The sequence below is a fragment of the Andrographis paniculata genome, unplaced genomic scaffold, assembly GCF_009805555.1.
Source record: "Andrographis paniculata isolate CXL003 unplaced genomic scaffold, ASM980555v1 Contig34END, whole genome shotgun sequence".
Taxonomy (NCBI): Eukaryota; Viridiplantae; Streptophyta; class Magnoliopsida; order Lamiales; family Acanthaceae; genus Andrographis; species Andrographis paniculata.
This window is the reverse complement of record NW_026137567.1, coordinates 3,635,104-3,707,192: the sequence shown is the minus strand read 5'-3', so window position 1 is coordinate 3,707,192 and position 72,089 is coordinate 3,635,104. Positions and strand designations below refer to the sequence as shown.

At 31.1% G+C, this 72,089-nt stretch overlaps 7 protein-coding genes across 10 annotated transcripts in view; all 7 read left to right on the top strand.

Annotated features, from left to right (window-relative positions):
• Nucleotides 1–6,841, top strand: part of LOC127248758 (B3 domain-containing protein REM21-like) — a 10,908-nt gene extending 4,067 nt beyond the window's left edge. The window contains exons 3-7 of the mRNA XM_051271273.1: nt 60–639; nt 2,225–2,286; nt 4,163–4,712; nt 5,274–5,422; nt 6,356–6,841. Of these exons, the coding sequence (XP_051127230.1) occupies nt 60–639; nt 2,225–2,286; nt 4,163–4,712; nt 5,274–5,422; nt 6,356–6,613 (1,599 nt within the window). The 3' untranslated portion in view covers nt 6,614–6,841. The remainder of the gene's footprint in view (nt 1–59; nt 640–2,224; nt 2,287–4,162; nt 4,713–5,273; nt 5,423–6,355) is intronic.
• An 8,558-nt stretch (nt 6,842–15,399) lies between these two features.
• Nucleotides 15,400–22,382, top strand: LOC127248690 (probable rhamnogalacturonate lyase B). 4 transcript variants are annotated; one of them, XM_051271163.1, is made up of 17 exons: nt 15,400–15,482; nt 15,606–15,723; nt 17,551–17,629; nt 17,859–17,980; nt 18,061–18,114; nt 19,157–19,270; nt 19,370–19,489; nt 19,576–19,711; nt 19,779–19,949; nt 20,030–20,185; nt 20,483–20,589; nt 20,678–20,771; nt 20,875–21,016; nt 21,101–21,257; nt 21,341–21,460; nt 21,872–21,998; nt 22,071–22,382. In XM_051271163.1, exons 2-17 carry the CDS (start codon nt 15,629–15,631, stop codon nt 22,317–22,319), a joined length of 2,043 nt encoding a protein of 680 aa, XP_051127120.1. In that variant the 5' UTR covers nt 15,400–15,482; nt 15,606–15,628; the 3' UTR covers nt 22,320–22,382. The 4 variants fall into 4 exon arrangements, with proteins under 4 accessions (XP_051127120.1, XP_051127122.1, XP_051127121.1 ...); XM_051271165.1 differs by lacking the exon at nt 15,400–15,482 and having other exon boundaries at nt 15,706–15,723; nt 17,920–17,980; nt 19,162–19,270; XM_051271164.1 differs by lacking the exon at nt 15,400–15,482 and having other exon boundaries at nt 15,706–15,723; nt 17,920–17,980.
• Nucleotides 22,383–30,630: 8,248 nt separating this feature from the next.
• Nucleotides 30,631–32,705, top strand: LOC127248753 (geraniol dehydrogenase 1-like). Its single transcript, XM_051271269.1, has 4 exons — nt 30,631–30,828; nt 30,942–31,055; nt 31,573–32,086; nt 32,169–32,705. The coding sequence occupies exons 1-4, from the start codon at nt 30,731–30,733 to the stop codon at nt 32,523–32,525; spliced, it is 1,083 nt and encodes a 360-aa protein (XP_051127226.1). The 5' UTR covers nt 30,631–30,730; the 3' UTR covers nt 32,526–32,705.
• A 621-nt stretch (nt 32,706–33,326) lies between these two features.
• LOC127248879 (geraniol dehydrogenase 1-like) lies at nt 33,327–36,363 on the top strand. Its single transcript, XM_051271427.1, has 5 exons — nt 33,327–33,618; nt 33,733–33,846; nt 34,498–35,011; nt 35,675–35,828; nt 35,906–36,363. Exons 1-5 carry the CDS (start codon nt 33,524–33,526, stop codon nt 36,106–36,108), a joined length of 1,080 nt encoding a protein of 359 aa, XP_051127384.1. The 5' UTR covers nt 33,327–33,523; the 3' UTR covers nt 36,109–36,363.
• A 9,139-nt stretch (nt 36,364–45,502) lies between these two features.
• Nucleotides 45,503–46,852, top strand: LOC127248692 (dof zinc finger protein DOF5.7-like). The gene has a single exon (XM_051271169.1). It carries the CDS (start codon nt 45,760–45,762, stop codon nt 46,633–46,635), a length of 876 nt encoding a protein of 291 aa, XP_051127126.1. The 5' UTR covers nt 45,503–45,759; the 3' UTR covers nt 46,636–46,852.
• Nucleotides 46,853–55,544: 8,692 nt separating this feature from the next.
• LOC127248693 (uncharacterized) lies at nt 55,545–59,028 on the top strand. Its single transcript, XM_051271170.1, has 4 exons — nt 55,545–55,886; nt 56,935–57,229; nt 58,367–58,417; nt 58,516–59,028. Exons 1-4 carry the CDS (start codon nt 55,576–55,578, stop codon nt 58,915–58,917), a joined length of 1,059 nt encoding a protein of 352 aa, XP_051127127.1. The 5' UTR covers nt 55,545–55,575; the 3' UTR covers nt 58,918–59,028.
• A 3,034-nt stretch (nt 59,029–62,062) lies between these two features.
• On the top strand, nt 62,063–69,664 carry LOC127248887 (probable glycosyltransferase At5g03795). Its single transcript, XM_051271439.1, has 6 exons — nt 62,063–62,382; nt 62,466–62,795; nt 66,444–66,730; nt 68,025–68,257; nt 69,011–69,168; nt 69,378–69,664. Exons 1-6 carry the CDS (start codon nt 62,197–62,199, stop codon nt 69,477–69,479), a joined length of 1,296 nt encoding a protein of 431 aa, XP_051127396.1. The 5' UTR covers nt 62,063–62,196; the 3' UTR covers nt 69,480–69,664.
• Nucleotides 69,665–72,089: the final 2,425 nt, after the last annotated feature.

The following is a 72,089-nucleotide window of genomic DNA, read 5'->3' as shown; positions in this document are numbered from 1 at the left end:
CTCTTCTATATATATATATTGATTGCATCATTTAACATAATAAATATATGTTGCACTAGAAAATTCCGAATGAATTTATAGATTGGCCTGAAGAACCATTGCCAGAAAAGGTGTGGCTTATTGACGCAAAGGAAAACTATTGGCTTGTAGCCGTGGAAAAAGTTGAGGATGAGTGGTTTTTTACAAAGGGCTGGACTCACTTTGTCAATGAAAAGAGGCTTCAAGATGCAGACATATTGATGTTCAAATGTTCTACCAAAGGCTTTTTGGATGTGAGAATTTTCCGACCCTCAGTTGGAAACACTATCTTTGAAGTTCTTCCTGAAGAGGATTGCCAAAGTAATGTTGGAAGTGTTTCAAATATTAACAATGATCAGGATAATGATAATGATAATCATAATGATAATGACAATGGTAATGATAATGATAATGGAGATGATCACTTTCATGGTGATAATGGGGAGGAAGCAAGTCATGGATGCCCTTGTTTGAGGGATGCTAGTGACTCTGATAATGCTCGAATGGCGGATGAAGATGTTCATAATGTTCGACTGACATCTGAATATATTCATAATGTTCGAATGGCAGCTGAATATGATCGTGCTCAAAGGAATAAAAAGAATAAGAAGAAGAAAACCGGTATGTTCTACACTTCATTTTTTTTTTGGGTATGTTCTACACTTATTTTTTTGCATATAAATTTTGTTTTAATTTGTATTTTATGTTTTGTATATATGTTTCAATAGTACTTTTACCTAGCATTAAACAATATTGAAATATGAGTTTTCAATGATATGTTGATTGACTAAGAGAAAACATATGCTTACATTTATCCCATGTTTTGAAATAACAAATGTCTACATGTGTGTGAGAAAGAGATAGCAAGTTTTAGAGAGAAGCTAAGTCTTTCCATCTTACTTCATCGAAATAAAGTTGCAGGGCTTCGATGGTATTTAGAAGTCTCAGAAAAGAAAGAGAATTTGATTTTCAATCACATAGAAGATTCAAAATGTAATGTCACTTATTTTTTACTAGATAATCAATGTTCCGGTGTTAGTATTGCGCTGTAACGAAAACTAGTATTCTTGAACAAAGTGTTGCTAGGAGGGTTATAGAAGAGACTAGTAGATGCTTATTTTTTGTTGATGTAAACATCCACGATAATTTGGTGATATATTTATTAGTGGTCGCATCTGAATTAGAATCTCCTAAATATAGGTTGCGAATCGAACTAGGTTAAAAAATGTTGTGCATTCTTTATTCTTTATCACACTTAAACTTAATCGGTTATTACACATTGATATACATTGTACTTACAATCACGTATTTAAATAGTTGTGCAAACCCTCTATGGTTTCAAAATTTTCATTCATATTTGACTCGGAGGAGTTAGGCATCTTATTTTCCCCATATCCAACATACTTTAAATAATTAGTTTTCACAACTTGAGTGTCGAGCATCTAATACTCTAATAAATTTGTATTGCCCAAATTTTGAGTTAAAAGAAAAATTAAATATATATATATATATAACTTTTTGTTCGACTATATCATGATTTTTCAAGATATTTTCAATAAAGAGTTAGAGTTAAGCATGTAATAAACTAAACTAAACATATCGACTATTACTTAAAAATACAACAAATTTCAATAGCAATGGTTTAAACTCTAGTATAGTAGTCAAAATTATATGTAGCTAATAATTTTATCAAATATGCTTTGAATGCTTGCGATATTTTAGTCATTATTTTACTGGTAATAGCTTAACACGATTTTACTTTATTCAAGTACTTTGTATATTTTAACTATTAATTTAATCGTAATAGCTTAATGAGCTTTTGCTTTCGAGAAAATGTGATTATTTTCATAAATATTTCTTTTCTTTATTAATAGTCTCTTTTTTTTTTTTTTTTAATAGTCGCGTTCTTATCAAATAAAAGTAACGTCTTTTATTTTCTTCTCTTTATATAACGTTTTTATGTCTCTATATATATGTTTGTAACGCTTTTATTTTCTTCTTTTTATATAACGCTTTTATGTCTTTATATATATGTGTAACGCTTATACTGAGAAAAAATATTTACCGTACGGTACATGAAAATTCTAGAAAGTTCTAATTTCTTTCAATCCAACCAGATCTAATTTTCCTTCTATCTACTTAGCTTGTAGCTCTTCTCCCCTTCATCGGGCTTACCGTCGTTGCATCAAATATTTGTTTATTGTAGGTACAAAGATGGTGTGGCCTTCTTTTACAGTTTACTATGATGAACGCAGCTATGCAAAACAGGTATTCATTCAATTAAACCTTGTCGTTTTATTCATTTTTTTTTTCTTTCTTTGAAATGGAATAGTTATTGAATGTGATATTTTTATATAAAATAGGATCGCTATACATGATATTATGAAAAGAAAATGATAATTTGAATAGTTAACAAAATGAAAAAAAGATTGAAATGTGAAAACTTTTAGATCTATGACTTGGGGAATCAAATTGTAAATCGTTATATACTTGGAAGGAACTTGAAGCTCCAAGATTTGTTTGCTTGGTGAAGCTAAATATTTCTTGTTTCTCTATTCGTAGCTTTGCTCTTTAGAAGTGATTTACATAAATGTATTTTGTTCATAATACTACTGGTTTTGAAAGTAATGTTTATTTTATTATTATTATTATTATTTTTTTGTTATTCTTATTATTTTTTCAATACCATTATAATTTGTCACCTTTTGATTCGATGAGATTTGTAAGTGTATTTGAGATTTTTTTTATTTTTTTATTTTTTTAAAAAAATTGATCTAAAATGCATAATATTAATGTACTCCTTTTGTCCGAGAAATTTAGTCTCACTTCTTTGTAAAAATACAAAGAAATGAAGCTAAATTTCCCACAACAGAGTAATATAGATAGGGGTTTAAAGGTGATTTTTAAATCGACATATATATATATATGATCTCATATTTAAAATTAAAAATATGTATTTAATTTAATTACTTTGATGGATTAAAGAAACAATAATAAATCATTTGAAACTTATATAAAACTTTATGCAAACATAATTTATTTCAATAGTTCCATCCTAAGTTATCCCTACAAATGAAATTATGACACAAAAGAGATATATATATATATATATATAGGAGGAATCCAATTCAACAATTATCCCTTTTTTTTCCCTCTTTTGACTCTACAGAGGAGGCAACTAACGTTGGGACCAACTTATACACATATTTGCATCTTTATCAAGACTCCATATTACTTCTTCGTAATATTCATACTTTCCAATATCATTCAAGAGTACATACTCAGTTGATGAATATCTAGTGAAATGTTGTCTATCTTGCGTAGAATTCTTTGTTAAACTTTTCGGGAAGTCCATAGGACTCTTAGAATGATCTAGATCAACGCTAGTATCATCAATGATATCATGGTCAACAACATGATTTTTATTTGGTGTAAGAACTTATCCAAATAAATCTGTTATTCATTATGAACCTTTGCCTTATATATTACGTTGATATCTTAATCTTCCATAAAGACAACATCACAACTTTTATTGAGTTTTTTCCAATAGGGATTGGTAAGATCAAGTCCTTGTCCATGATTATGTCTATGATTCATTATGTTGGGTTGGTTTCGGGTAAGGTTAACGTAAAATTCGGGTTGGGTCCATATTATGTCTTGAAAAACATATTGAAGTCGTGTCTAAAATCTTGACATATTATACATTATATGCCCATATTTCTTTTTACAAGGGTAAAAAATATAGTAAGCTAAGCTTCATTTTTTTACAGTTCACTTAAAATAAATGTACTAAGTCCTTTGCGAGGTGAATGTTCAATAGTTAAAACATTTTTTTTTTTTTTTTTTCTGGGAGTATTTAGAGATCGGTTTTATAACAAAAGAAAAAGAAATTATCCATAGAAAGGTAATTAGCAAACTTATCCTCGAAGTATAAATATGTATTTTTTTTAATTATTTTTTTTGTATGACTAGAACTGCTACTTTGAATATATGGAATTGTTTACCATGAAAGCGATTTGATGGTGTTGTGTTGAGGAAATTTCATAATGTCACATATTGCTTCTAAAATTAACATTTAGCCCTTCTAGATATATATATATATATTGATTGCATCATTTAACTTAATACATATATGTTGAACTAGGAAATTCCGAATGAATTTATAAATCAGCTGGAAGAACCATTGCCAGAAATGGTGTGGCTTCTTGACGTTAGGGAAAACAATTGGCCTGTGGCGGTGGCAGCAGTTGAGGATGAGTGGTTTTTTACGAATGGCTGGACTCACTTTGTCAATGAAAAGATGCTTCAAGATGAAGACATGTTGGTGTTCAAATGTTTTTCTAAAGGCTTTTTCGATGTGAGAATTTTCCGACCCTCAGTTGGAAACACTGTCATTGAAGTTCTTCCTGAAGAGGATTGCCAATGTGACAATGATGAAAATGTTGGAAGTGTTATAAATATTGGCGATGATCAGGACAATGATAATGATAATGATTATGACAATGGTAATGATAATGGAGACTATCACTTTCATTGTGATAAGGGGGAGGAAACAAGTAATGGATCCCCTTGTTTGAGGTATGCTAGTGACTCTAATACTGTTCAAATGGCGGATGAAGATGTTCATAATGTTCGAATGGAAGCTGAAGATGATCGTGCTCAGAAGAAACAAAAAAATAAGCGGAAGAAAACCGGTAAGTTCGATCTACACTTCATATTTTTTACACATGGAGATTTAATTACTTTACATAATCTATCATCATAAACATGGCTTTTTAAAACTTTTATCATATGCAAAAGTTTGGCATCTTCATACAGACCGACGTTCTTGGAAGAATTTTAATTTTCTTGATTTTTCTGAAATGTTTTTCTTATTTTGAGTAATTGATTTGATTATTAAAAAAACCATGATCTCTTAGTATAAACAAAGCATTCATAGTTATGTATAATAGTTATCTTGCTATACAAATATAATAGCTTAAAACACAAAATTCTAGGCATATACAAGATATGAAAGTACATTTTTTCATACAATTTTTGTTTTATTTTTTGTATTTTATGTTTAGTACATATGTCTTAATAGTACTTTTTACCCAGCATCAACTATATTGAAATATGTGTTTCTCAATAATATGTCGATCGACAAAGAGAAAACATATGCTTAAATTTATCTATCCCATGTTTTGCAATAACAAATGTCTACATGTCTTAAAGAATGAAATAACATGTATGATTAATGGTTTCTTACTAAATAGGTGGCAATAAGCGTAGGAGTTCGAGAAAGCGAACGAGAGAACTGTTTACAGAGCGCTATGGACTGGATATTTTTAATGCTGGTCTAGCTACATATCCTCAAAATCCTTACTTTATTCCAAAAATAACCGAGAAACGAAAGGGCAGCCTGGTAAGATTTCTTGGATTAAATCCTTTCATATGTAAGTGTTTGCTAATTAATTCTTCAATATTTAGTTGGCTACAATTTTCGGGATTGCTCTTATTTGATAAAAATACAATGCTGACATGAGAAATACATTTATTATCGGTAGTTTGTTTTGATGTTACTTACTATGTTTTGTTCGCTTATCTATAACCATTTGCTTTACATTTAGCTGAATAATAGCATATATGTAACACTCATGTGTACTGATTCGGGTAATTACAAGTAGTATTTATTATTATTATTGTTGTTAAAATAAGTGTAAATGTGATGTTTTGAAAGAACTAATTCTACGAGAGTTATTTCCTTGCAATGATTTATTCCTTCAACTACCTCAATTTTGGATATTATTTTTCTATTTTCATATAAGGCATTTTGTACACACATATATATATATATATATCTATTATGTAAAATTATTGTAGATTATTTAAATTCAGAAATTGCATTGTTGATCCTCCAATATTTTATGAACTATATGAGTTGTTCAATCAATAGATGAATTTTTTCATGATGATGGCCAAGAATCATGACCGTGTAACCTTAGTTATTGGTTTTAGTTATTATTTATTTTGTGTTGATATATCTTAAATCTAGTTTTTCATTTTCATATGCAGTATTGGGCATTGGCTTTGATATTGGGTTGAGTCCGTCTAATATATTTTCTTAGTTTATTTGAATAGACTTAGAGACATGAAATCTGTAATATGTAACCAAGCCGTCCTCATAAATTTGTTCTTCGTTTTTACCCGTAGACGTAGCCAACACGTTGTCAGTGAACTACGTAAATATGTATTTTTTTTACGGATCTGTTTGTTATTCGATCATTAATCTTAATCCGTCACAACATTTTGAACAGTAATTAATGTATATAGGTTTTTTTCTTTTTTTAAATTGCAGTATGTTCCAAGAGATTTCGTGAGAGATAATGAAGCTATAGATTTTACCAAAGTGGGAAAATTCTTCGATCCGAAAGGAAGGTCATATTCTGCTAGGTACAACCCGTTGAAGGATGGAACGATTACAATTGCTGGAGGATGGAGAAAGCTATGTGTCTTCAATGATGTCGATGATTCTTGTAAGTGTATTTGCGAGTTCATCAAGGAAGACGACAAAGTGGACATTCATGTTACCATTGTTCATGTCAATAATGACTGAGGCTAAGTTGGAGGGAGAACCCATTGCTGATCATGTAAGAAGCTAGTAGCATCCAAAACTAGCTGTGGTCTTAGCATTATTATGCACAAGTTTTATTTTGTTTGGACATCGAAGAACTTGTTTTCGATTGCTACAACTTTTGTGTGTTTGTTTGTTTGCTTGCTTAAAAGATACTTTGTTTGGACATCAAAAACTCTTTTAGAATTCCTATAACTTTTGTTTGTTTTGTTACAGTATTTTAGATTTTTAGTTTATTATATTATGTTGGTTTAGATTATCATTTGGTCTTATTCATTATGGATTAGGTTGTTTTTTAGTTGAGTATCAAGTCTATGTCATACCTATAGACCTCTATTATGATCATGCAATGCAATTTTTGAGGTTTTCAGTAAAATAATTTTAACATGTTTAAAAGATATTTTGTTTGGACATTGAAAAACTCTGTTAGAATTCTTACCTATTTTTGGAGAGACTTTGTTTGTAAGGGACTAGGAAAAAACTTTGATGCGTGGTTGTAGCCAATGAAGGTTGAGGACTACATGTATCCCTCAAACTCGACGCAACATGTGATGGCCGGAAACGATCATCTTGAAAGTTTTTTAAGTCTTTAACAGACTAATTAATAGGATCGATAGATTTTCTCATGAACTTGCAAATGACAAAACAATGCCCAGAATTTTTTTCCTTCATCAATATCAATACTTAACACTTGTAGTAGGAGAACGGATATAGGCCCGACAAGACAAGTCACTTTAGGCGAACCATGTGTGGCAGGTGACCTGAGACGTCGGAAGTTTAACTTATTTTGCAAAATTTAGTGATACAAAACTACAAGTAGTTAAATTTCATTAAATCATTTCTCGGATTGTAATATATTCAAATATTAAAGAGTTTTGTGTCGATTTAGGTGGTGTGGAGTGTACACTCGTACTATCTGTTGTGATTTTGAGATGCGCCTCCAAGCAGGGGTCAAGGTGGTCATATCCCCTTTGAAAGGTCCAAAGAAGAGAGTCTCAACTAGTAGATAATCCACACAGGCTTCGAGTAGTATTACATCTTATTCGGTATCGATTTTGCATGGATTTAATTTCTTTTCTTTTTTTTAAAAAAAAAAAAGAACAAAAAAGAGGTTGAAAACAATTAAAGATAAAAAAAATTGAATGGAATAGTATAAGAAAAGTGAAAGGAGACTGCCAATGCAAAATCCAATAGCGGGGATCTAATTAGCTTGGAGTGAGTTTTCTCAAACATAATCTCCTTTCTGGTAGCATGAAACAAAAGAAGGGGATGATTATGAAGTAACAAAGTACAAACAGGTTTATATTTTGGACGGAGCTTTATTAGAGCTGAATGAGCCGAAGGTGATCGGGTTCAATGATCCTAATTGATTCAATCTCAAAGAGGTTGAATGGTAGAGAAGAAGTCTTGAAAAGACTGTCTCAATTCATGTGTCAACTCCGTCAATAAGCTTAGGAGCTAATACTAATGTGCAAGACTGGTAGCCTAAAATTGCGACTTTAAATAATTCCAAGCTTGTGGGGCAGTGTATATACGACATAGTTGAATCTGAATATCGTGAATGAAGATACTGCGAAACTAAGTAAGAATGTGATGATTCTTACTATCTTAATCCTCCAACTTCTCCTGATAAATAGTAATAAGATAGACCAAGTCAGGTTTTGGTTAAACAGGTAAGACTTATTTGAAAAAAACTAAGAATGAACATGGCCTAATAATCTGAAATAAAAGGACCATAAAATCTGAGCATGGTCTAATAACTTGAAATATAAGGACCAAGAAATCTCAGTTGACCTATTTTTAAGTCTGTGTGGCCTACGTAACCTATTTAAAGGCCTATATAATAATTATTTTTTTTAAAATTCAATATTAATAAAAAATATATAAATAGAATTATTTATGTGTATATATAATTATAGTAAAATAAATCAATCTTATATTGGGTTATTATCACTAAATTACTTTTTTTTAGAAAAATATAAATACTTAAAAATATAATAATTTTATATATTAAATTAAATTATATATAAATAAGCACAATGAAATCCTCATAATAATATGCCACTGATTTTTTTTCAATTACAAAGCTTTTCATTGAGCCAACCCAAATATCATAATTGTCTCATGTCAGAAATATATGGCAATCATATGCTTCATAACAAATCTTCAAATCAAAAAGGAGAAAAAATAGATTTACTCGGCCTCATGTCGAGTTCAGCAAATGCAAGTAAAATCAAATTCCGAAACAGCATATGGAGCAGTGAAATAAAATAGTAGCCAAATAAAAATCTAACCACGCAATGATGTCGGAAATGAAAGCAGCAAAGTGGCGTTGAAAAACAACTTCCGGAGGTGGCCGGACGTGCCATCATGCGCAGCTGGTCACTGATTCCGGTGAAAGGAGGGGCAACACGTGATGGTCACGGCCGATGGCCGGCAAATTTCAGATACCGGCATGTTTTGAGGAGGTAAATGCTGGGATGGTGGCAATATTGACGGACGACAAGCAGACAGCGGCGAAACGAAGGTGGCGGAACGGGAGGGAGAAAAGAAATCGTAATTATGCTCTGATACCATATTAAATTTAGAGGAAAATTATGATAAATTTATTTCATAATTGGCACGATATTTATACAATATATATACAACCTAACTAAAGACAATTTGGTCATTATATATACAATAATATGCTATCGTAAGTCAACCTTCAATATAAAATATTATTTTTTATATTATCGATACAATTTTTTATATATATTATAAAAATAAATAAATATATAGCATTATTGATACAATAATAAAAGAATCAAAATCAAACTCAACCTAAAATTTCTTAGACCAACTTTAATGAATAAAGCTTAAATATTATCGAATGGTACCTAGTGTACCAACGTCGCCAAATCAACCATAATTTGGGTGTCAATTCATATTTTTAATCGGATTTATGTCTTGTTGAGTCGTGCTTATGGTAAATACATTATTTACTTTTATAAAATGTTATATCTAAATTAATTTTCAAACTTAAAAAAAAAAAAAAAAAAAATTGTTTTATAAGAACTTTTTTAACTGTGCAATCTAAATTTACTAGGATATTAGTATTTCCAACAACTTTAGGGTTATAGTATGTATGGATTCTCAACTAGGTGTGCACTAGCTAAGACCTTATAGATTTGGTTAGAAGGCAAGATCGTGTGTGTGTGCGCGTAAAAAAAAAAAAAACTTAAGTATGGAGTATATGGTCAATTCTTTTTATCTCTAATATTTTCTAAAATTATATACTCAAAATTTTGTATTTTCTTCAAAATGGTGCAGCTATTGAGTATATTTTATTAGATATAAATTTTGAAATATAACATACAATTTCAATTCTACTTTAATCAAAATATACTTTCTCCAATAACTTTTGTCCCTCTTATTTTTATTTTAGTAATCCATGTTGAGATATTTTAGATATTCAGATTTAATAGATTTATATCTAGATTTGATATTATCTATAGATTAGATTACTTAAATTTGAGTCTATCGAGTCTGTTCTGTATTGCCTATATATAGGCTCCTTATTTTGATGATAAAAAACACAATCTCATTATTTTCCTCCAAATTTTCTAACATAGTATCAGAGCACAGTTTTCCAAAACCAAAACCCTAGTCGCCGCCGCCGCTGTTCGCCGTCCATCGTCCGCCCTTCTCCGGACGTCATTTTTCAGTCGCCGCCTCCTGCTTTTGTTCCCTACGTCGTGGTGTGGTTGGTTTTGTCATCGGACTTTATTCGTTTTGCGACTGTTACCGATTGAATTGTTCGATCTAGTTTCTTGATTTGGGCTTTGATTTCGTGATTCACATATTTTTATACGTTTTTTTTTGTTATGGAGCATATGGACGTTCATTTATCTATTACTACTATCTTGTCTAGCGATATCCGACCACCTGTCTCCATCTCCTTTTGTGCATGTTGATCCCACCTCTCGGGAGCACGATGATTATGTTGCCAAATTGGAATATTGGGATAGTAAAAATCATCAGATTCTTACTTGGTTGTGCAATACTTCTGTACATGCGATTCAGGTACAATTGACTCCTTTTGATACTGCAAAAGAGGCATGGGATTTCCTCGATTCTCGCTTTCAAACTATAGGTCTTGCTCATTATTATCAGCTTTGGACCATGCTGAGCTCCGCCCGACAACAACTTGGTCAGTCTGTTAATGCGTTTCATGCTCAGATTCAGCCTATTCGTTATTGTCTCTTGCATTCACAGATTACTCAGGACCATCTTGACCTTATTCAGATCCTTCGACCTGAATATAAGGTTGTTCGTGTCTCACTCCTACATCGACGTCCATTGTCTACTCTTGATGTTGCCATTCAGGAGATTACTTTTGAAGAGACCTGTCTCCAATTGGCTAAGACACCAAGTTTTGATTATGCTTTAGCTGTGTCTCGCCAATCCCGATCTACTCGTACTGGATGTCGAGTTTGCAAGTCTCCTGATCACACTTGGTCCACCTGTCCGAAGATTGAGTGCCACTTTTGTCATCTGCGTGGTCATATTGCTCTGGTCCGTCCCACCAGATCTCAGCGTTCAAGTAGTTCTGCTCCTAGACATTCCAATAGCTCTGCTCCCAAACCTCGGGAGCCTAATGGATCTTCTTCGATTGCTTCTTCTACGATTAGAGCTGCTACAACTGATGAGACTCGGCATTCGTCTTACAATCCTCACGACATAGAAGCCATCATGAAACATTTATGCAAACCAATTCTGCTATGTCTACCACTCCAGGTACATCTACTTGGTATTTTGATTCTGGTTGTTGTCACCACATACCTCTAACCCTCGCAACTTGACCTCTATGTCTCATGTCTCCCATTTACCACCTATACATACTGCCAATGGTACTACCATGCATATTACCCACACCAATCTTGCGTCCTCCCCCTCCCTACATCTTCCTAATACATATTACATCCTTGACTTAATATTAAATCTTCTCTGTTGGTCAATTAGTTGAACAAGGTCTTACCGTTAAATTCTCTTCTGGTGACGTGCAGGTTCAGGATTCTCAGACGGGTCAACTTCTCGGGACGGGACACAAAACGGGTCGGTTATTTGAGCTTGAGCCTCTCCATACTTCCTGCACATATCCCCGCTCTGCAGCTCTTGCTTCTGATTCCTTTAGTCTTTATTGGCATCTTCGCCTAGGTAATGCGTCTTCTAGTAAGCTCTAGTCACTTCATACTAAAGGTCTTTTGAGTCCAGGTCATTTTAAGTCTTTTATTGTGTCGATTGTAAACTTGGCAAACAACCTGCTCTTAGTTTTTCAGAAAGTTCATCTATTGCTACTAAACCTTTTTCTTTAGTTCATTCTAACATTTGGGGTCCTTCTCCTGTTGCGTCCGTCAGTGGTTTTCAGTATTATGTTATATTTATTGATGATTTTTCACGATTTACTTGGATTTATTTTTTGAAAAATCGTTCTGAATTGCCCTCTATATATGCTCAGTTTGCTCAGATGATTCACACTCAATTCTCTCGTCCTATTAAAGTCTTTCGTACTGATAGTGCTTGTGAGTACAATACGTCATCATTTTTGTAGTTTTTATCTAGTAAGGGTACCTTGGTACAATATTCTTGTCCTTACATGTCCCAACAGAATGGGCGGGCAAAATGCAAACATTGTCACATCCTCGACACTGTTTGTGCCCTCCTTCTTTCTGCTAAGTGTCCTGATCATTTTTGGGGGAAAGCAGCCTTAACTGCTGTTTACAGCATTAATCGGTTACCCTCGTCAGTCCTCTATGATGTCAATCCCTTCGAGCGTCTATTTGGTCAATCCCCTGATTATAGTTTGTTCCATCCTTTGGTTGTGTGTGCTTCGTCTTCCTCCCTCCCCATGAGCGGACAAAGCTTCAACCTCGAGCTCGTTTATGTTGTTTCTTGGGTTATGGCGACGAGCACAAGGGTTATAGATGTTGGGATCCTATTTCTAATCGGTTGCGCATATCTCATCATGTCACTTTTTGGGACTGCACATATTTCTCCACCTTATCTAAGTTTAGCACACAATTTCACTCATTTTCTCCATTCTTTTTCTCAAATCTCTTCCCAGACACCTCTTTCTCTTCTTCACCACAGCTCATTGATCAATTTGTCTTGTCACCGTCTCCTGGAGTTGATCCGTCTGTGCCTTCTGAGCCGACGTCTACTCCTACGCCTCTCCCTACTTGTCGTCACTCCACTCGTGTAAGTAAACCTCTTTCTCACCTTAATGATTACCATTGTTACTCTGTCATTTTATCTCAACATGAACCTAAGTCCTTTTGTGAGGCAAATGCTGATCCATTACGGCAGCAAGCTATGACTGAGGAATTGCAGGCTTTGGAAAAGACTCACACTTGGGATTTAGTGGATTTGCCCTCAGGAAAAACCCTATTGGGTGCAAGTGGATTTTTAAAATTAAGACACACTCTGATGGTTCCATTGAGCGCTACAAGGCTTGTCTGGTGATCAAAGGTTATTCCCATGAGTATAGAATTGACTATGAGGAGACCTTTGCTCCCGTTGCTCATCTCACTATTGTTTGTTGTCTTCTTGTCGTTGCGGTTGTTCGTCAGTGGTCCCTTCTTCAGTTAGATATCAAGAATACATTCCTACATGGCACACTTTTTGAAGAAGTTTATATGACCCCTCATCCAGGTTTCTCGTCTTCTGAAAAAGTTTGTCGTTTACGCCATGCTTTATATGGGTTGAAGCAGGCCCCTCGGGCTTGGTATGCCACATTCAGCGCTGCACTATTGGAGTTTGGTTTACTACATGTGCTTACAACTATGGTTTATTTAATCGTCGTTCTTTATCTGGGATAGTTATACTCTTGTTTTATGTTGATGATATGATCATCACGGGAGATGATGCATCTGGTATTTCTAATCTACAGGCATATCTTAGCCAGCAGTTTGAGATGAAGAGCTGGAGTCCCCTTTGTTACTTTTTGGGGCTTGAAGTCTCTGATTCTTCCGATGGTTACTTTCTGTTCCAAGCTAAGTATGTCTCCGATCTTCTTGCTTGAGCTGGTCTCACAGGCTGTCAGGTAGCATCTACACCACTTGCCTATGACGTTCGACTTACCCCTCATGATGGCTCTTTTCTTGATGATCTTACCCTTTATCGTCAGCTTGTTGGGAGCTTGATCTATTTGACTGTCATTCGACCAGATATCGCTCATGCAGTCCATATTGTGAGTCAGTTTATGGCAACTCCGAGGACCTCTCACCACTCTGCCGTCTTACATATTCTTCGTTATGTGAAATGTACTTTTCTACATGGCTTACACTTCTCCTCTAACTCGTCCTTGACTCTCAGCGGTTACTCTGATGTTGATTGGGCTAGTGATCCCACTGATCATCACTCGACCACTGGTTTCTGTTTTTTCTTGGGTGATTCTCTCATTTCTTGGCTCAACAAGAAGCAAACTTTAGTTTCTCACTCGAGTGCCGAGTGCCGAGTATCGTGCTCTTGCTGACTCTACTTCAGAACTTTTATGACTTCAACGGCTACTCACTGATCTTCGTGCCCCTCAGCCATCTTCTACGGCTCTTCACTGTGATAGTCAGAGTGCTATGAAGATGGCCCATAATGATACCTTCCATGAGCGCACCAAACATATTGGGCTTGACTATCACTTCATTCGACAACATATTGTCAATGGAGTAATCATCTCATTTCAGTATCCTCTGAAGACCAAACAACAGATATCTTCATCAAATCTCTTCTTCCAGGCCGCTTCCGATTACTCTCGGACAAACTCAAATTGGTCTCTACGGCCCCATCTTGAGTTTGAGAGGAAATATTGAGATATTTTAAATATTCAGTTTTAGATTTAGTAGATGTATATTTAGATTTGATATTATTCATAGATTTGATTACTTAGATTTGAGTCTATCGAGTCTGTTCTGTATAGTCTATATATAGGCTCTTTATTTTGATGATAAAAAATACAAACTCATTATTGTCTAACACTCCATATTTTTTCTATCTTATCATAAAGGATAAAATTGTTAATTCATAAAATAAAAAAAAATAAAAATAAAAATCTAAAAAATTATAGCAATATAATTTGGAACAATAGAATTTGTACGGATGGAAGTATAAACTATTACCCAACAACATCCCAAATTCTCAATTCAAACAAACTTTGATCCAATATATATATATATATATATATGCATATATGTGTATTTTTCATTCATTCACAGGCCACACATATACAGCCTTTGATTTATCCCCTCAACCCCACACTACTGACCCTACACTACACTACACTTTCCTTTCTTCAGACCATAGAAATTGTGGCCATAAAAGTCAAGAAAAAGAGACACAGATAATCCCTAATCTAAAAAACAGGCAAACTGAAATAAATTCCTTGGACAAACATGAACAAAAGAAATCTGGAAAGTTTTCCTCTTTCTTTCTTTCTATCAGTATTGTTATTATTTTTTTTTTATCAGAATTAGCCTTTTGTACAAATCCAATCGAATATAAATTAAATGACCCATAATTAATAATTAATTTCTATATGGTCTATTAATTGCATTATACTAATAGACCTTTGGCCTATTTGGCAGTTTTGAAAGCACAGAAGAATGCCTTGTAATGAACGTAAACAAACAAAGCTGCTGCTGCTCTTTTACTACTACCTATAATATTATTATACCAGTAACTGATAGTCTGATACCCCTCTCTCCCTCTCTCTATATTTCTCTCTCTCTCTCTCTCTCTCTCTCTCTCTCTCTCTCTCTCTCTCTCAAGAATTCATAAATCATCACAAGAATCAGCCTTGCCATTGCATTCTTCAGAGGTGATTGTTTATTTATTTATATATTTCTGTTTTTGGAGTAAATTAGCAGAAATATAATGGGTATGTATGTATGTATGTATGTATGTTTCTCTTTAAGCTAATTAAGGTTTTGTTTGTTTTCAGTGGCAATTAATTTAGCAGCAGCTATGGGATCAGTGAAGAGGGAGGTGTTGTTGGGGATTGCTCTTAAGTTTTTGCTGGTAATTCAATCATCATGTGCAGGTGCAGCACCAAGTAACCAGTTGAGTTTCTCTTCCACTTCAATTTAATTTAATTTGATTTTGTTTGTAGTTCCACTTTTCATCATTTCATTTTTTTTATTTTTATTTTTTTGCATGAGATTGATGTGTGTGTGTCTATTTTTTCAACTAAATTATTACATTTACAGTAATGATAGATGCATTATTGATCCAATTACTGAAATACTAATATATTGGAACTCAATCCACCATTCTTTTGCGGGTTTCTTGCAAAACAAAATTAGAAGCTTAGGTTTTTTCTTTGTTTTTATTTTTATTTTTTTTTATGTATATAGGTGGTGTTTAATTTCTTTAGTTGTTTGACATGCACGCATCCACAGCCAGCACTTTTTCAATTTCTGGAATTCTTTTACCAATTGTTTGAATATTAATATTAAAGGAAAAAATGAAACACAGTATATATATTATGTATATATATATATATATGTGTGTGTGTGTAAGAATTTATAGAATATGTAGAAGTAAATTAAAGAAAGAAACCGAAAGTGCAGCCCAGATGGTTCTCCATGTCCATTTAATTTCTTCTATCGAATCTTGTCTCAAAAGCTCTCTTCTCTCTCTCACTCTCTCTCTCTCTCTCTCTCTCTCTCTCTCTCTCTCTCTCTCTCTCTCTCTCTCTCTCTCTCTCTCTCTCTCTCTCTCTCTCTCTCTCTACACATGCAGTCTCATATATATATATATGGGAGTGTGATGCGTGTGTGGTCATCTCTATCAATATACGCAGTAGAAAGGGAAAGCGAGGTAATCGATGATACCCCACAGTTACTACGCTCCCGTGATCACCTCACCTCACCTCACCCCACCCACCCCAGAGATTTATTTCACGTAGCCTCATTCTTCCTATGTAGTATGTGTGTGTATATTCTCTTGTTTGCACTCGTCTTTATCGTTTATTTGTCCTAATGCTAACAATATTTCTCTTAATGCAAAGATAAATCATTAGTGAATGAGCCCATACGAAATTTGTTAAAATATTCGTGAAAAAATTATAAATCAAACCATCCTATCATCAACATGTGTTTCTTTGGCTCAATTATTACCTATGTTAAAACCTTGTCCAAAAATTTGGATGTATTTTTTACCGTGGAATAATTTTTATCGAGCCTCACGAATTACACTATGTATTTAATTTGCTCCCTCCTTGAGTTTCTACGAGATTCAACATTGATAGTTATAAATTAAAAGATTTTAGGGTGTGTTTTGCTTTGATAGAAATCAATACATTTTATATTGCAAATATTGTGTATCAGCACTACTGTTGAAATAAAATTTTAAATTAATATTTTATTTTAAATTAATTTCAAATCATAATCAAATAAATGATGTATTATGAAGCTTAAATTAGAACCAATTTTGATTTGATTATCACTTTGCTGAGTTGTATGGTATGTCGTTGCCCAGGCAACAAGTGAGGTCCAGGGGCAATGCCCGGCCCCTTTGTGGCCCCGGTGGGGGTTCGGGGCCAACGCCTCCGAACCAAACCGGATGGGCTGGGTCCGTTGTCGATTTTGACTATCGGTTCCCTCTCTGCAATTGATACCTGGTTTGTCCGACTAGACATAGATCATCGTAATTGAATTGGATTATTAAATTTTTGTGTTCTTGTATGTTCTTTTTGTTGAATATTGTCCCACATTGGTAAATATATGGAAACTCCCCTACTATATAAGAGTGAAGGGTCACTTCATCTATCACCAATCGGTTTTAAGTTGAATGTCCGGATCCCTTAACATTTTCTAATTTTCGCAACAACAAACTCTTAGTTTGTGCAACATTTGCTTGTTGAATGTTGATTATTTCAATGACAGGAGGATCTGCAAGAGCAACAACGACGACGATGATTCAATGTATTATCCTCCGGTTCAATTGCACGAATTGGAAGACCATGTATGGTTATTTCGATAGCTTTTTTTTTTTTTAAAATACAATATCTTTTTATCAGTATAGTTTTCCTGTTTGTACTCGTATTCCTAAATTATTTTTTACAATATTGATGAGCTTTTAGGAAGAAAGTTGTGTTCATATAACTTGATAATAAATCGATCAAGTTTGCTAATCAATCATATTAATCAATGTACCAAGAATCTGCTTTTAGTTTTGTTTCAATTTTAATTAGGTGGTGTTGGACAATGGCATTCTCAATGTTACTTTGTCGACTCCGGGGGGTATGGTTACAGGAATAGAGTACAACGGTATCGACAATTTATTGGATTACAACAATGAAGAAAACAACATGGGGTATATCTATATCTACTGATATTGATATTTATATTTATATAATGTTCTTGAATGATACAGTTCTAATTTCGTTAATGTAGGTATTGGGATCTAGTTTGGAGCAGCCCTGATCATCCACACGATGTTTTTGACAAGTAAGTCGATTTTGATTAGTTTATGTTTCTAGAAAATTGGTTCTAACAAGCATAGGCTATTTATGTTTGTGCCGGAAAAATGTTAGAGCAGTTGCGAAGAAAGTTCATCGTCTATCAGAATCAAGCAACGTCGATTCTAATGTTAGAATCCAAAGTGTCTATTAGTTTCTTTGGGTGTGTTTATTTTTGGGCGATGAGGATGGATAATATTATTTTTATCAACCTAATTATATATTTACTATGCATTATTATACTTTGAAATGAAATAAAGTCCGGATAAATGATAGCATAATTAAGGATTACATAATACCATTTTCGTCAGCTTCTAAAGAACCTTACATATTTAAATATTAACACGCTAAAAAAAGTAAATATGATCTTAGATCACGAACAGATGGAGTAGTATTATTAATGTTAAATGGATATTTTAATTAGGTTTTCTTTTAAAAAAAAAAAAAAAAGTTGACTTGTTATTAATTTTATAGTATATAATAAAAGGTATTTAAGAAAATTTAATAATCTTATGTAATAATCAATTAAATAGATGAATAAATGTTATTTACTATTTATTATTCCATCTGTTATGGAAATGTGTGCTCACTTGGCCGGACACGAGTTTTAGTAAAAATGAATAATAATTATTATTTTTTTCTTTTATAATAAAAAAAAAAGTGAAAAGTATAATGATTTTTTACTTAAAAAAGAAACGAGAATATTTTTTTTATGACAACCCAAAAAGGAAAGTGAGTCTATACTTGAATGTCGGATGGAGTATAATTTTATCCTTACAAAGTAACCACACTTTTTATATATGTACTTCCTAGCTGGATACAAATGTGTAATACTATGTATTATAATATCATCCTACAAAATAAATACACCTTTTATGCACGTACCTCCTACGTAACTTATATTTTACGACCGAGATTTAGATGGAACAAATGTATATTAAAATAATACTATGTATTATAGTCTTGTACAACAAAATAAACATATTTTTGTGTACATACCTCTTGTGTAACTTATATTTACGATATTCCAGGCTAGATGGAACAAATGTGTATGTCGTGATTGAAGACGAGAGCCAAGTAGAGCTCTCATTCGTAAGGATGTGGAATTCTTCGCAGACGGGATTGTCCCTCAACATAGACAAAAGGTGCATTTCTTGTAAGTCTTGAGCTTAGTCGATTTGATCTTTTATATTTATATACACATATACTAATCCGAGTTTTGTTAACTTCCCCATATTCTTAAGGTTGGTGATGCTTCGCGGCTGTTCTGGATTTTATTCGTATGCAATTTTCGAGCGTTTGGAAGGCTGGCCCGATGTCAATATTTCTCAAGGACGAATCGTATTTAAGCTGCAACAAGACCTGTAAGAACACTCTTGCATCAGTTTTTTAGATCAAAGTTTTACTGATTCCAATAATATCCAAACAATATTGTTTGGCATTTGTTTAGATTCCAATACATGGCAGTGTCCGATGACAGACAGAGGATTATGCCGACAAGTGAAGATCGTAAGTACGGCCTGGTTCTTGACTACCCGGAAGCTGTTCTTCTTACAAATCCAGCCAATGAATTTCTCAGAGGAGAGGTTGTTCCTTTCAGCTTAGAAGAATACTAAGTTAAGAATTTTTTGCGCTGACAACATCGTGTTGCAGGTAGACGATAAGTATCAATACTCGAGCGAAAACAAGGATAACCGAGTGCAGGGGTGGATATGCTCCAACCCTCCTACCGGATTTTGGATCATCACTCCCAGCAATGAGTTTAAAAATGGCGGACCTGTCAAACAAGATCTTACGTCGCACGCAGGTCCAATCGCGCTTTCGGTGAGTATATTATCCTTTACATACTCTCGAGTAGAAATTTTTTTTTCTATTTTCTTCGATAAGGTATCCTTGTGTTGCAGATGTTCTTTAGTACTCATTACGCAGGGGCGCCATTAATACTCGAGTTTCGCCATGGCGAGCCGTGGAAGAAGGTCTTTGGCCCTGTTTTTATTTATGCAAACTCGGCTGCCCAAGGTGAAGATCCTCTTACGCTGTGGACAGACGCCAAAGAACAGGTGCTGAATATAGTGTATAATTACGTCGAAGATGGTTGTTTTTTTAAAAAAAAAATCTTCGAAGTCTATCCTAACATTATGTTAGAAAATAGAATCATTTTTTTTTTTTCGAACAGCTTAGGCTTTGTTTTTTCAATTATTTATTTTCACACATTTTCCCAAAAAAATTATAACACATTCATTATTTTTTATTCTATATACAACTCCCCGTACTTCATATCAAAAAAATTTCTTTCCAACAATCTCACAAAACAAATACATTTTTAATGTTTATTTCGGACATTTGTTCTATGTTAGATGCTTGCAGAAACAGAGAGCTGGCCGTATGATTTTCCATTGTCCAAAGATTTCTCTTTTGCCGAGCAGAGAGGTTCGGTGACTGGCCGGTTGTTGGTTCGCGATAGGTGTTTCTCAAACCATCGTACTAAAAAAAAAAAAATTATAGCGTGGAATTTCCTTGCCTAATTTGCGAACTTTTCAACTTGTTTCCAGTTACATTAGCGCTGAAAGGCTTATAGCCGGATCGTCTGCTTTCATTGGATTAGCTCCTCCGGGCGAGCCTGGATCGTGGCAACAAGAAAGCAAGGTTAATCTTTATAACTCGACAGAAAAAAAAAAAAAAAAAAAGAAAAAAGAAAAATCTTACATGGATTTGAAGTTGTAATAAAGCTATCCCTGTTTAACAACAGGGCTATCAATTCTGGACCGAAGCCGATGAGAAAGGGTACTTCACAATCAACAATGTTCGAGCTGGAAATTATAGTCTTTTCGGTTGGGTCCCTGGATTCGTCGGCGACTATAAATACGACGCAGAAATCAGCATTCTACCAGGTTCGAGTATTCGCAGACAGTATGTTTTACCTTAAAAACATGAAAACTAATATAGCTAAAATGTTTCGGCGTTCTTGTCTTAAGGGTGCAAGATTCGGCTTGGAAATCTAATATTCGATCCACCAAGGAATGGTCCGACTCTATGGGAAATAGGAGTACCCGATCGAACAGCTGCTGAATTCTTCGTGCCTGATCCAAACCCGACTCTTATGAACCAATTATACATCAGCGAGTCGAACAAGTGAGCTTGTCGACATGATTAATACCATATTCATTATGTTTACATTTTTCTTATGTGTTTACACTTCCTATTCGAATTTTCAGCCGGTTCAGGCAGTACGGCTTGTGGGATCGCTACACGGACTTGTACCCCGACCAAGATTTAGTATATGTAGTCGAAACGAGCAGTTTTCAGACAGATTGGTATTTTGCTCACGTCAACAGGTACTTCTTCGAACAATATGGATATATTTATGTACTATGTAGACTATTGTTGATATGAATGAACTAACTGAGTTAATTCAACACCAGTATGATATTGTTCATTTTTTGCTGAGTCCAAATTTGCTTTTAGATTTCTCCAAAAGATTTCATATCAATGGAGTTATATGTAGGACGAATTATAAGTTGTGGGTTCTTCTTCTAATTTTTTAATGTGACTTAAATTTGCATCCCAAAATTATGTATTGTTAGTTATTTATTATATTTCTATTATATTAATATAAATTTAGTATTGTCAACTTATAATTTATATGTTGTTTGTTTATTATCATTGTGTTGTCAACACAGTACTGAAAATTTACTAAGAAAAAAAGACTAATATTCTTACATATTCACTAACATATTGTGATGTAGAAACATCGGCAACAAAACTTATATAGCAACAACTTGGAAAATATTGTTCAATCTTACGAGCGTGGATGAATCTGCGAACTACACCCTTCGACTTGCATTGGCATCAGCTCATGAAGCAGAGCTGCAGGTATGAAATATACGAATCGTGTACGATGCAATGCATAAAAATGGTAATCTTACATATGATATTTTTTTTTAGGTTCGAATAAATGATGAAACAATGATAGTCCCAAGTTTTACGACGGGGCTAATAGGCAAGGATAATGCCATTGCAAGGCATGGAATCCATGGGTTGTATTGGTTGTATAGCATTGGCATACCATCGAGCTGTTTTCTTTCCGGCGACACTAATGTAATCTTTTTAAGACAGTCGAGAGGGTCGGGCCCTTGGAGCGGCGTCATGTACGATTATATTCGACTCGAAGCTCCTTCACCGATGAATAATTAGTGTTTATAGCAAAGCCGGCTCTTAGCAGGGGTAACCTGAGCACTTGCTCAAGGTCTCTGCATCGAGGATCCATATTTTTTATTTTATCTTACTATTATTAAATATATTACAATTTAATTTAAATTTTATCCCTTATTTTTCTTAACTATTACTCAATTTAATTTTAGTTCTAAAATTAAATTATAACCCTAAATTTTCTAAAATTAATTTTATCTTCCTCGCCTTTAAATTTATAAATATTTTTAAAGTGCATTATTATTATTACATATATTAATTATTAAAATTATATTTAAATTTTATCTCATATTTTTCTCTACAATTATCTAATCCAATTCTAATTCTAATAAATTTTAAATAGAATTTTTCTAAAATTAATCTCAAATTCAATTATAATTTTAATAAATTTTAACTAGATTCTTTAAAAAGTTAATCATATATTCTTCACATTTAGAATTTATACTTATTATTATTGAAGTATTTGTTTTAATAGTCAAGATATAATAAAATTTTATAATAGTCGATATGTATCGCAAACTACATCTGGCAATCCACTTCACACCATTAAAAAAAAAAAAAATTATAGGGTTTATTATTTATTTTTTGCTCAGGGCCTTGAAAATATTTGAGACGGTCCTGGTTTATAGATATGTATATGCAAAGAAATAGAGAGATTTGACTAGATATAGTGGATAATTTTCATGTGATGTTTTTTGAATGAAAAATATAAAGGATTTTTGGCATTAGTATAGGTTATTATAGTGAAAACTAATACATCTATTTATACAAGAAACTCAAAAGAGATTGGAATATTTTAGCTTTCCAACATTAGATTTTGTGGTTTGGTTTTGTGTTTGGAATTCAAGAATAATACTAATAATTTAATTTAATAGAATATTTGATATTACATAAATATATACTAGTATTAGATAATACTAGTATATTTTTTATGGGACAAAAAAATAAACATATTTATTTCTTTTTTAGTATTTACGAATCTCACAACATATTACAAATAACTTCTTATTTATTCTTATTTATGTCAATACTATACACTTACAATCAATTTTACACATCATAATGATAGAATAGTATTTACATATTAATTAAACTATAATCACCTATCGTCAAAATAAAATATTTATTAAATTCCATAAAAAAAAATAAATTTATATTTATAAAATGGGTGAACTTGAGCAATTTTTAAGTAATTTTAAATTTTAAAAAAAATATATTTTTTAATAATTTTGAGGCATAATAATAGTAGTAATAAAAATAATAATTCTACATTGGTAACCCGATCATTCAATATTTTTTTTAAAAGTAAATTATTTTTTATCACCAGAAAATTTATATACCATTAATTGATTAAAATATAATTATGAAAAAATCAATTTTGGTTTCAATATAACTAAAATTTATCAATTTTGATTTCAATATAAAAAATTCATCAATTTTGGTCCCATTATAAATAATTTCAATCAATTTTGGTCCTACCATTAAAAAACTAACGAAAATTGCCGACGTAAACATAACGGAGGTGACGTGGGCAGTTGACCTGGAAAGTACACGACCATATACATTTATACACGGTCATGTTGTTAGACAGACATATACTCCCTCGGTCTCATAACAAAGTATTCATTTTTCTATTTTAGTCTGTCTCATAACAAAAGTATCAATTTCTTTTTTTAGTAACTGTACTTTCTACCTAACATTACAAATACCTTTACAACTTACAATATATTACACAAATGTCGTTAGTTTTATATCACACATACTAATAAAGTTATTTTAGTCATTTCTATTTTATTCCTATTATATCCTAATATAATACTAATGTTTCTAAAACTACGTGCAAAAAACAAATGGATACTTAGTTTCGGGACGGAGGGAATATATTTCAATGTATAATTATGCATAATCATGTTGTTACACAGTCATATATAATTTGCAAATATAAATTATTTTAAATGAAAACTTTTTTACGTGAAGTTTAGAAAATGATGTAAATAATATATAAATAATGAATACATATTGTATATTAATTTTTTTAGAAAAATATATTAAAAAACAAGCTCCTATTAATTATAAGTATTTTTTAAAATGAAAGACATATTTTAGTTCAATTTAAATTGGCTGAACCATCGGTAAGTAGTGCTCAATGATCAAATATTTAAATGTGTCTTATATTATTACTCAACTCCATCATGGTGTCTACAAGGTGTGGGTGTGTTTGTTTGTTTGGTTATTTGGATTTTTTTTTTAAAATTTAAATAGTAAAAATTTAAATTTAAAATAATTCTAGGATATTATATAAATAAATGTTAAAATTGTGTTTTAATATAAAATTAATTTTTTTATTATAATATAAAAATTAAAACATATATATATTTAATTTGATATTTTAAAAAACATAAATAAATAATAAAATTTGAAAAATTTTGACTATATATAATTATATATCGTGGGTGAAGCAAAAGCAACACCGAATTAATATCGGTAGTCCATTATCGGCGCGCGTGGAAGGATGAAATATTATAATAATAATAGTAGAAAGAAAAAGATCCTATTAATGCGGACCACATACACCCGGCTATTTCTGGTTGCCCTCCATTTTCAAATATCATAAAATTAACACTTGTAACAACCATAGTGTATTTTTCAACCCATTATCTCCATTTATCCAGTTTTAATTTTAAATATGCAGTTGCTACAGTAATTTTACTCCAATCATAACTCCACTTTTTACTATTATTCTTCAAATATTAAATTTTTCTTATTATTTTAAACAACTTTTTATTTTTATAATTTAAAATAAAATATAAAAAAAATTTAAAAAATAAAAATTAAATTTATAATTTTAAAAAATAAAAAAAATAAAAAAAAAATGGCGGCAAACTCTAAATTTGGTGCTAGGAATGGCGCTGGATTGGAGCAGCTCGACGGCAAAAATGGTATTGAAACGTTAGATATGGAGCATGGTTGGAGATGGCCTAAAGTGTAGAGAATTTTTATATCTAATTTCAAAAATTAACAATATAATGATTTTTATTTTGAGAATTAAAGAATAGAGGCTCAACTGAAGCAGCCTCGTAAAATAGAGGCGCCTCTCAAATTTTCCTTTCATTTTTTTTCTCCGTTGAAAAATGGGGTTAGAACAAAATTTCTTCTAACACCAAAAAATGATCAACTCTTTGAAGCATGGTAAACTCACAGTAATAGCAACATAGTATCAACGAAATAAACGTAGATGCTCCAAAACAAATAAATGATACTCCCTTCGTCCCGTGAAAGATGAATTTTTTTTGTTAGAGATGCGGTATTTTAGGTAGTGTAAGTTATTAAGTTATTAATAATAAATTATGATAATATTTTATTATTTTTTATATGTGTAGTATTGTTGATATTTTAAATATTTTTAGAATTATATCTCAATAAAATATATATAATATGGATAGACAATAAAATTTTATATAATACACATGAATAAAAAAATATACTTATTATTTATTTATCATTACCATAAATTAGTTTTATAAAAAAATGAGAAGTTTGGGTTTTGAGTAATTCCTACGTGTAAGAAGTTAGAAGTTTAATTAAATTGATTTATATTTATTAAGTATATTTAAAATTGATAAACTTATCGAACTAGGTCATTTTTTGTAGACGCATCAAAAAAAAAAAAAAAAAAAAAGAGGATCATTTGTGGCGAGACGAGGGGAATACAATAGTTTGTTGTATTTGTAATCTACAGACAATCGGCGCAGGTAGATAAAAATTTTGTTTATATGTCAAAATAGAAAATAGGAATATTTTCATTTAACATTTTCTCTCTCTTTCCTATATTCTCTTTTTCTTTGTGTCATATTTTATTATCATTTTCTTTTAATTTATATATAGTATAAAAAATAATTTAAAGAAATACTATAAATTATACTTTGTTTTATATTACTTTCAAATTAAAATTATTATTATTTTATTTGTATATTTTTTTATCAAAATATTATATTAAAATATTATTTTAAAAAAAAATTAAATCAAAATCAAACAAATTCATTATGTGAGAGTGAAATAATTTTAATAATTTGTTTAAAAAATAAAATTTTCTTAAAAGATATGTATATTATTTGTCGATTTAAAAATAATATAAAAGTAAAAATAAACAAAAAGTCAAAAAAATTAAAGTATTTAATTTAAAATAATATATTTTATATCTTTCGCACAATTTCTCATATCACACACCAAAAATCAATTCATCTAAAAATCAATTCATCTAAAAACGTTTGGTTGGTGAATAAAGCCATATGTTGCTCTTGGAAATAAACAAATACCTTCCTATGTATGTAACGTAATTTATTAAATTTATATTTTAGAATAAACAAATTCAATATAAATATAAAATTTATTTATTTATTTAATAGTAATGTAATAGAAAGAAGATAAGATTTGATATGGTGAAAAACTAAAGTCCCTTTGCTTGAAAATTTTGGATTAAAGGCCTTTTAAATCACTACATTAAATTCATTAATTCTAATTGACATTATCATATACTCATATCTAGATATCATGTCCACGTTGCTGTTTCTGTTCGTCTCACATACCATGTCACTTTCTTTTTTGAAAAATAATTATATACTTTAATCTCATTTAAAACTGTTTATTTTTTTTAAAAAAAAAATTAATTAAACTAATCAGTTATCTTAATTTTAATTTATAATTATTTATATTATAGGATAATTATTTTCACTAATATATTTTTAATTATCTACTAATTACACCCCTCCTAACATACCGTATCTATAGTGTAGCGGACATGGTATCCGGGAATGATGGAGTATTTTGAATTTTCTTAGTTATTTATGGATTTTAAATCTCCAAAATTAATTGCAATTTGAAATTAATTGACCCCTTATGATATTTTAAATATTCTTTAATATTGATTTCAATTATTTACTACCACAAAACAATATATTTTAATTATGAAATATTTGTAATGGAGAATTCAAATTTATTCATTTACCATTCACATTGAAGCCTAAACTTATCCAATCAAATGGACCCTAATATAATTATTTTATTGTAAATGACCTAATAGGGTTTTTAAAATGTATTGCATGTGTTGGAAAAATGGGGCAAATAAACTATTTAAGTCTAATATGAACTAAATTTCTAAAATTGCAGACGGTTTGCACAAATATTCTATGTATGATTGTTGCAAAAAAAAAATTGCAAAAAATATCAGTAACGTATACTCAATTATTATTTTTGTCATTTATTTATTTCATTCGTAAAATACATTATATATGTTTGCAAAATATATTTATCTCGAACGAGTTCAAATTTATTCGCGAATGGTTGATTTTGTTTGTTCAAAAAAATTTAATTAATATTTTATAATATTATACTTCTCTGTCCACAAACTAATGTTCTACTTTTCTATTTTGGACGTCCAACGATTATTGTCTATTTCCTTTTTTAAATACAAATTTTACATTTTTACCCTTTATGTATTTATTATTTTGCATCTCTATCATACAATTAAGAGCAAATTTGTCAATTCATAAAAAAAAAAGACAATTACCTAAAAAATCGTGCAAATATACTTTAGGACAATAGAAATTGGAGGAAGAAATTACATAATTTCAATTTTTATATAGGAATGTTGATAAATACTAATAATAATTATTAGCATTAATTGCATTTAAATTTCATTTAATTTCAAATAAAATAAATATTATAGAAATCTTCTTAACAAGCCGAGCGAAATCAAATACAAAAAAAAGAAATATATATTTAATTAGCATTCAAATTAAAATTCAAACTCGTATTTTTTAACAAACGAAGATGAGCCAAGATCGAATCTTTGATGAATACATTGTTAAGCAAGAACAATTATAGCTTATTTCATAAGCACTTAAAGTCCATGTATTTGATTTTTAATTATCAAGTGAGTCAAGTAATTGAGCTAAGATTGTTGTTCACAATAATATTTGACAAAGTTTTCATTACTTTTATTATTTGAATTTTGTATTTTGTCTGCTAAATTTATTTTCATTTTTTTTTAGTTTGTCAACTAAATTTATTTTATTACTAATTTTGGTAAATTCAGCAAATCAACATTTAACTATGATCTTTTATTCTAACTGTTATTTACACAAAATATCACTGTTTTTGTTACATTCTCTCTCATTCTTTTTTATTTATTTATTTATTTGTAACTAAATTTCTAAAATTATCATCAACTATCTTTTTATATTTATCAATTTTTTAATAAAATATTTATTTTTCTTAATCTTTAGAACAAACGGAGAGAATATATTTTTTTTCTCACAAAATATCTAATTAAATATTATTTAAATACAAAATCTAAATCTAATTTTTCCAACCCCAACCAAAGAAGGAAAAAAAATGTCTAGCTAAAACCTAGCCCTACATCTACACCTATACTAACTTTGGATATTGACAAACAGCAAGCATGAATTAATAAAACATCCACGAGGCCAACATAAAGTCATTATTCCTATTTATAATTTTGACTTATTTTCCATCATAAATTTATATAATATATATAGCCACTTTGACTTATTTTCCATCATAAATTTATATACTATTTTCTTTCGACTTTAAAAATCTCATTTACTTTTTACGTGTTAATCTTTAAATATTAATTATTATATCGAAATGTAGTATAAATTAAAAAAAAATTACAAAAATACTTCCATTAGTATTTTATAATACTAATAAAAAGATATTTGTATAAAATATTATACAAATATAATAATACAAAACGTAAATGTAATCCTTAGAGAAAGAGTAAGCAGGAACACATAGTAATAACAAATGTATTCAACTACTAAAGGCTTAACTAAACCATAACATTCAAGTATGGTTGTTTTTTTCTAAAAATAGTATATATATATATATATTACAGCTAATATATACTTCCCATTCATAATATTTTTTCGTTTTATAACAAACTATCTATTTTTTCATTTTAGTTCTTCTCATAATAAAGTATCAATTTCATTTTTTAATAATTGTACTATATACTTAATATTACAAATACACTTACAACTTACAATATATTATACAAATGTCATTATCTTTATATCACATAATACTAATAAGATTATTTTGATCATTTTTACTTTATTTCTACTTATATTTTAATATAATATTAATATTTTTAAAATTACGTGAAAAAACAAAGAGATCCATAATTATCGACAAATTTAGTTTTTTCTTTAAAACTATAAGAGACTTTGGGCTTGTTTGTTTTTATTTCACTATTCTATAAGTAGTAAAAAAAAATTGAATTGTAGTTATTACGTGTGCTACATAAATATAGATATGATGGGATTGTTTGAATATTTTTCTTCTATATATTATATGAAAAATAAATGTATAATTGAATTAGTCGCTTTTGTTTTGGGAATTTTCCTAAGATTTTTATTGTTAATAACTTTTTTTAATCAAAAAATATCAAAATAAAAATGTTTTTATTTTTATATTTTATTAAAAATTAATTTTATATCCAAAATATTGCACTACCATCACACAAATATTCAACTTAATTTTATTATTTTTTATATACAAAATCTAAATCCTCAAACATATACAGTTTTGAATGTTTGTTGATGTGATATAAATGAATATTAATGATATTTAAATACTCCCTCATCCTTTAATAATTTATTCATTTGTCTTTCATAGTACTTACCATTAAAAATATTTTTATATTTGTATATTTTTTTACAAATATCATTATATTAGTATTATAAAACATTAATAAAAATATTTTTTTGTCACTTTTCTTGATTTGTAATATATTTTGATATAATAATTAATATACAAATATAAAAAAACACAAAATAAATGAATTAAATTACGAAGGAAGTATAAAATTAACTTTTGATATAATATAAAAAATAAAAAAATTTAAATATCATATAAATATATATTTTTTTTATCGCAAAACATCAAATCAAATATTAATTTTTTATTAATTGTTTTGATTTTTAAAATTTCAAAAAGCTCTAAAACTTCTATTTAAACGAACTTAATTTTAAATTTTATTAAATGCCCACGAAAAAACACATCCCCAAAGAATTCTTGTGAAAAAAGGAAATTCAATTGAGGATTCGTACGATGGATTCAGCCGGCAAACTGGAAATCATTATCACCCTGGTGGGGTCGACGTACATTTCCAATTTCTACTGCAATTGCGATTGGGCTGTCATTTCTGATTGATGATATCACCGATGAGGTCACCCCGCCGTAGCGACGGACTTCGCTATATAAACCCTTTGTATCTCCTTCTCTTGTTCGCAAGCTTCCGTTACAGTTTCAGATTTTTGTGACCGTGTCGCGCCTGGTCTGGGATTGCAACCATTGTCAATCGCCGCCGAGAAATGGCGAAAGCGCCTGAAAGAGAGCATCCGGTGAAGGCCTTTGGTTGGGCTGCGAGAGACAATTCTGCAGTCTTCTCTCCGTTCAAGTTTTCCAGGAGGTATTTGGCTTCGGAATTATGTAGTTTACAAAATCGAGTCGTGTATTTTCCAAGTTTGGCTTTCTCTGCTGTTTTTCTGAGGATTTTGAAACGTCGATTCGGTGCTGGTGCAGGGCGACTGGCGAGCACGATGTGCAGTTCAAAGTTATGTACTGTGGCGTCTGCCATTCGGATCTTCATATGGCCAAAAACGATTGGGGATTCACTCAGTATCCTTTGGTCCCTGGGTATGAATCGATTCTCTCTGTTTGGTATTAAATCACAGAAATGATTTCTCGTGCTTTCGGAATGAATTCTGTGCCCTAGACCACCGTGTCTGTGTTCTTATGCATAATCTACTGCTTGAGGTCTTCGTGTTGGTTGAATCGTTGATTAACAAGTGAATTTGCTTTGCGTGTGGTTAATTTCAATTCAGAAATATGCAATTGAGAATAATGATCGATCTACTCGATTAAAGCTTTTCGGAATTCACATCTGCTTAAGATTTTTGAATCTTCTTGAGGCTTTTTTTGAGTTTGATATTGGAATAGGATTTTGCTCTGTTATGTTGCTACCTTCACTTCTCTGTAAAGCTCTCATTAGATCAGTTTTTGTCGAAAACTATAAATCAGCACTGAGGATAAAGAACACCTTTCCAATTCCTTCACCAGCGCTACCATTTTCTTCGATTTTCTTACTTACACCATGGCTGATTCTAGGGAGACTAGTGTTCTTGAATGTACTAACTTCTACTATTCGGCGTAGGCATGAGATTGTCGGGGTGGTGACTGAGGTAGGTAGCAAGGTGAAGAAGGTGAAGGTAGGCGACAATGTCGGAGTTGGATGCTTGGTAGGATCGTGTCGTGAATGCGATCGATGCAGGAATGATCTGGAAAATCACTGCTCCAAATTCATAATGACTTACAGCTCCTTCGACACTGATGGCACCATCACACGCGGAGGTTACTCCGACACCATGGTCTCAGACGAGCATTTCGTCATCCGTTGGCCTGAGAACTTCCCCCTCGACGCCGGAGCTCCTCTCCTCTGTGCCGGAATCACCACTTACAGCCCCTTGAGGCACTTCGGGCTCGACAAGCCCGGACTTCACGTTGGCGTGGTTGGTCTTGGCGGGCTCGGACATGTTGCTGTCAAATTTGCCAAAGCTTTCGGAACTAAGGTGACTGTTATCAGTACTTCAATTAGTAAAAAGAAGGAAGCGATCGAAATTCTTGGCGCTGACGAGTTTTTGGTTAGCAAAGACTTGGAGCAAATGCAGGTAAACATTTCTGAGCCTAATATCGGATTTACTAATCGATTGAACCCACAATTTGTTTCTTTTTCTTCGTCTTCTTTGCTAGGCTGCAGCAGGTACGTTGGACGGCATCCTCGACACTGTATCGGCAGATCATCCTATGGCGCCACTGCTGAGTCTTTTAAAGCCCGATGGAAGGCTCGTTTTGCTCGGAGTTCCTGGAAAGCCTTTGGAATTCCCGGCTTTTGGGGTTATTGCGGGCAGGAAGTCGATATCGGGGAGCGGGATTGGAGGGTTGAAGGAGACTCAAGAGATGATCGATTTTGCGGCGAAACACAACATACTGCCGGATGTCGAGGTTATACCCTTCGATTACGTGAATGCTGCCATGGAACGGCTGGAGAAAGGCGACGTCAAGTATCGGTTCGTGATCGATGTCGCGAAAACGTTGAAACCCGAGTGAAGGTTGAGATTTTATGATATGATACGATACGATATTTTGGTTTGGATTTTGCGATAATAATAATAAGAAGAAGAAAGAAAAACAAGATACTCTGTTAGCACTATTCTGTATTTGAATCCATTTTCTGTTTGTTGTTGGCTGATTAAACTCTGGATAATATAGTGAAATCTTGGTTTGTTAGTTTTGAATCTATTATAGTATATCACATATAATAGCGTAGTTTGCAGACAATGTTACGGATTCCCATATATTATAAAATTTTAAATATTTTTACTATTTTTTTTTAATTTTTAAATTTAAATTTTATTATTATTTTATAATATTAAATATGTATAATAATAAAAATTAAATATATTAAAATATAATTAATAATTTTGAGTTGTTTTATATTAAAATATAATATTTTCTAATAAAATATTAAATATATAATAAAAATACATTAAAATATTATATTTCAAATTTTAGATTAGTTCGAATTTTAAGTATATCGATCCGATTCGAAAATTCAAAATTTGTCAAATATTCAATCCAAATTAATTTGAAAATCCGAAAAGTTTAAGCCAAATTTTAAATTTCAATTTTGTTCGAATCTAATTTTCGAATTTTGAATATTTTGGTCACACTCTATATTTTCCTTATACAGTAGATTTTTTTTTTTTAAAAAAAATAATAGTAGTACTATTTTTAAATTAAAAACATTTGGCTCTAAATGAAATAATTAAGTATATCGACGATTCGTCTGCTGAAGGTATATTTTCTCTGACAAAAAGACAGCAATGTCGTCGAAAGCATACAACAAATCAAAAAACTAATCTCTTGAGAAATGATCTCATGGAAAACGTCATATCCACAATGGCGGACACTGGTGGAGCCTCCGCTATAAATTCCCCCACCAGCTTCATCAATCTGCTAGACAGACTTTCGTCAAAATATCTTCCTCAAATTTGTATTCTTCCTACAGTGCGGAAGCTCGGGAAATTACAAATCGCAACAGAATCATGTCGAAAGCTCCAGAGAATCAGTCAGTGAAGGCCTACGGGTACGCCGCCAGAGACAATTCCGGTATTCTTTCGCCGTTCGAGTTTTCCAGGCGGTAACTGCTCCGTTAACCGCTTTATTTCTCGTCCTTCGATTTAGGGTTTGAATTTTGTCGATTTCGGCTGATTTGAGCTCATTTGTTCAAATTTGGGGATCTGATTTGTGACAGGGCGACCGGCGAGCACGATGTGCAGTTCAAGGTGTTGTACTGCGGCGTTTGCCACACGGATATTCACATGGCGAAGAACGAGTGGGGATTCAGTCGCTATCCTATTGTTCCTGGGTAAGAATTAAGATGACTATGAGATGAACCAATTAAACCTTTTCTGCTCTGCTTTCGCTGAAATTAGGGATTCGGAATTGGATTTTGCTTTGGTTGAGCTTAATTAATTTGGTTTTGCTTATGGAATCACATAATGTTGCTGAAAGTAGCTGTGTATTTTGCTTCTGTTCATCGTCTCTGTTCGTTAGATCTTCTGCAAAAACAGCTGAGTGTGTTTACCCGTGGAATTTTAGTTTTGAGTTTTGATTTTGAACACTAAAATTTTTTAATTGAAATAGTTATTTGATATGATATAAATACTTATTGAAATGTTATCGAAACGTTGTCATTTTTCATTTTTGTCCGTCACCATTTCCTAATTTAGTAATTGTACTACCTACTTAACATAATAAATATCATTTCAACTTACAATATATTACACTAATGTCGTTATTTTTATACTACATAATACTAATAGGAGTATTTTCGTCTTTTTCACTACAATTCTTTATAATACTAATATTAAAAAATTTACGTATAAAAAGTAAACGGCAATCTTGTACCGGGACGGAGGGAGTAAATAAAAAATAATTGTTTGATTTGATGTTTTTGAGAAAATTTAAATAGTAAAATCAAAATCAAAACTTGGAAAATTTTTTAATTCCGATGCAGGCACGAGATCGTCGGAGTTGTGACGGAGGTCGGCGGCAAGGTGAAAAAGGTGAAGCCCGGAGACAATGTCGGCATCGGCTATATGATCGATTCGTGTCGCCAATGCAGCCAGTGCTCGAACGATCTCGAAAACTATTGTTCTAAGCAAGTATTCACCGCCGGCTTCCCTTACCCCGACGGGACCACCACGTACGGCGGCTACTGCGATGTCATGGTGGCCGACGAGCATTTCGTCATCCGCTGGCCGGAGAACTTTCCCCTCGACTCTGGCGCCCCTCTCCTCTGTGCCGGCATTACGACTTACAGTCCCCTGAAGTACTTTGGACTCGACAAGCCTGGACTTCATATTGCCGTGGTTGGTCTTGGCGGCCTTGGCCATGTCGCCGTGAAGTTTGCCAAGGCGTTCGGTACTAAAGTGACGGTTATCAGCACATCGGATAGCAAGAAGAAGGAGGCCCTCGAACATCTTGGTGCTGATGAATTTTTGATCAGCAAGAACCCCGAGCAACTTCAGGTAAAGCTAAATGACCATGTCACCTAAAAATTTAACTGTTTTAAATATATATATTAAAATCATTATATATATGAGCATGGATCAGCCTGATCCGCTCAAGTCAACACATAGTAACCAGTATATATTTATATATATTTCAGCATATTTATTAAATATCATATAATTATATTATAATACAAATATATATTTTCTTCTAACACAACATATATTGTACTTGCTGGTCACTCATATAAGATTCGGTCAAATCAGTACTTTGCTGACTTGGCCGTATTAGCACAAGATCTGCAACCCTAAATTTACACTATATACGAATCTTGCGAGTAATGCATGTAGATATTTTTTTACGAAACGGGTTGCGTCAGGTCCTACTCTGATATCATGTTAAATGACAATCTCACCTAACGTTTAAACTTGTAAGAATAAACGTCATTATATACATATATAATGCTTACACCACACACACAAATCTTGTACGTTGACAATTTTTTACGAAAGGGGAGCGTGAGGTTCTGCTCAAATATTACGTTAAATGATCATTTCATTTAAAAGTTTAAGCTGGTAGGGATACACATCGTTATATACATATTACATAGTCTAGCAACAGCTACAATGGCCATGTTATCTCCATTGTTTGCCATATACTGATTTTGTCGATAATTTTAGGCTGCAGCCGGGACGCTGGATGGTATCATTGACACTGTAGCGGCGCACCATCCCCTAGCGCCGTTGCTGAGTCTATTGAAGCCTAGTGGGAAGATTGTCCTGGTGGGCGCTCCCGATAAGCCTCTGGAGCTTCCGGCATTTAATGTCATTGCCGGTTTGTATCCATTTTCTGTTCCGTTTTTCTCAATTGATGGATGGATAGTTCCTCGACAAGATCCTTTTTATTGACAGGGAGGAAGTCGATATCGGGCAGTGCCGTCGGAGGGATCAAAGAGACACAAGAGATGATTGATTTTGCAGCCGAGCACAACATAGTGGCCGACGTCGAGGTCATCCCTATCGACTATGTGAACACTGCTTTCGAACGCCTTGCCAAAGGCGATGTCAAGTACCGTTTCGTCGTCGATGTGGCGAAATCATTGAAGGTCGAGTAAGGTTTTGGTCGTATATGGGGTCGAATCGTCGCTGGAGCTTTGCCGCCGGCGACGGAGCAGTGTTTTCCGGTGCTCTATCAGCTGCATTTGCTAAATAACGCGAGGCTTTATTTGTTAATTGTTTTTTTGGAGGGGGTGTGTGTTTATATATTGAAGAATAATTTGTTTGGATGTATGCTTGAGAGTGTAATGAAAATAAATAAATAAATGTATAAATATAAAAATTTGATATTTATTTTGATTATTTTGCCCGTATTCTTTATATGCAATGCATAAGTTTTGGGACCTTTCAAATTTGCAAACGAGTATAAAATATTTTAGGGTAATATGTTTTTTTAGTCCCGTAACTGGACCTCCTTGTTATTTTAGTTCCGTAAGTGGGCCTGTCGCAAACTAGTTCCATAAGTGAAAATTTTTCGCTGTTTTAGTCCTCCGGTGCCGGACACGCCCGCGTGGCTCGCCGGAGATGACGTGTCCGCCAGGTGTCTCGAGATCAGTGACACCTGGCGGACACGTGGATTTATTTATTTATTTTCATTTATTTTTAATTTTTTTTAATTGAATCAAATAAAAAAATGCAAATAAAATAAAAATAAATGAAAAATAAGTTTTTAAAAAAATTTAAAAAAATAAAAAAAATAAAAAAAATCCACGTGTCCGCCAGGTGAGCCGAAGAGAGTCGTTTACACTCAGTGAGTAGGAATTGGGGTCCTATTTCCCAGTCGCTGACCACGTCACTTCCGGCGAACCATGCGGGCGTCTCCGGCACCAAAGGACTAAAACAACGAAAATTTTTCACTTATGAAACTAGTTTGCGACATGCTCCACTTACATGACTAAAATGGATAGAAAATCCAGTTACGGAACTAAAAAGACAATTTATCCAGTATTTTATAATGCTCTGATTTTCATGTTAACTCGTTGAATCAATATAGTGTTAATTTAATAAGACAGAAGTACATAAGACAAGTACATATTCTGATCATAATAAATATATTTATACTGCACTGTTCTATATGGAAATATGCACTATCCAAATAAGAATTCAATAAGTAGTTGAATAAATAAAATCAATACGTCATTTTTATTTTTTATTATTGTAACTACTTTATGTATTCAATATGGAAGATATATTGAAACACACGAGACAGATTCTCCATATCAGTTTATAAATATCAAATGAAAAATGTGTTTTTTTTATTTATTTATTCTTCTTCTCTGACAGAATAAAAAGTTTATAAATATCTCTACTTTAGTCTAATCAATTAAGAATGGAAGATATTGAAAAATATTTGAGTTATTGAGTTGTTTTTACTACAATTGATATTATTTATATTTTCAGATTGATTATTGAGATGTGGTGAAAATTTTTAAAGAAAAACTATATACTAGTTTTTTAAAAGGAAAAAAACTAGTGCCATTGCACTAGAATTAGAATTGTGATCAAATGAAGAAATTTCAAAGTGCAATGATTTGAATGAGAGTAAAAAATCACCATTAAAGTATTTAAAAGTTAAACATGAAAGAATCAAATATTTATGAATCGAAGAAAATAAATGAGACAAATCCTGATTCTATAATCCTGATTCAAATATAGGACTATCCAGCTTCAAAGTAATACAAAATAAGAATTTATATCAATCTTGGACCTTATCAACCTTTTTTGAATTATTTATGCATTTTCCAAAAAAGACATCATTGTAGATTTCAAATAACATCGTTAAATAACTTATTTTGCCTTGAATATTCTCCACCAAGTGATGTTGTTTATTATTTTCCAAATATCTTTTCACTAAGAAGCTATTTGGAAGAGTTAGATCGGATAAATTTTAAATAAAGAGATTTAGGAATTGAAATTTGAACATAAGTAAAGATTGTTCTTTTTTAACTTATGATGGTAAATATTTTATTTTATTTTAGCTCACAAATTTTCTGTTAGATGCTACGAAGATTTAAAAAAATTAACTATTTCATTTAAAGCAATTGATTGAAAAACAAAATTTCGAACAAATTTTTTAAAAAATAAAATACAGTTGAGATTTTTAATTGAAACATTTAGAAAACTTATATTTCAAGCTTATGCATTCTCTGGTCATAACAAAGGGTTGGGTTCAAAAATTGAAGGAAATTCTCTTAAAATGGTCGAACTATTAAAATCTTGTATTAAATATATTAATGATGTTGTATTAGAAATTATCCCTAAATGCTATATATATATATATATATATCTTCGGATATTTAAAAAAAGATTTTCCACATTTTTGTGATGAATGTGCAAAAATATGTAATTGTGATGAGACTTGTGAAACAAAATTTTGTTTGATGGTTGATAAGATTCAAAATGAATTTAAAAATGAACAAATATTTATTGTTTTTAGATTTGTTGACTAAAGCAAATATGTAAAAGAGAAATTTTTGAATTTGATATATGCCAAAGATATATCAAAGTTGTATAATTTATTATATAAATTTTTATAATAAAAAATTTATCTAAAACAATTCAAATATAAAATTTTCAAACCAAATACTTTCTCTATCTCATCTTAGGTAACGTGTTCACATTGTCATTTTTGTTCGTACCACATCTCGTATCATTGTTCTTTTATTAAAAATGATTTCACACATTAATTTCATTTTAAATTTTTTAATTTATATTTTTTAAATTTTAATTAGATTAATTAGTTATCTTAATCTTAATCTATAATAATTTGTATCATAGAATAATTATTTTTACTGATACATTTTTAATTAGTTACTAATATACTTAGTCTAAATTCCTGTATTTGATAATAACTCGAACATGGTAAGTGAGACGGAGAGAATATCTTTCAAAATTCATATCTAAACAGAGCATATGTTTTTCCTTGATAATTGCAATAACCAATCATATCCGAGTCTGCAAATCGTATAAGATTCAAAGAAAGAGCTTTCAGAATATCAAATCCCAAGTTCTTAAATGTCATTCCTATATACCTCAAAATACCTTTGCCGCTTTTAAAAAATACCACTTTTATATATGATATAAGTATGGTGATTCATATTGATTATTTCTTGTGTGTTCTCGATCGAATTTTTAATTTTATAATTTATTATTCTCTTCATTCTAATTCAAAGTATTCTTTTACTATTTTTATTTGTCTTATCTAAAAGTATCTTTTTTCTACTATGGTAGAAGTAACTATACACTAATACTCAAATACCCTTAAATTTTTACATAAATTACAAATATAAAATTACACATATACATAAAATACAAAGTGCAAGAATATTGAAACTATCTTATACACTTTCACTGATCAATAAAATACACTATTATTTTTTAATTTATTACAAAATCCTATAGAGTACTGTCATATGGAAAGGAGGGAGTACTTTGTTGTGATGGTCTTAAGCCATGTTATTGCATTTTGTTTTATTTTATATTTTGCTAGAGGAGGATAACAAAAGTTTGAATTAGATACAAAATTGATAATATCATACTAGTCTTGAGTTAGTATTTTTATAATAGTAGCAAAATGCAATCATGGTTTCTTCAATCTTTCTTGCTTTTCTTATTCACAAAAAAAAAAAAAAAAAAAACAAAAAAACAAAAAAGAAGTTAGTATTGATGAATTTTTGGAGTTTTTGTTGTTAATTGTTAAGAAATGTGAATGTATTATTAAAATATTTATTTTTATTAATTTTTAAATATTTTATGAAAAAAATTATTTTTGTTAAAAACAATACATATTGAAAATGATAAATTAAAAGCAAAACAAATTCTATCGATCGAAATCATAGAGATCAATAAGAGTTAGAGTTCATTCAAATTCTCAGAAAGAAATTGCTTTTTGTTTACTTGAATTTTGATATTATTATCATATTTTTGATTATTTTGGATTCTTTGATAGTTTTGATAAATTGATATTAAATATACAATGAATGTAATTTTTATTTTTATTTTTCAAGAATAAATGAAACGACAAGTGAATACAACTTTAATGTTACTTCTTTAGTATTTTCTTCGTTACTTAAAAATATGCTTAAATTTTTAGACATGAATTTTAACATGAATACATGTTTTTAGTTATTTTTTATTTTCTATAGTAAAAAAATACAAAAAATAATTTAATTTTTTACTAAAAATAAAAAATATATATATCTTTAGATGACAAATTTAAAAAAAAAAAAAACACACACACACACACAAATTTTAATGACCGGAGAACTACTAGCATATTGTTCCTGTGTGTCGTCTATAATTTGGTCACATAGGTTTTTGTTGTTGATCTTGCTTCAATAATTAATTGTCTTTATATCATTTCATTCTTATTATTCTTCAAATTGATTATGTGTGTTGTTTCTATTGAATTTTTGGATCTTATTTCCATTTTTATGCTTCTAATCAAAGCATTAAACATGTACATATAGTCGTATAATATATATTTTTGATATAAGATCATACATCATACTATAATGTTAACATAATATAAATACAATATATATATCACAATATGTTTCTATATAGTACTCCCTCCGTCTCAAACATCGTGCAATATTTGTGTTTGGCACGGGAATTTAGGTGAGGAGTATTAAGTATGGTAATTTGAGATAATTTGGATATTAAGTTATGTGATTGGAGAGAGAAATAATTATTTGTTTTTTTTATTTGAGTGATGTGATGTGATGGGATAAAGTGAAGTGTATATTAATATATGTATAAAAATATTATTAATTATTTCTAAATTTGGAAATGTTGCAGTAAGTTTGGGACAAACAAAAAAATAAATATTGTAGGGTGTTTTGGACAGAGGGAGTAATATTTATGTTCATTTCAGCACAATATAGTACAACATATATTATGTTAAATAAATATATGTATTGTAGCGTATTTTATATGTAGTGATTTAGGCAGACAGAATATCTACTGTATTAAATAAAAACATATGCCATTTGCGTATTTTATATGCATTGATTGAAGCTAATAATCACCAACAATATATATTATGTTAAATAAAAATATATGCTATGCATGCATTTTATATATATCCAACAAATCATTACTAACAATATATGTTAGGTTAAAATGTTATGCGCGTGCTATGTACGTGCTGATTCAGATAAATTATTACGAACTACGTGCGTGTTTTATACGTGTTTATATGTTGGGTTAAAAAAATATATATGTTATGCGCGTGTTTTGTACGAGCCGATTTAGATAAATCATTATGAACTACGCGCGTGTTTTATATGCGTTGATTCAGATAAATCATTACGAACTACGTGCGTGTTTTATACGTGCTTATATGTTGGGTTAAAAATATATATATGTTATGCGCATGTTTTGTACATGTTGATTCAGAGAAATTATTATGAACTACGTGCGTGTTTTATACATGCTTATATGTTGGGTTAAATATATATATATGTTATGTGCGTGTTTTGTACATGTTGATTCACATAAATCATTATAAACTGTGTGCGTGTTTTATACGTGCTTATATGTTGCGTTAAATATATATACTTCCTCCGTTCTGCAAGAAGGTTGTCATGGCCTTTTTGCGTTATGCAAAAGAAATCAAGAGAAAAAGACAAAAATACGTTTATTAGTCTCTTATAGTACAAATACAATGATATTTGTCGAGTAATTATTCAAATATAAGGATATTTTTAATGTTAAGTATAATGACGCAAAAACCAAATGGCAACCTTCTTGCGGAACGGAGGGAGTATATGTTATACATACATGCTGATTCAGAGAAATCATTACAAATTGCGCGGGTTAAATATATATATATATGTTATGCATACATGCTGATTCAAAGAAATTATTACAAATTACGCGCGTGTTTTATACGTGCTTATATGTTAGGTTAAAAATATACATAGATATGTTATGCGCGTGTTTTGTACATGCTGATTCAAACAAATTATTACAAACTGCGCGCGTGTTTTATACGTGCTTATATATTGGGTTAAAAAACTAAATATATGTTATGCGCGTGGTTTGTACATGCTAATTCAAAGAAATCATTACAAACTGCGCGCGTGCTTTATACGTGCTTATTTATTGGGTTGCCTTTTTGCGTTATGCAGTAGAAATCAAAAGAAAACGACAAAAATACGTTTATTAGTCTCTTATAGTACAAATACAATTATATTTGTCGAGTAATTATTTAAATATAAGGATATTTTTAATGTTAAGTATAATGATGCAAAAACCAAATGGCAACCTTCTTGCGGAACGGAGGGAATATATGTTATACATACATGCTGATTCAGAGAAATCATTACAAATTGCGCGGGTTAAATATATACATATGTTATGCATACATGCTGATTCAAAGAAATCATTACAAATTGCGCGCGTGTTTTATACGTGCTTATATGTTGGGTTAAAAATATATATAGATATGTTATGCGCGTGTTTTGTACATGCTGATTCAAACAAATTATTACAAACTGCACGCGTGTTTTATACTTGCTTATATATTGGGTTAAAAAAACTAAATATATGTCATGCACGTGGTTTGTACATGCTAATTCAAAGAAATCATTACGAACTGCGCGCGTGCTTTATACGTGCTTATTTATTGGGTTGTCTTTTTGCGTTATGCAGTAGAAATCAAAAGAAAAAGACAAAAATACGTTTATTAGTCTCTTATAGTACAAATACAATGATATTTGTCGAGTAATTATTTAAATATAAGGATATTTTTAATGTTAAGTATAATTACTCAAAAATCAAATGGCAACCTTCTTGCGGAACGGAGGGAGTATATGTTATACATACATGCTGATTCAGAGAAATCATTACAAATTGCGCGGGTTAAATATATATATATGTTATGCATACATGCTGATTCAAAGAAATTATTACAAATTGCGCGCGTGTTTTATACGTGCTTATATGTTGGGTTAAAAATATATATAGATATGTTATGCGCGTGTTTTGTACATGCTGATTCAAACAAATTATTACAAACTGCACGCGTGTTTTATACTTGCTTATATATTGGGTTAAAAAAACTAAATATATGTCATGCACGTGGTTTGTACATGCTAATTTAAAGAAATCATTACGAACTGCGCGCGTGCTTTATACGTGCTTATTTATTGGGTTGTCTTTTTGCGTTATGCAGTAGAAATCAAGAGAAAAAGACAAAAATACGTTTATTAGTCTCTTATAGTACAAATACAATGATATTTGTCGAGTAATTATTTAAATATAAGGATATTTTTAATGTTAAGTATAATTACTCAAAAATCAAATGGCAACCTTCTTGCGGAACGGAGGGAGTATATGTTATACATACATGCTGATTCAGAGAAATCATTACAAATTGCGCGGGTTAAATATATATATATGTTATGCATACATGCTGATTCAAAGAAATTATTACAAATTGCGCGCGTGTTTTATACGTGCTTATATGTTGGGTTAAAAATATATATAGATATGTTATGCGCGTGTTTTATACATGTTGATTCAAACAAATTATTACAAATTGTTCGCGTGTTTTATACGTGCTTATATATTGGGTTAAAAAACTAAATATATGTCATGCGCGTGGTTTGTACATGCTGATTCAAACAAATCATTACAAACTGCGCGTGTGTTTTATACGTGCTTATTTATTGGGTTGTCTTTTTGCGTTATGCAGTAGAAATCAAGAGAAAAAGACAAAAATACGTTTATTAGTCTCTTATAGTACAAATACAATTATATTTGTCGAGTAATTATTTAAATATAAGGATATTTTTAATATTAAGTATAATGATGCAAAAACCAAATGGCAACCTTCTTGCGGGAACGGAAGGAGTATATGTTATACATACATGCTGATTCAGAGAAATCATTACAAATTGCGCGGGTTAAATATATACATATGTTATGCATACATGCTGATTCAAAGAAATCATTACAAATTGCGCGCGTGTTTTATACGTGCTTATATGTTGGGTTAAAAATATATATAGATATGTTATGCGCGTGTTTTGTACATGCTGATTCAAACAAATTATTACAAACTGCACGCGTGTTTTATACTTGCTTATATATTGGGTTAAAAAAACTAAATATATGTCATGCACGTGGTTTGTATATGTTGATTCAAAGAAATCATTACGAACTGCGCGCGTGCTTTATACGTGCTTATTTATTGGGTTGTCTTTTTGCGTTATGCAGTAGAAATCAAGAGAAAAAGACAAAAATACGTTTATTAGTCTCTTATAGTACAAATACAATGATATTTGTCGAGTAATTATTTAAATATAAGGATATTTTTAATGTTAAGTATAATGATGCAAAAACCAAATGGCAATCTTCTTGCGGAACGGAGGGAGTATATGTTATACATACATGTTGATTCAGAGAAATCATTACAAATTGCGCGGGTTAAATATATATATGTTATGCATACATGCTGATTCAAACAAATTATTACAAACTGCCCGCGTGTTTTATACGTGGTTATATATTGGGTTAAAAAACTAAATATATGTCATGCGTGTGGTTTGTACATGCTAATTCAAAGAAATCATTACAAATTGCGCGCGTGTTTTATACGTGCTTATATGTTGGGTTAAAAATATATATAGATATGTTATGCGCGTGTTTTGTACATGCTGATTCAAACAAATTATTACAAACTGCACGCGTGTTTTATACTTGCTTATATATTGGGTTAAAAAAACTAAATATATGTCATGCACGTGGTTTGTATATGTTGATTCAAAGAAATCATTACGAACTGCGCGCGTGCTTTATACGTGCTTATTTATTGGGTTGTCTTTTTGCGTTATGCAGTAGAAATCAAGAGAAAAAGACAAAAATACGTTTATTAGTCTCTTATAGTACAAATACAATGATATTTGTCGAGTAATTATTTAAATATAAGGATATTTTTAATGTTAAGTATAATGATGCAAAAACCAAATGGCAATCTTCTTGCGGAACGGAGGGAGTATATGTTATACATACATGTTGATTCAGAGAAATCATTACAAATTGCGCGGGTTAAATATATATATGTTATGCATACATGCTGATTCAAACAAATTATTACAAACTGCCCGCGTGTTTTATACGTGGTTATATATTGGGTTAAAAAACTAAATATATGTCATGCGTGTGGTTTGTACATGCTAATTCAAAGAAATCATTACAAATTGCGCGCGTGCTTTATACGTGCTTATTTATTTGGTTAAAAAACTAAATATATGTCATGCGCTTGTTTTGTACATGCTGATTCAGATTAATAATTGCAAATTATGTGCGTGTTTTACACGCGTTTATTCGGGCAAATAATCGACAATACATATATACTATATTAAATAAAAATACGTATTATCTGGCTGTTGTATGTATACACGTATATATATATACAGGTAGTCACCTTTCATGCTTGTATCTCTCTCTCTCCCTCCTCCCCTCTCTCTCTCTCTCTCTCTCTCTCTTCATATGATATCTATCTGTATTCTCCATTGTAGCTACAAATAATCAAATCAACAGTGCTCTCTCATTTTCCAATCATCATCATCATCATCATCACAATGACAAATCAGTTCATGTAATCAAATCGGCATCTTCCCCTCTCCCCAAATTAAACTCACTTCTTCGTCTTCTCCGGCGACTTAATTAGGGTTCCGATCAACCCCCCCAACACCATCATGTCGCTCGAGAGCAGCATCCTCACCGCCGGCAGAAAGCCGAGGCAGGCGGCGACCAGATCCCCATCGGCGGCGCGGCCACAAGAGCCGCCGCTCCTCTGCCCCAGGTGCGACTCCCCCAACACCAAATTCTGCTACTACAATAACTACAACCTCTCCCAGCCGCGCTACTTCTGCAAGACCTGCCGCCGCTACTGGACCAAGGGCGGCGCCCTCCGCAACGTCCCTATCGGCGGCGGCTGCCGCAAGAATAAGAAGACCGTCAAGTATTCCCTCAAGCTCCCCGCCAAGGACTCCAACAGCACTGGATCGTCGTCTTCCTCCGATCTCGGCGGCCTCAAGTCCTTCTTCCATGGCCTCTCCACCGCCATGGATTTCCAGCTCGCCAGTCCGAACGCCCAATTGGGAAACCTAGCTTCTCCGGCGGCCCCCAATTGTCTCCCCCAACAGCTCGACCCTCTCATGGGGTTCAGTTCAGGGTTTTTGGAAATGGGATCCATGAATCTTCAGAGCTCGATCGAGTCGCTGAATTCGATCAACCAAGACCTCCACTGGCAGCTGCAGCAGCAAAGATTGGCTATGCTCGCCTTCGCCGACAAGCCACAGCCGAATTTGTTCGATAATCATCAGATTGACACCTCCAAAAAACCAGATCAATCCTGTCCGATGATTACACCGTATGTGAATATGGTGAATGAGCGGTTTGTTGATAAACCCTACCCAACGTTAACTGCAGCGGCGGCGGTGGATCCGACGACGACGACGACAACAACGGCGGCGGCAATGGCGGCAACAGCTAGCAGCACAATTAGGAACTGGAGTGGAATTCAGTCGTGGAGTGCTGATCAATTGGCTCAGTTTAATTCTCTGCCTTAATCAGACGTGGTGTTTGTTCATCACCTCAAATCTGCTTTCGTATTTTCTTATTTGGTAATTTTCGAGTGTCTCTATCAGATCAGTTGTTGAATCATGGTTATATATATATATATATATATTAATTAGTCTTCTTCATCATCATCATCATTTCTGATTCTTATTTCGCTTTAATTGATGTGGTCCAGCAGTCTAAAGAGCAAATTACAGTAAATTGTATGAATATATGATCTTCATCTGTCTGTAATTATTTAAAGAAAAATTAAAGTTAATTAGTCGGCTGTCTGCATTTCTGGGAGCTGAAAATCAGTTCTATACTTAAAGATTTCACTACTAAAAAACCTAAATTTGGGCAAACATTGAATTGGTTATTGTTTCTTCAATTATTGCAACAATTTCTCAGCTTTGCATTTAAGAACGAATTTCCCTCGAATCGAATTCCATTATTGTATAAACTCAAACACTGAAGATCCAATGTGATGTAATTTTCTAAATCGGACAAGTAGTGCAGAATTACAGGTAAAATTACAGGTAGGATCAGATAAAAATGAATCTGTGGAGAAAAAAGCCCTAAATCTTGTCATCACTGTGCTGAAGGATTTTGGACCGTTATGCAAGAAATTAAATTAATTTGGATATGTATCTGATATGGTGGGAGAGAGAGAGAGAGAGGAGAGCAGGGTGGCAGAACTACTCTCTTCTTTACTGCCACAATGTGTCTCCCTCAATCAGGCAACTCAGGGTCAGACTTTTGTGTCAGAATCTGACAACATAGATGCACTTGCAGTAATGTTGCAGAGGAACAGAAGAAGTGAAGAAGAAGAAGAAGAAGAAGATGATGAAGAAGAATGGAATGGAAACACAAGTACTGAACGAGGGAATTAAAGGCCTTCTTCACTGCCCATGAATAATAAATTTCTCTCACAGTAACAGTACCCTTCTTCACTGCCCATTAAGGGTTTTTCAAATTTTTATTTTTTAATTAATTAATTAATTAATAACGCATGTAGTGGAAGTAATTCTGCAATTTATATATATATATATATATATATTTGTGAATGGAATGGAAGAAATTGCAAGAATGAGGCATGCAGAAAGTTGGTCCTTGGCAATGGAGAATTGACATGTTTTGAGCTTTTGTGGGTGTTGGGCAGTGAGCCCCTCTCCTCTATGTTCATCTTTTATTCCAAATTATATTCATTATTTTTTTTAAATTTAATTTAATCAATTGATTTTATCATGTTTTTTTTATCACCACAACCACTTAGAGTGAAATTGTATTTATACAACTTAGCAAGCATTCAAATATAAAACGAAAAAATATTTATTTTTTATAATCATTTTAATTAATATATGTACACAGTCAGCCTATATTGTAATTTATTCCCTTGTTTTCATCTCCTTTTCTGTGAGTGTCACTCAGCTTTATATTAATATATATATAAATTTATTTAAATATTTTTATATAAAACAAAATCCTGTGACTGAGAAGATGAAGAAGAAGACATGCATAGAGAGAGAGAGAGAGAGAGAGAGAGGGGTGTGAGGTGATAAACGTGACATATATATACATATGTATGTATGTATGTATATATATATGAGTGCAGGCTAACTGTGTATATTCTCCACTCTGATGAATTGCTGCTGTCCATCCTTAAAACCTGCAAGAATTTCGTGACTCATCACGACAACCATATGAACAGATTAAAAATTAAAATTAAAATTAAAAATTAAAATTAAATTTATTTTTCTCCAACATCCTCAATTTCAGATGACATAAATTAGTTAAGTTCGAAGCTGTTGGGAATTTATCAAACTCATGAGTCGAATTAGGGATTCAAACAAATTTGTTGAATATTGTTTTAATTTTTATTTAATTAGTATTTTGATTTAATATTTTATATAAAAAAATGTAATATATATATTATATATAATTGAGGATTGAATAGTATTTTTTAGTTATCATACAATTTTATTGTTATATATTTTTTCAATTGTGATTAAAAAAAATGGTTTTTTAAAATAAAATATTATATTATTTTTTATAAAACAAAAGGTAGAAAAAAAAATATATTCATATTAAAAACATACCCAAAAAATATAAAAATTCGATGGTGAAAAGATTAAATACTCCATCTCCTGTAACTAAATATTCATTTGCTTTTTGCATGTAATTTTAGAAATATTAGTATTATATTGGGATGTAGTAGGAATAAAATATAAATGACTAAAATAACCTTGTTTGTGTGATATAAAAATAATGACATTTGTGCGATATATTGTAAGTTTTAAGGGTATTTATAATGTTAAGTAGATAGTACAATTACTAAAAAAAAATGAATACTTTGTTATGGGACAGATTAAAATGGAAAAATTGATACTTATGGGACAAAGAGTATTTTTTATTTGAAATAAAAACCAAACAAACTTGTAAAGTATTTTTGATTAAAATAAATTTAAAATATGTTTAAATATTTTTAAACTATACTTCTATAAAATATCCTCAATAAAAAAAATTATATACATATTTTTTATACATAATTAATATAAGTAGTTTATAAAAATAGAAAATTATAAATATATTTATTTATTATAAATATATCTTACCTTAAAAAAGGTTGAGAAAATAATTAATAAAAAAAAATAAAAAAAAATAAAAAAAATTTGCAAAGATAGTGACAAATCTGAATCCAGCTGATATGTATAGATATTATGGCAGGTTTTTGTTGTTTCCTCTTATTTAGCCATCTTGCCATTCCCGCCATGACGACTTCCGAATCAAATTGTATGACGTATATTAATGAGTGGTTTCCATTAACTTTAAAAAAAAAAAAAAAAAAAGAAATAAAAAAAGCAAAAATTAAAAGTAGAAATATTTTTATTTTGTGTTTAAACATAATAAAATTAAAAATACTTTAAATGCTTTAGTTACGGGTTAAATCAGTATAGTGTTGGACCGATAAATATATATTTAAAAAAACAGATAGCACATATTAATATATATATAGATATATGTATAAAACATATATTTATAGCATATTATATAATTATACATAACACTTGCTGATTTGATTCAATGATTACATGTTTATTTAGAAAGTAATACATATTAATATAATTTATAATATATATATATTGATAGCATATTATACAATTACATATAGTATAATATATTTTAATTTCAACACAATAATACAATAAGCAAATTATTTAGTACAACACAATATATAACCCAAACAATAAATATTAATACAATATATATTATAACACATTATATAATTTTGTATAGCACAATATATGTTTATGCCAATGCAATGTACTCCTTCCCTCCTGAATATTTTGTCTGCGTTACTGTAGACACGGGAATTTAGTAGGGGTATAATTAGTAAATAATTAAAAATGTATTAGTAAAAATAATTATCGTATAAAAATAATTATGGATTAAAATTAAGATTAAAAAAATTTATTTGTATAATTAAAATTAAAAAAAATTATAAATTAATTTTTAAAAATAAGATTAAAGTATATAATTATTTTCCAAAAAAAATTGACAAAATAAATGGAACGGACAGAAATGAAAAGGTGGACGGAGGAATTATAACTCACCCAACCAATTTGCCTAAATAACACATAATGAAATATTGATTACTTCACGCCAGTTGTTTCATGCTATGGTTCTTATTTGATCCGATCAATACTCTAACCATCATCTACTTTAAGTTGTCAAGATTACAAAATAAAAAATTATTAATGTAAATATATTTTTTAACAAAACTTTTATAATTTATTTTACAATTTTATAAATTACAATATTATTTTTTAAACAATAGTTATCTAGTTTATTAACTATCGTAAAACTTGTATTGTATTTTTACACTAAATACTACTTTTGTCGTAATAAAAAATGATGTTCATTTAACTGGGCATGAATTTTTTATTTTTTTTTTAAAAAACCAATGATTAAAAAAAAAATTTATAGTAAAAAAAATAAAAAATTGATATTTTTTACTAATAGTAAACAAGAATCTTTTTTTATTGACAATTAAAAAAATGTAGGCATAAATTTAGATGACGGAGAGTAATATTTTATTTAATTTAATTTTTATTAACATTGTTTACTAATAAAAAAATCTATGAATATTAGTTAATTGAAAAAGAAAATCATACCATAATAATTAAGTGGTAATATATCATACTTTAAATGTATCATTTTGTTTTTTATAAATTAAACAGGCCCTATCCTTTCATTTCCGTCTGTCTCATTTATCTTATCATTTTTTTTTTTGAAAAAAAAAATTATACATTTTAATATTATTTTTTAATTTAATTGGACTAATTAATTATCTTAATCTTAATCAAAAATTATTTTTATTATGCTGTAATTATTTCACTAATAAATTCTTAATTATTTACTAATTATACTATTCTTTAAATTTTCGTATCTACAATAAATATAACACGGTAGCCGGAACGGAGGGAATAGTGGTTTATTGTTTGATTGAAGTGTATAATAATTAAAATGATTTTGACATTTTTACCTTTGTAAGTACAAATGTGGTAAATATTTTGATATTAATATATTGGTTATTTTTGCATTATAAAAAATAGATATTTTTAAGTAAAAATGACCAAATAAAATAAAATAAAATACATTAAATTAGAATTGAGAAAAGATGTAATTTTTAATTTTATAAGTATCTACATAAACAATAAAATATCTTTATACCTCACACTATTACAAAAGTACGACTATTTTATTTAACCATTTATGCATGTACTATCATAAGTATTTTATTCGATTCATTCTGATTTTACATAAAATATTAATATTTCTTAATTTACGTAACAAAATGAATACATATAAAATGGCGGGAGACTATATAGCATACTAGACACACTTCCGGCTTTTCTTTTTTTTTTTTTTTTTTTGTTAAATTTCATTCTTTCCTCGATTATGCCAAATTCACGATTTTTTTCCCTCTCGGTCTAACCAAATGCACGATTAAATCTATCGTAATCGAGATACGATCAAATTTGGCGTGAATAGAGTTCACAAATTCATTTCATTTATAGTCACATAAAAAATACGTCGATATTAATAGAAGTTCGTTAAATGTGGGAGAGACATGCATATTAGGGTTTTGTTTGGTTTGTTAGTAGAGATAGATACATCTCTCTCTCTCTCTCTCTCTATATATATATATATATATTGTGTCCTCTGACAATGAGTGTATGTCCTAAAACGAGAAAAATGCATATGGAAGGATCATCATCGTCGTCACTCCATTTGGCATTTTCTGTGTTTGCTAACACACAATATTACATACCCCACGCCATCCACCCCACCCCACCCCACCCCACCCTCTTATTACTCATCATTATCTTTGTTCTTAAATCTTCATGTGTCCTACCCTAAATAGTTATAAATAATTATTTAGTAAAAATAATAATAATAATAACAATATTGTATTGGTGTGCTGATTTGTGTAAGATGTAAATATAAATAACTCTTGGAATTATATATAATGTGAAGCTATTTTGGTACATAAAAATAAAAGTGATAATAAACTAGTTATTAAATTGAAATCATATATATTATAAATAAAAAAGTATATATATATATATATATATGTTATTTAGATAGGAGAACCTTAAATGAAAAATAATACTATTATATTAAGGCCAATTTTGGACATGGGCCACTTGGGCCTACTCACAAAGCTCAAAATTCTTGGGTCGTCTTTGGGGATTATTTTATCAAAAAATACATATATAAAATAAATATTGTAAATATATGTATAATATCATAGTATTTATATTATACTAAGTAGTTCTAATAACTATTACTTTTTACGTGTTAATTTTTGAATATATTTTTTTCAATTAAAAATAAAATAAAATAAAATAAAATAATTATGCATTTTTAATAATTTGCCACTTATATTCAATTTTTTTAGTAAAAAAATAATAAAAGAATATAATTATGCTAAATTTTTTCAATTTCAAGAACAATATTCTTGTCAAAAAAAAAAAAAAAAGTTTCTTTTTCTTTTTCTTTTTTACATTGCTGCACCAAAAAAGAATATATCAAATTGATGGGAATAAACAACAATTGAGCTTTTCGTATGAAACGGATTAGTAAATAAAATGGGGTAAAACAAGAATTCGATTAAAAACAAACAGTGAAATGAATCATACTTGAATTATAGATTAGAAAACATGAAAAGAAAAATAAAAAATGCATAAATTTACAACAGAATGCAAGCAATATTGAATAAAAACATAGAAAAACGAAAGAGATGTAAGAACATGGAAAGTTTCATTCAATTTGTGTGTTATTTGATATGTTTGGTGTTGTCTTTTTGTTTCATTATTATTCGTTAAGTAATGTACGCCATTATTTTTATTTGTCATTTTTTTTTAGTTTCATCGTTCATCGATTACCTTCATTAATCTCTCATTTTCGCTTGAGAACTATAATATCTTCCTTGTAATAAACTTGGCCCCTGATCTACATGATCGCCCTTTTTCGGGCTGCTCAACTCTCCTATGTTCCTTTTGCTCAACTCCCCTGTGTTCCTTTGAGCATTATTTTCGTCTCCTCAATCCAACACTTTTATTACTTAAAATTGATATATTCAAGTATTTATATCTATTTTGTGAAATAGTTAAAAAGATATTTATTATATAAATATAGAAAATTATATAGTTAATATAAAAATAATAAATATATATAATATATTAATTTTTTAAAAAAAATATATATAGAAATTTTTCATAAAAAGAAAAAAAAATTTGTTTTGAGACCATCAAATATGACTATGTATTTTATGAAGGTGTGTGTGTGTTTTTTTTTTTTAATTTAAATAAAAATTACTATTATTTAATATGTATGATTTTTAATAAAATTATACTGCTCTATATGTCCCTTGACGATCAATCCATTTTGGTATGTCGAATAACAAAATATCTATTTTATTTTGTAAGTAGTTGTACTATGTATCTAACATTACAAATATTATTCTAATTCACCGTATATTACACAAATTTCGTTAAATTTATATCATTATTTCTACTTATATATAAATATAATACTAATATTTCTAAAATTTTGTAAAAAAAAACGGATAGATAGATATGAGAATGAGAGAGTATATTTTATAAAATATTATGTCAATAATATTTTAAAAAATTCAAATCAACACTTTTTTTTCAAATTAATTTCAAACACTTAAAGAAAAACATAGATAAATCTTCTATCATTTCAAAATTAAGGTTCTTTTTACTTATGATTAACGCTTGTTTATTTGATGGTGAAAAAATAATAATAATAATAATCCACCATAATAATTTTTAAAACATTTTATATTTCTTTTGTTCTGTCATATATGATTTTTTTTTATCCGTCCCATAAAAATAATTTCATTTTTATTTTTGTAAATTTATAAATTTTAAATATATTTAATGAATATAAATTAATTTAATTAAATTTATAACTTCGTAGACGCAAGACTCATTCAAACTATTTTATTTTTATCTTTTCTCAATTAATAAATATTTTTATTTAGCTTTCAAAGTTCTACTTTTTTATAAAATTAATTTATGGTAATGATAAACAAATAAATATATTTTTTTATTTATTTGTATCATATAAAATTTTATTCTGATATTCATATTATATATATTTTATTGCGATATAATGTTAAAATATTTATAAACATATTTTAGATTTCTTTTAATGATTAAATAATTCATTTTCATTATCTAAATAACTAATCTATACTATTTAAATTTTGGTATCCAAACAAAATGTTTCATTTTTACAAGTATATGATAAAAATAATACTGTTTTTTTTTTTAAATTAATTTAGTTATTTTGCTATTTTAATTTCTTGAAATTAATCTTTCTTTTTAATAATTTTATTTTAATATAATTTTTTAAAAAACTCTTGTTCTGTTATGAGTTTTAGCACATATTTTTATTATTCAGATTTTCTTCAAAAATATCAAATCAAACAATTATTTTTCTTTTTATATATTCAAAATATTACACCAACTTTTATATCACGTTAAACAAATATTTAAATTCAATTTTTTTACTATTAAAAATCCAAACGACAAAAACTAAAATCCAAAAACAAACACACTTTTATATTTTTTTCTGTTTCAAAATAAGATATTTATTTTATTTTTATTTTTGTCTCTTCTAAAATAAGATAGTCATATTTTTTATTAATTGTACTATTTATCTAATTGTACTTTAATATTTTATAATTTATATAAAAATAAAAAATATTTTAAAACTAATGTATAATTATTTTAATTATAATAAAACTATTATTCCCTTAATTCATTAAAATTAGCACACTTGAGAGTTTAAAAAAAATGAATATAATAATTGGGAATATTTTTGAAAATTTAGTTAGAAACTAAAATAAATAAAGAGAAAGAATGTAATAAAGTTAGTGATATTTGTTATAAATAAGTATTGAACAGAGGATAATAATTAAATATTGATTTGTTAATAATGTGATAAATTTAATATTTTAAATTAAAATGAATAATATAAAAAACAAATAGACCCGCAATAAGAAAAAACTATATTTTAATAATAAAAATTATTATAATAAAAAATACTTTTTCTATCTTATTTAAATTATTGTAGTATAATTAATAAGTAAATAAAAAGTTTAGTAATAAAAATAATTAAGTAATGTAATTAAATTTGAAAAATAATTAAAATATATAATTATATTTTAAAAATAAAAAAGACAAATCGGAACGAATCTAAATAAAAATTGTAAAAGAAGAACAATTATTTTTTAAAAAAAATGAAGCTAAATATTCGTAATTTTCCCTATTATAATTACGAATTTGGGCGCTTGTCCTCGCTAGAAATCCTGTCTCCAGACAGTCGGACGGAAACAAAATTGAAGTAGAAGGATGCAATGTGTTAACAAATTCTCCTTGATTTCACCATCACCAACCTCCACATCTGATTTTCCAAATTTGCAGTCTAATCCGACGTTTCTTCGCCTCAGGATTGAAACCAAAAAGCCATATCATAGTTCAGAAGCTTATGACGACAATCAATGCAAAATTGTGTCCAAAAAGGCTGTCCTTTTACCTCCAAATGTGAAAGCCATTACAAGCACATCAAATCCATTTGTCAAACACTGTGTCAAGCTTCGGCAGAGCTCCTCGTATCGCCATTCCCACAGCTCCGTGCTTGTTGTCGGCACCACGCCGATTAGGTACTTCTTTCCTTTAATAATCGTTGTTGATATTGTTGTTGTTAACGTTGGTTAAATTTTGCTTTCGATGTATGTTCTTGCAATGTTAAAGATTTAAACGCAACTCATATATTCCGTTTTCGTTTGTTCTAATGTCGGGTTTTGTAGTTGGTGCTCATTGTTGGAGTTGTGCAGGCCATGTGTTTGTGGAAATGTCTTGACATTGGAGATTATTCTGAGTGCTTTTTCAGGGTCTATATATGTTGGTGAAACATTAGGGCATTGGCCTGATTTAGGTTTTGTTGCAAAACATACATTAGGAGTTTATAGAATTAATTAGAAGGGGATGAATTAAATAGTAAAAAATGTTTTAAAATCCACATTTAGTTGTTAGTTAAAGAAAATTGGAAGTAATCCATAGTGTGTCGGTAAGCAAAGTACTGGTGCATGAAGTTTGGCTTTCATCCCTATAAGCTTTTCGAATCCCACATTTATCCTTTAGTAAGATTTGGACTCTGTAGATTATCCCTGATACCCTTGAATACTAAGTGCTGAAACCTAACAATATTGAGGGATTATTTCAGAGAATAGAAACGGCATAAGAATCATTGTTAAGACTGGTCGAAGTCACTTGTAGCAACAATAAGATTCTCAACCTTCTAGTTTGTCAGTCCCATGGTTCTTATTACTATTGCTGAACCAATCTTGTTGTTTGTTTTATCTAGAAAGTAGCTGGAATTATGTGGTCATTGACAGGTTTTTAAGTTTTGGTGAAGTAGCTTGTTAGTGATAATCAAGTCGAGCTTGAGATGTCAATGTTAATGTACAAAAGTTTAAAATATGTTGCTGAATTGAGACATAATCATGCAATTTATACATGCATTTTAACGTAAGTTACGTAACTTAACTGCTCAAGCTCAATTGGGGATCTGTTTTAATCAGTCAATGTTCACAATGTAATACTGTTTTCTTTCCCAAATTTTGTCTATTTACATACATGCAAACTAATCCATAAAAAGAAAAAAAAATCGGTTTAGATGAGAAGCTTTACATAATTACATATGTGCAGGGAAATAGCCAGCTTTGATAAAGCCCAGTCACAGAGGCCTACAATTGACTGCTTGTTCGTGCTCGAAAACAGTCAGATCCCTGAAGAAATAACTAAGAATGCTGCTCGTGTGGTTCATGTTAGTTCAGAGGTGATCAGTAAAATCTCTGGTGTTCTATCCACTGACTCGGTTGAAGTGATTGCCTTGTTGAAAATTCCTTCGACATTTTGCGACATTGGAAACAGCTTGGATCAGAAAGATTTTCGTAGGTTGTTTCCATTCCCTCACCGAATTCTTGTTCTTGATGGGATCCAGGTATTCTTAAATTAAACACATCTAGATCTTCTGACCATATACACAGATGAAGAAGACTTCCGTGTTTGAAACTTAGACTCACATCAAAGTTTAGGGAAAGACAAAAATAACACACAACTCAGCTTTATTCATAGTGTCGATACACAAACCATATTAACTTAGAGTTTACTATAAGAAGTGCTTATCTCTGTTTTAGTCGACAATATAGTTGATTTTAAATTTTAGTATACAGTTAGCTGCAGCTTTTCTAATTTTTAATGTTGTTGTGATTGAATAGGATGAATATTGAGTTATACCTGCAGCCCTTCTTTAATTTAATACACATAAAAAATAAAAAAATAGGTTAAATTGCACAAAACCCACACGTGGTTTCATGAAATTGCACAAAATCCCGCTTACTTTTAAAATTGCGTCAAACTCCCTTGTGGTTTCATAAGCTCTGCGTCTAACCCTTCGACCCTCCTTATTTAGCGTTGTTTGACCTGCACCCGCCCAAAATGTGAATAAGTTTGAGAATCTTCATTTCTAAACATTTGAAATTACAAATGTAGTCATTATTCTTATTATTTAACTTCAAGAGACAGTAAATATACTAAAAAATAGTTATTAATATCTTATTTTAAAAGTTTTTTACTATTTTTTAAGGCTAAATATAAGATAACTGAATATATTTATAACTTTAGGAGTTTAGAAATGAGTATTCTGAAATTCATTAGCAGTTTGAGCGCGTGTATAATTTATAAAACCACGAGGGAGTTTGACGCAATTTTGAAAGTACGGGGGATTTTGCTGCGAAACATGTGAATTTTATGCAATTTAGTCCAAAAAAAAAGAAATGATTTTGTTCCCATCAAAATTTTCGGCTCTGAAATCTATGGGATGAATATCATCAAAAGTTGTCTCTTCCTGTAATTGCCTTCTTGTGGAACTAAAACAGTAATCGACAATTCTTCTGGAACTAAATGTGTGATTTTGCCATCTGATCCTGAAAAGCTAATGCTTTATATTAGGAACAATGTTCTCTTAATGCAGATTTCTATTAATGTCTGAGCAAATGTTCAAAACTTACCACACGAGCTTGCTTAAGTCAATAAAACTATATACAACGGCACCAAACTCACGCAGATTTTTTGGCAGGATCCTGGCAACCTCGGCACACTAATTAGATCTGCCAAGGCATTCGGATGGGTAAGACTAACTAACTTCGATTCCCATCATAGATCTGCATAAGATGGAATTTATTAGGTTAATGTATGATTGCATATAATATTCCTTTGGTTCGACAGGATGGGGTGTTTCAGCTGCCCGGCTGTTGTGATCCATTCAATGACAAAGCCCTGCGAGCTAGTCGGGGGGCTTGCTTTCAGATGCCAATAGTTTCGGGCAGTTGGACACACGTGGAAACTCTTGGACAAGAATTTCAAATGAAGATGTTGGCAGGACATCCTGCAACTGACGATTGTCGGTATCCGGTGATGAGGCTGTGTAAAGAGTTTGCAGATTCAGTGGCGGAGAGGGGTGTGTGCTTGGTGTTGGGAAGCGAAGGAGGCGGGTTGTCCGACCATAGCCGGAAGGTTTGCGAGCTTGTGGCAATTCCGATGGCCGGAGAGTTCGAGAGTGTTAATGTTTCTGTTGCCGGCGGCATTTTCATGTACATGTTGCAAAATGAGAGGTGCAAACATGTTTGACAATTTTATCACTCCTTCGGTCGCAGTTAGATGTATTCATTCGACTTTTGTACGCAGATTTATATATATTAGTATTTTATAGGCAATAGTATTCTATTTACTTTTTAGTGACATTATTTGTAATATTGTGTAAAATATGTGTATTTTTTATTAAACTAAAAGTTACTTTAACTTAAAAAAAAAAAAAAAACCAAATATGTTGAGTTGCATAGACAAAATATAATAGTTACATATGACTCGGACGAAGAGTATCATTAATTTATGACATATAATAGTATTTTGCAACAATGAGATCTAAATAAACCGATTTTAGTTTGTACCCATAATATATTAAAATCGAGTTTAAATAATTTAAATAATGGTTTCAATTCTTACAATCTGGTAACAATGGGATTATCGTCAGACCATTGATTGATGATGAATTCATGACCTCGGTTTGGGATGTAGCAATTCAGGTCTCGGCTCAAGATATGATGTGAAAGTATTCTCCGGCCATTATACGAGTTCTGAATTGCTATCGATATATTATATTAGTTTTTAGTTATTGGAGTCTGCACTATATCGGGCCGTGCATATTGTCTGAAATTCTTAAAATGTAAGTCAACACAAATCTCAAGATTTTGTTCCCATAGAGGCTATGATTGTAACCAGTTCTATGATTTTTTAAGTATAGTGCCGATTCATATGGTTTGGTGTATGTTAGAGAGATGTCGGATTTACTTTCACCATCTTAACTTTATCTTTATCCCAAAATATTAATTTGTTATAGATAGTAGAGGGGATGTAATGACCAAAATGAATCATATCCTTAACTTGGTGGATGATATTTTTGACATTTCACGACTTAGGTTGTGCAGTTGCATCCATGTGTTCCTGACACTACAAAAAAAATAGTATATTTGTAACGGAATTCCGTTCCTAAAGTTCACGTAGCTAACATAATTCCATCACTAATTCCGTCTCTAATATCATTAGTAACGAAAAAAGTGGATTTAAGAACGAAAAAATCTCATTACAAAATTGATATTTTTTTTGTAGTGGATGTAGTCCGACTGATGCATTTGATTAGATGTCTAATCATCGTGTCGTGCTATACATTTGGCCATAAAATTTTAACCAACACAAACCTTTGTTTCTGAAAACCATTGGTTGGTTTGGTGTCGAGTGAAATCATCCGATGGGATTCTCAATAATTTTTTAAGGAGATGTCCAACTGCTAAAGTGTTTTTGTTCGTCTCATACGAGGCCATCTTGTTGGCCTGGCGATAGATCTGAATTATCAACATTTTCAATTATCGCATTGCCTTTGTCATACCTGTATGGAGATCGTCATCGAGGAGCTCTATCGTCCCTATGGTGAGGTCGGTCGTAATGTTATGATGAAAATTTGAACTTAGGGAAAGGTTCATTATCCATTTTCATACTGACGAATTTGCGACTCTCGTTCTTTAAGGATTTTTGTATGATCGTTTTAATGAAAACAATTTGCAGTGACATATCGAAATGAATTGTGTCATTTGCATTATATTTGCCTTTTGATCTCCTGAGGCAAGGCCAATTTTTAGCCCTTAGGAATACGAATTTGACCGCCTTTTAATAATTCATTGAAACTACATCGGCTTAGGTAACATCGAACAAACAATCTTCCTTATGTAAATTGGGTATGTGTTTACCCTTTGGAGGCTTGAGAATGACGCAAATATAAGACTTTTCGGACACTAGTTCTGTTGTGGTCTCCTCAATAACGTTTGGGAGTTCATACCCATCTATCGTACCTCCACATTATTTACAACAATTTGGAATTTGACTTGTTTGCCTCTAATCTTTTCTTTATGGAAAAGCGTTCTAGGTGTACTGTCTTGACTGTCAATTGTATTAAATTTTGAGCTTGGTGAGCAGTACGTTTAGATCTCTAAGATATGTCAACATGTTTCTAATTTCAATATTAGCGAGTTCGAATTCACTAATGATCACTGGACATCGAACCTTAGTCCGTCTGAATTTTTCAATAAAGGACATGGCTTATTCCCAAATTTCTTATTTTGTTTTCATTAATATATAAACGTAGTTTCCGGTATGAGACTGTAAAATATGTCGTGGAATTCTTGCTCTATTTATGTTCAATTTTGCATGGAATCAGTGCGAAGGGACGAGTATCATATAAAGGCGGTTTTTGTAAGAGTTAATGAAAATAATTGTAATTTGTAAAACTCGTTAAAAGATAATTTCTCTAACTAGAATTGTAAATCTGACCACATATTCAAAAAACTATTGACTTTCTTCTCCAAAAAATATGAAAGACTCAATAATCCTAACTTGCCAAGACAATGAATAATTGCAATTTCTACCCTTTCTGGAAAAGGGCTCCAGTATGCAAGATCGTGTGGCCCTTGGCCTTGGTTACTAAAGTATTGACGTGCAGCATCCTGTGCCATTTGCACTGCATCCGAATATTCTTGCCCCGGTTGTACTGAAGGCTGGCTGTAGGTTTCATTGTGGCGGTTCTAGAGCCACCTGTGGTTGTTGAAAGTAGGGTGCGCCTTCGGGAATATTGCTGTATGGCCAAGAGATCCCCTGTTGAGGAGTGGACTGTACAAATGACTCGTCGTTGAGCATAGGCCCCGGAGCATAAATCGTAGTTCGCGGCACACTGTAAGTTTAGGTAGTGTTAGCATTTGTAAACATTGGTACAAATGCATGTGAGCGTTGTTGGTCATGATTTTCAAATTCGATCAAAGTAACGACCGTAATTGATATGTTCCGACACCACTTTCGATTTGGGAAGACGATAGGATTTTGTTAAAACATGTTATCTATTGGGCTATAGTAAAAAAAACTGTGGATTAGTTTTAGGCACATCATTCAAAGATAGTATGGTCGTATTAGTATCACTATGCGTGGCCAAATAAGTTTTCACTTTCATTGCAGTGAATCCATCCAAAATGAATAGTCTCCTCCACTTAAGGTTATTGTTTCGAAACGAGTCGATGTACAAATCTTTCAAATCATAGTACGATGAATTGGGAATCTATTATTATTAGTTTATTAAATGTTTTTACAAGAGGTTTGAGTAAACAGCAAGATCGAAGTTTTTTTATTTTTATTATTTTATTATTTTTGTAAAAGCAATGAATGATGTTAATGCATGTGTTTTGGGTTCCCAATTGGCAATCTCCTCCGCCTGTAACTCAACTCAGCTCAACTGCAGCCGAAGCCATTTATTAGTCACGCCGCAGAGCCAACGGCTCGGCTCCTTTGGCAGCCGCACCTCCGCCGGGAATGTCGTCGCTGAAGCTCCCACAGCCGCCGTTCTCCGCCGCTGTCTGCTCCCTTCGAGGCTCTCTCCTCACTCTTGCCGTCCTCACCCTCGTCTCCTTCATTTACGTCTCCCTCAGATCCCTCAACTCCTCCTTCCACCAGACCTTCTCCCCTACCCCCGTCGCCGTGCAGCGCTCTCCGTCCAAGGTACTGCTATAATCCCCTCCCTCTGCGCCTTCGATTTGGCAATTTCGTTAATTTTGTAGTTCAATCTTGTCGGGAATTCGAAGGTGTTGCGCGGCGGCGACGCGGATCATGTGGGGAAATTGGAGGCGTTGGAAAGGAGTGGAGTCGAGAGTGACGGACGAGACGACGATGTTTATCATTCATCTAAGGTGTTCGAATTGAACTACGAGGAGATGATGAGTAAATTCAAGGTTTACATTTACCCTGATGGGGATCCGAATACGTATTACCAGACTCCTCGGAAGCTGACGGGGAAATACGCGAGTGAGGGATATTTCTTTCAGAATCTTAGGGAGAGTAATTTCGTGACGAATGAGCCAGATCAGGCGGATTTGTTCTTCATCCCAATCTCTTGTCACAAGATGCGTGGTAAGGTATGCAGACAGTTTTAATTTTGATGAGTATTAATGATTTAATGTTCAATTTGATGGCTGTTGAATTGGCAGCGTGCACCATTCAATCCTAATACTCCATGTTAGGAATCTTGAGTGCTATTTCCTTTGATAATATTTTGAGTTTCCATAGATACTGAAGTGTTGATTGCTCTGCAACTTTGAGGCTTAAAAATGATTTTGGTGGAATTTTTTGTTGTTGGTTGCTTGTCCCTTTTAGGAGATTACTTGTCTGTTAAGATCTGAAGAAGGGTGTGTCTTTTATTGATTGGTTTTGATCTTGTATTTGGTGTCAGTAATAATGAGATTATTGATACTACATGCCTGTTTTCCTAGACCAAAGTATGATTTGAGTTTGATGGTTGTTTTTGTTCTTTTGTCAACTTCACCTATACTTCTCTCTGTTGTGTGGCTTGAAAGAAGCATTGTATGTTAGGATGGCTGACACTAGCATCAAACGATGTAATTAGAAGTTGGGAAATTTCTCCTGTGGAAACATGCTTGTAGGGACCTTGTTAATGAATTTTTTTACTAAGAAGGGTCATCCTATTATTTTTTAACCGTTGTTTTGTTTATTCAGTACATATATGTTTCTTCTCCTTGTCTCCTCTCCTTCAACTGAAGTCCTTTCTCTTTTCTGAAGCGTTACCATCTATAAAATGGTCTTTCATGAAAGATAGATGTAGGGAGATGTTTCAATCTAGTATCTGCACCATGGATTCTTGGCTGAGGAAAATGATTAATACTAGGTTTGTTAACTGTTGATGTATTTTCAGACTAGGGCAGTATGGCTAGGTGAATCTTTTTTTATCCAGCTCTTTTCAGAAATATTGTCTCTATCTTCTCTGTTTTTAACTTGAACTTTTGTCCGAGGCGTAGCATAGCACTCTAATTTCACCAATTGCCTTTTGCATTCTGCAATCCTGCATGCCAGGTTATTATTTATTTATATTAACCCTTTCACTTAGTTTAAGACTGCTGTTTTCTAACTCTTGTTTTTTGTATTAGATATCTTGTTTATTATTTTTATTCATTTTTTTTTTTTTGTGGAGGAACAAAGATTCCTCTCAATTTTTATTTTTTATTTTTGTTTAAATACCATTTTAATCGTGTTTTAGTGATATGGTGGCTTGTGTATTTGCAGATTGAGTAAATTCTGGCCTTTGTTTGAATCATTAAGGGTGTGTTTCTCTTGTGTTTTTATTTTTATTGTATTTTTTGTTTTGATGTTTTTAGGATAAAATAGTTGTTTGATGTGGAATTTTGTATGGAAAAAAATGGGCGTGGATGCTATGTTTTTGTAGGGAAAATAAAGATTGAATAGTGAAAGAAATGGTATTGAAAACATAAAAGAAAAAAAGCCTTCTTGGCATTGTCAACCTTTGAGAATCCACTTGTTATTGGAACCACTATTAAATTAAATGGTGAAAATATGGTACATAGTCTCAAGATTTAAGCTTGTTTTGTCACGCTAAGTTAATTGAGTATTATTCTTTTTGGTCCTTCAAATTCTAAAAGTACTGATTTTTATGGGAATGAATATGACTGCTTAAAAATATTATGGGAAAATTAGTTGATGTTATTGGGAGTTACTAAATATATGCTGTATCGGTTGGAATGAGATGTATGCCCTTTACTAAATATCTCTCATGTAAGTAGGTTTTGTAGAATATTGTTGTCTATGAAATAATATATGCAGTGTTTGTTTTGAATCTAGCACAATGGTCAATTACAAAATCATTTTAAAATTCATTGATAATTGTGAACTGTGCCTAATGCTTATAGTATTATTTCTCAACAACTGGAATTCATGAACCCCATAACAAGAAAAATATTGCATTTCGGTATATTTTCGAGTTTTGGGTTGGTTTGGAAAGAGTAAGAAGTTGAATTATTAGTATGTGTTAGGAGTTGGATGTGATATTTTGAATAAAGAATAAAGAATTTATTTTATATTTTAAATAAAAAATAGGTAAATGTGATGATTTGTTAGAGGGAGTTTTTGGTGCCTAGTGTTAACTAATTTCTGAACATAAGTGAACAGATTGGTTAATGATGAAAAAACTTAGTATTTGAGCTATTGGTATGCTCTCACAAAATCCATACTTTCCAATGACATGTCAATGCTATTCTCCCGTTACCGGCGTTCCTCGGCATAGTAAATTGACTTACCTTGTCCCCAGAGGTGAAACACAAGATTTTGAATATAACATGATCAGAAGTTCCCGTAATTCTCAATTTTGGAAAGTCTTGCCACTTGATTTGGTCTCTCTTATTTTCATCAAAATAAGTATGAACTCCTTGCACTATACTAGGGAATATAATGTAATTTATAATTCAAAAGGCACAGGTTTTACCAAGGAATTCCTAAAGATGAATCTCTGTTTCATTGAAGCAAGAGAAATCTTATAGGTTTATTAGAAAACAAATAAAATTTCATAGAGATAAATTCCGCTGCTGAACAAACCTTAAAAGTATTGTAAATTGTGTATATGTAAGCTACATCAATTTCGTAAAATAGGGGGAAGTCATAATGTTAACTTAGTGAAAATAATGCTAAATGTTGTAACAGGATAAAGCCTTTTGTGTATAAGCCTGGGCAGTCTGTAATATAGATAAGAGTCTTTTTCTACCTACAAACAAGGGGGCACTGGAGATGAGGCGTGAGATTGCATCATGGAAGAAATCCTTTGGCCAACCATTTCAGTTAGTTAATTATGTTCATCAATTTCTTGCTAAATGGTTAGTTAATTATGTTTATCAACTTCTTGCCACCATCTTTCTCTATCTGTCTCCCTTTAGAAAATCTTGACTTGGATGCAAAGGGCCTTTCCACTGAATGATATCGAGTTATATATATGACACCAAGCAGAAGTCTTTGGCATGGACTTTAGAATTGACATCCTTCATAATTTTATAATGCTGATAATTTCTTGTTAGCGACTTTTAATATTGACCAATTCGAGCCCCATCATGCATCAATTCCACCATTACCTTGTTACCTACTTCAAAGATGGTAGCCAGATGGTGCTTGCTTATGATTCCCTTATTTTTGCATTACTTTTGTCCACCATCCTTACTACCTCTAGGAATTCTTACGCATCATTAATCATATTATCTGCACCTACACTATAATCCAGAGTTAGGAAATCTTATTATATCTACATGTGGAAGGGACTCAACATAGACACTAGGACATGGAGGCCACAATATCAAAAGCAGTAATATGGGGTTCAACAAAAGCTGTAATCTGATGATTACAAATTAAAAGGTTGATGTGCTGACTCTCAGTGGAAATCTAGAAAAGCATTGTTCTCAATACTAACTTACTGAAATTGAGAGATTCTTTGATTATATCTATGTCTTGGAGGAAAATAGATGAAGCTTGTTGCCAACAAGCCAAAAGGTAGAGCCACCTTGGGGTTGTGTGTTTGCACATATTGTTAAGAATGTCACCCGCTTTATTATCAAATTGTGAATTCTTCAATTTGAAAAACTGAGTAGCAATATTAGGGAATTGCATCATTTAAATCTATTGTTATGTCTCTTTTAATTTCAGGGGAGTTGTATAATTTTCACTTCCTATAAGAGAATGATTACAAATCATGCATTTTTTGGAAAAATGTGCAGGGTATATCATACGGAAATATGACCATAATAGTCAAGGACTATTTGGAGAGCCTGATATCCAAGTATCCCTATTGGAACAGGACACTGGGTGCAGATCATTTCTTTGTTACTTGCCACGATGTAGGTGTGAGAGCCACTGAAGGACTCCCGAATCTGGTAAAAAACTCCATTCGTGTTGTTTGTTCTCCCAGCTATGATGTTGGGTTTATACCGCACAAAGATGTTGCCCTCCCACAAATTCTTCAGCCATTTGCCCTTCCAGCTGGAGGAAATGATGTGGAAAATAGGTATTCAACTTGATATTTCTTTATCCATTGATATGATTTCTAAAGTTTCCTATTTATACTTTAGCTTAGATAATCAGTATGTTCCTTGTATTTCATTCTACATCACACAGAATTTAACTTGTTGCACTTCTGTCCATCAATGAAGAAGAGCTGATCATGCTTTATGATCCTAAAAACTTATATAGACAAATGAAGTATGAGGGGTGAAAGATTCTCACTGATGATTTCCTTTCTGATACAAAACACTTGATAAGTAGCATTTACTACAAGATAATCAGCCCTTTCCTGCTTTATAATTGGTTAGATCTCAAGGTATGGAAGGTTCTTTTTCATTGTCAGATAAAATTGCATTATCTCCCAGCATATATATTTGATTATAATTTTTTTCTGTCATTTGGCGTGACACTGTTTTGGTCCCATAAGTTACAGTATTTTGCAGTTTTGATCCTATCATTCAGATGCAATATGAGCAATACTGCAAACAACTACAACTTTGTAAGAACAAACTACAGCTGTGCAAAATGACAGGATAAAATTGATTTCTGGGGTAAAAAATGCAATTTCCCTTTCTTCATCTTAACAGTTATTTTCGAACTCAAATTCCCAAGGGTGTGCTTGTCTTTTTGGTTTTGTTTTGGGTTTTGAAATTGTTGAGGTGAAAGTTAGTGTTGAATGCAATGTTTAGAATGAAAAATATGGAAAATAGGTGTTGAATAGTGTGTTTGAGGATCTTTGGAAGGAAAAGGAGAATGCACTGGAAATTGAAAGGTGTGAAAATAGTAACTAAAACACAAGACGGCCTATTTTTCTTGCTTGAGCTACATGCTGGAATCTGTTAAGTGTTAATCAATGTCTGCAAATCAACTTGAAATGTGCATTCTTTACTCAGTGAAGTAAAGTTCATTCTGAGTTTGATGGTAAAATTTAGTCTAATGCTATATCTGTGTCAACCTTTGTATACAATAATTGAAGTCAAGATACTGTCTTGTGCACCAGGGTAGCACTTTTATGTATCTCTTTACTTGTTAAGTCTCAGATACTTTCTTACAAAATTCCATGATTTCATTGTCATATGCATGTAACTTGAGTTGATTTTGTAATACTGATGAGGACATTTTTACTTTGTTGTAATATAAATATTATTTGTACAACAAAATAAACATGGCCTCGCTTGAATTCCAAATGCATACAGATAGCTTTTGGTAATGTTTTGATTGCCAAATTTTTTTCTTCTTCAGATCAGGCATGTATCTGCCATATATATCTTTTGAAACTAAACGAGGATTTATTGCAGGACAACACTTGGTTTCTGGGCTGGGCATAGAAATTCTAAAATTAGGGTCATACTGGCTCGGGTATGGGAAAACGACACAGAACTAGATATTTCAAATAATAGAATCAACAGAGCAACTGGACATCTGGTGTATCAGAAAAGGTTTTACAGGACGAAGTTTTGCATTTGCCCTGGTGGCTCTCAAGTTAATAGTGCTCGTATAACAGATTCTATACATTATGGATGCATACCTGGTGAGCCTCATACACTTTCTTTCCCACAGCACCAACCAGTGATGAGTTTAATATTTGAATTAAATACTACCATGTACCTGGTGACAATGGACATAAACTGTCAATTTGGAATATTAAGCTTTGTTGTTATTGAAACTTGAGAAGCTGCATATTAGATAATTATCCTTGTGCTTCCTAATGTCTGTCTAACTTAATCTTGTAACAATCACACCTTGCCGAAACACAGATGTAAGCGAAAGAAAAGAATATATATATATATATATATGACCTTTTAGGAGTTTACTTGAACAGTTTGATGAGCAGGTAAGAAATTATTGTTCAGTTTTATTGTTGGTTTAACTGTCAAGATATAGACTACAATTTCTGAAAGCCTTCCTTTGAAATATCTGATTTCTAAGCTTTGGCTCTATATATGTCTGCATATGTGTGTGAACAATGATGAGGCTGCTGCATATTTTAACAAAATACTTTTTGACATGCAGCAACAGATATTTTAGATTCAGAGTCCTCATGTCTATGAGTATTTAAAATTATTAATTCTTGTGTGTAGGACTCATATTACTAATATTAAATGTCCGGCTGAATAGTTCATGAAAAATGTCGGTGATATTTTGAGCCTGTTGTAAATACTGTTTTGTTCAGTCTTTTATGTATTGATTATATTGACATTCCAGTGCAGTTTTTGCCTATGCACTCCCAAGTATTTAGTTGTCTCAGTAGTTTTCTGATCGAGCTTTTACAATCTCTTTGCAGTGATACTCTCGAACTATTATGATTTGCCCTTCAACAACATAGTAAATTGGCATAAATTCTCGGTAGTACTAAAGGAGACAGATGTATATCAGCTAAAGCAGATTCTCAAGAACATAACGCAAGAGCAATTTGAGGCATTGCACTATAATTTGGTCAAGGTAAATATGTATCCTCTTAAAAGTGTTTTCGTCCCTAGTCTACGTACTTGGCCTTTAATACTTAGCATTTTTCGTGTAGAGCATATGACTATGCATAATTGACCATAATTTGCATAAATACATTCACACATAAATTTCACATATACATGAAGAGAATTACTTTGACAGTTGGTAAGATTTATTTTTTTATTTTTTTTATGATGCTTCAGGTCCAGAAGCATTTTCAATGGAATTCTCCACCTGTCAATCACGACGCCTTTCATATGGTAATGTATGAGCTTTGGTTACGTCACCATGTGATCAAGTACTAACTTCTTCACTTCACACAAGTGTTGCCTCGAGGTTGGATATCCAGCGGCTGTGAATACTGACTCTGTATACTACTATTTCACCAGTTCATTCATTGTCAATTTTTTTTTTTTTCAATCTTAATATAGCGAGCAGAACAAATTTTGCATCCGCCCTTTAGTTTGCTTGAATTCATTTTGTATCTTTATCGATGATCTAGGTTGTGCCAACTGCTTGATAAACATTTTCTCCAATGTTCCTCGTTTCTTACACATAGTACCTGTCAAACTGTGTTGGTTCTGGCGATAAATGTTCACGTGGTTTTATATTGACCCGTATTTTTCTTTCTCAAGCAGAAAGCAGTTGCCATTTATGCTGCAATCACTGCCTAAGCAGGTAATAATGCGTTACTTTTACTTAATTGTTTGAGTATATTTGTAGGGTAAGGTCATGTTAACTATGTTGGATTATGTAATATCCATAACTTGGTAAACGAATCCTAAATGATATACCGAATTGTTTGATGTAGAATCTGGTAGTAAGAGTGTTCTAATATACAGTTCTTATGAAATACATTGCAAGTATAGACGGCTTAAACTATTGTTTGAGTACACTCTTCTAACAGTGGCTGGAAGAACTATTGAACCATTCTTCTACAATGTAACTAATGTATTTTCCAGTCGTCCCCATAAGGATGTCTGGTGACGTAAAGAGTGAACTTGTGGCCGTGAGGCTAGGGGTTTGAATCATGGGTTTGAACCTGGCGTCTCCAGGTCACCTGCCACACATGGCCTTAATTCCGGCCATATTGAATATTTAAACGGGTTAAATAATTCAATTTTAACCCAAACATATTTATTATTGAACTGTATATATAATTAAGTCAAAATTTTTTATTTAAATTCAATTATTTTTTATCAAATTGTTGTGTTATATTAGTTTTAATTGGTTTTGGGGTAACCAGTACAATGACTTAAGATTGAATTATTTAAAATTAAATTTAGGTTAAATTAATATGTGGACTAATTATCAAATTATAATTATTTTACATATATATAATAAATATATTAATTAATATTAATGTATTATATAATAGAGTTGTCGCGTCGGATTCGAATTGAGAGCTTTAATTCCAGCCTGATTCGTTTATTATCGTATCGGATTAATGGCAATTCGTAGACTTAGATTAAAATTCTTGATCCAAATTTAAAGTTATCGGTATCACTTTTTACCGGCTTTAGTGCTGACTTGTCCAATTATTATATGTAATAAAAGTAGTCATGATATGCTTTTATATACTATAAGATATATTGTATTATAATATAGCAGCATAAGCGCTGAGTTATAAATATGTTATATTATATTTTTTTATATAATATATATATATATATATATTTGTGCTTTGATTATTATTTAAAATTCATAGGACAATTCAAATCCAATCTTCTCTCTATGGACTTAAGTCTCCTTAGAATGAGATGGATGCATCAGTGTAGAACATTTAGTTAAAAGCCCAACAGTGTGGGCTAAAGTCCAAGGTTTTTCTTGATATTTTAATTTTATTTATTTCTATAAAAAAGAAATATAAAATAGTATTATTATTTTAAAATTTATAGTAATAATATTAATGTTCTTTAATTTGATATGTATTCATTTGTATTTATATTTTTGAAGTAATATAATTTTTGGATGTGATACATAATACTTTTGATTTTACATTTTGTTTTGAAAAAATATAATTTTTATATAAAAAATAATTGAACATATCATTAGTAAAATTATTTTAAACTAAATATTATTAAATTGATATCAAAACAATTTACATAATAATTAATAAAAAATTTATTTAGCTAAGAAAATAAACTTTTCTATTAATCTTATTTTTAGCAAATGACTACAAAAATACTATTCTTTTTGTCTCACCTATGGTGTTCAAAATGTTCGTTTCTGGAAAATAATTACACACTTTAATTTCATTTTATATTTATAATTTTTTTATTTTAATTGGACTAATTATTTATTTTAATTTTAATTTATAATTATTTATACTATAAAACAATTATTTTATTAATATATTTTTAATTATTTACTAATTATATTTATCTTGAGTTCATATGTCTATAATAAACTCGGACACGGTAGGTGAAAGGAATGAAGTATTATACTTCCTCCGTCCCATAACAAAGTGTTTATTTTTCCATTTTAGTCTGTCCCATAACGAAGTATTCATTTCTTTTTTTTTTTTTTTTTTTTTTTTTTTAGTAACTGTACTATCTACCTAACATTACAAATACTTTTACAACTTACAATATATTACACAAATATCATTATCTTTATATCACACAATACTAATAAAATTATTTTAATCATTTCTATTTTATTTTCATTATATCTTAATATAATACTAATATTTTTAAAATTTTGTGCAAAAAATAAATAGATATTATGGGACGGAGAGAGTATAAATATAAAAAAAGAAATAAATTGGGGCTATGGGCTCCTCTTAAAGAAATGGGATCTGGCCATCAGGGAGAGGTTCTACCAGCCGTGCTCAAGGCCGATATTATTTATTTCATATATACATAATGGAATTTCAAATTTTAAATTAATCACATTCATTGTACTGTACGCAA

Coding starts and splice junctions, on each gene's coding strand:
- LOC127248690 (XM_051271163.1), top strand. CDS start 15,629: ATGGGATCAGTGAAGAGGGAGGTGTTGTTGGGGATTGCTCTTAAGTTT. Junction 19,271..19,369: donor TCCCTCAACATAGACAAAAG/GTGCATTTCTTG, acceptor CATATTCTTAAG/GTTGGTGATGCTTCGCGGCT. Junction 19,490..19,575: donor TTTAAGCTGCAACAAGACCT/GTAAGAACACTC, acceptor GCATTTGTTTAG/ATTCCAATACATGGCAGTGT.
- LOC127248753 (XM_051271269.1), top strand. CDS start 30,731: ATGGCGAAAGCGCCTGAAAGAGAGCATCCGGTGAAGGCCTTTGGTTGG. Junction 30,829..30,941: donor CCGTTCAAGTTTTCCAGGAG/GTATTTGGCTTC, acceptor GTGCTGGTGCAG/GGCGACTGGCGAGCACGATG. Junction 32,087..32,168: donor AAGACTTGGAGCAAATGCAG/GTAAACATTTCT, acceptor CTTCTTTGCTAG/GCTGCAGCAGGTACGTTGGA.
- LOC127248879 (XM_051271427.1), top strand. CDS start 33,524: ATGTCGAAAGCTCCAGAGAATCAGTCAGTGAAGGCCTACGGGTACGCC. Junction 33,619..33,732: donor CCGTTCGAGTTTTCCAGGCG/GTAACTGCTCCG, acceptor GATTTGTGACAG/GGCGACCGGCGAGCACGATG. Junction 35,829..35,905: donor GGCATTTAATGTCATTGCCG/GTTTGTATCCAT, acceptor TTTTATTGACAG/GGAGGAAGTCGATATCGGGC.
- LOC127248692 (XM_051271169.1), top strand. CDS start 45,760: ATGTCGCTCGAGAGCAGCATCCTCACCGCCGGCAGAAAGCCGAGGCAG.
- LOC127248693 (XM_051271170.1), top strand. CDS start 55,576: ATGCAATGTGTTAACAAATTCTCCTTGATTTCACCATCACCAACCTCC. Junction 55,887..56,934: donor GTCGGCACCACGCCGATTAG/GTACTTCTTTCC, acceptor ACATATGTGCAG/GGAAATAGCCAGCTTTGATA. Junction 57,230..58,366: donor TTGTTCTTGATGGGATCCAG/GTATTCTTAAAT, acceptor ATTTTTTGGCAG/GATCCTGGCAACCTCGGCAC.
- LOC127248887 (XM_051271439.1), top strand. CDS start 62,197: ATGTCGTCGCTGAAGCTCCCACAGCCGCCGTTCTCCGCCGCTGTCTGC. Junction 66,731..68,024: donor GGAAATGATGTGGAAAATAG/GTATTCAACTTG, acceptor GATTTATTGCAG/GACAACACTTGGTTTCTGGG. Junction 69,169..69,377: donor TGCACTATAATTTGGTCAAG/GTAAATATGTAT, acceptor ATGATGCTTCAG/GTCCAGAAGCATTTTCAATG.